General features: G+C 38.7%; 2 protein-coding genes across 4 annotated transcripts; one reads left to right on the forward strand and one right to left on the reverse strand.

Annotated features, from left to right (window-relative positions):
* Nucleotides 1–9,933: 9,933 nt before the first annotated feature.
* Nucleotides 9,934–18,966, reverse strand: SLITRK3 (SLIT and NTRK like family member 3). 3 transcript variants are annotated; one of them, XM_053600709.1, is made up of 2 exons: nt 18,668–18,966; nt 9,934–12,966 (listed from the first exon to the last, which is right to left on the reverse strand). In XM_053600709.1, the coding sequence occupies exon 2, from the start codon at nt 12,943–12,945 to the stop codon at nt 10,015–10,017; it is 2,931 nt and encodes a 976-aa protein (XP_053456684.1). In that variant the 5' UTR covers nt 12,946–12,966; nt 18,668–18,966; the 3' UTR covers nt 9,934–10,014. The 3 variants fall into 3 exon arrangements, with proteins under 3 accessions (XP_053456684.1, XP_053456682.1, XP_053456683.1); XM_053600707.1 differs by lacking the exon at nt 18,668–18,966 and adding an exon at nt 17,724–18,174; XM_053600708.1 differs by lacking the exon at nt 18,668–18,966 and adding an exon at nt 17,704–18,174.
* LOC128591444 (uncharacterized) lies at nt 18,744–53,366 on the forward strand. Its single transcript, XM_053598857.1, has 4 exons — nt 18,744–18,928; nt 29,427–29,748; nt 47,867–48,004; nt 53,321–53,366. The coding sequence occupies exons 1-4, from the start codon at nt 18,744–18,746 to the stop codon at nt 53,339–53,341; spliced, it is 666 nt and encodes a 221-aa protein (XP_053454832.1). The 3' UTR covers nt 53,342–53,366.
* The last annotated feature ends 18,723 nt before the right edge of the window (nt 53,367–72,089 follow it).

The raw sequence follows: 72,089 nt of genomic DNA on the forward strand, positions 1-72,089 counted from the left end.
ATTACTGTATCCCTGATCTTGTTGACTAGCAAGATGTCCGCCTGTGACCTTCTCTAAAACATACTGAACTGTACGCCTGTTCCTTGTTGGATAACAGTTTGAAATTCTGCAATCCATTTTGCACAGTACTTTTGCACAACTTCTAAAATAATTAAATTATATTCTAAATGCATTAAAAATATAAACATGCAGCTTAGGATCATCTATGAGTGGGATCAGAATTCAAATAAATGTCTATATTTTATTTTTTAAAAAGCATGTGTTTATTTTTGTATCTGACTTAAATGCTTTTTCCTAGGGCTAACTAGCATCAGTTACACTCCGGATGATTATTACATCCTTCAGTAAGGTAGAGGGCAAGATGATTATAGGTGATGGTAGCAGCATTTAAGACTTGAACTTTGAAAAGACAAAGGGTGATTTTTTTCTTGATTAAGTCTCCTATCATCTGGGTTAAAGTGTGGTTGGAGATGCATTAATATTTGGATCTTGAAATGTTATAAGGTTATGCATGTGATCAATCATGCAATTTTTTCTTCATAATCTAATTTTATCACACCTTTGTCCACAACAGGGTCAGAAATTTAAATAAAAGAATACACCAGTTCTATCCTGTCACCGCAAAATGTGAACTCTCATATTTGGCTTGCATAGAGCTCATAAAAATGGATTTAAAGAAGGTGGTGCATGTAATACTTGTATGTCCTGTTTTATTTTAAACATTTTGGCTTGATTAACATTCTAGTAGAATTTTCAGTGAAGTGGTAGCACCTGTAGTTAGGCAATTATAACAAAGAAAACATCAATAAAGCCTGTTAAATTATTGCTCTGATTTGTAAACATTTAAGCGACAGAGTGAAAGCTTCACATTTCCGGGCTGTTGGCCTTGGTTCTTTACCTGCTCCTGTCCCTCCTCTTTTCCTTCCCTGCCCGACTCCCTCCTTCATTTCTTCCTTTTGATCTTTCTGTCTTTCCTCTAATTTCTCCCTGCTCACACTACTCAGTTTCCTCTGTCTTACTGGCTTGAGAGCTGTGTGTGTATCTTCTACGACTAATAAATTCAAGAAAAGTCAGTGGCGTTACATTTCTCGTACTATCCCACTTCTCACCTCTCCTCCTCTCCAGCTCTGTCTCTTTTCATCATTTATCTGGGTTACATATCCCAAAGAACTTTCGCCTTTTGCAAGAACCTATAGGCTACCCATGTTTTTAAGCTTTTCATTTTTCCGTTCAACCAATGTTTATATAGCGTCTGTTGTCTCCAAGACTATGTGTTAGAAATAGTGGAAAGGAAGGGAGAAATGTGGCAATTCTAAAAAACAAGATAAGATCTGTGAAACTCAGACATTTGATCAGAATGTATTGCCCAAACCTGGGCAAAATACAGGCCCAGAAACCAGGCCACAAAAAACCCTGAAGATGTCTATGATCTCAAGTGTTGACAGTATAATTGAAAAACCAGAATTCTCGGCACAGTCAGGCAAAATGACCAAAGGACACTTAAGAACAAATAGTACAACATACTAAATCTGCATAAAGTAAATAATGCATATCAATATTTGAGAGAAGAGTAAACATTTAGTTTATGGTATCAATAAAGGTCTACTAGATGAAGAGAATTTGAAACTGAACTTCATTGTCCATGATAGATGTGTATTTTCATAAAATAGAGAGTAGCCACAGTAATTTATGCGAACATGAAAATGAAAAAAAAAAACCCCTGCATATTGGAAAAGATAAAGTATTTGATGAGATATTTGCTAAGAATAATAGTTCTTAAAGTGCCATCTGAGGACTGGATGTATCAGAATTATGGCGGGAACCTTTCCCCAGGTGGTTACACGCTATCTCTACCGTGGGAACCTTTCCCAGGTGGTTACACACTATCTTTTCCATCTCTTCATTTTTCGTTGCTACATTTCGTTCCAAAATGGCATAATTCTTCTTTTAGTGGAAATAATGGTGAAGCTGTGTCTGGTTCACTTAAGATAGGCAGACAGTATGTTCCTGAAAAGTTCCCCAGATTCAGTCTCTCCCCCTCTCTTCTTTGAGCTAAGACACAGTGGTTTATAGAAGTGCTAACATATTTTTTGAATGAGGTAGGAGTCGTGAACAGAGCATCTGACAACTAGTAGTGGTCAGGTTTAAAATCATATGAGAAGTGATTGTGTCAAACTCTAGTCTGGTTCATTTAACAAATAAAACATTTGCAATTAGATTGCACATACTTTTAGATATTTCACAGTACACTGTACCTTATTGTGGGCTTTAAATTTAAAGCTTTTAAAATTTCAGTTGAGTAATAACACAGTATGCAAACTGTCATTATTTGATAAATAAATAGATAAAAGTTAGTACGTAAAATCTCTCTATATATACCAGTATCTCCAGAATTCATTTAAACAATATTCAGCTATCAATGATCCACATTTATAGAGAATAGTATGTGATCCAAATTAAGAAGCTATTTTAATATCATTTATACTGTTAAAATTCCAATCATAAACACAAATGGGGAAGAACAACATTACAGGTATCAAAACAATATTTTAAGTATGTATATTTTACTCAAATATTTGTAGCTGAGGTATATAATACATATTAAATTACAGTAATTTTTGAGTAAATGATTAAATTTTCTGAAATAAATATTAATAACAAGACTGTGTTTCTAGAGTGAATTCTGGTAATAGACTCAAAACAAACTTATGTTATGGTAGCCCTCAAATTAGTTAAAGGGCAGGTGGAGTTCTTCTTTGCACTGGAGAAGCTACCAATTTAAAAGAAAGATAGAGAGATAAGACTTTATAATTCATTTTTCACATCTTTACCATGAACTAAGCTAAATGTTTTAATATACACTATTACCTCAGTTTATCCTGGTGATCCTTCTACACTAGAATTTGTTTTTAATTACAATTGATTTATTTACTGTTGTGGTTTGATTTCATTAGTGTGTTAACACATGGTAAGTGCAATGACTTAGAATCATCTTGAAAGATAATGGACCCACCTTGACATTAAACTCTTCCAAAGGTGCTACTTTGAAAGGTTAAGGCAAAACTCTTCAAACTTTCTTCTTTAAGCCTCTATCAAAGTTTTTCAGAAAGGGAGGGCATTTTCTTTTTGCCCCCATCCATCTATTGTCATTTTTCATTGAGAACATTTTCCTAAAGAGAATGTGAGAAATTCTTGGCCTTGGTTATTCCACAGACAGACCGTGAACTTGTACCTGGAGTTAACATTTCTCCTACCACCTCCTTTATTGACAGCCAGAAAACTAAATCAACAAATGACCTACTAGTTAAAAATATAGGAACAGACTTCAATTTTGAATCTAAATCTTATGAAGCAGAACACAGGTTGGAAAAAAAATCCCAAATTGATTTAATACTTATAAAATGTCCGATTTAGACTGACCTGAAGGTTTTCCTTCCCTTTGCTTTTCTCAACCACTTAATATTGTTAATGGTTCACATTTTTGACAGACTTGTTTTATTATAAAGTTAGTTACCAAAAACCACAAGAAAAAAAAAGACACGTTTTATGATAAATCATTTTGTAAAAACTAAAAACAAAACCTTAGAATTCAAGCAGCAATATAATATCTGAATCAGAACGATTACGCTGTAAAGAAAAGTGTGAAAAATGGGTGGGTTCTAATATACTTAATAAGTCAATATTTTGGATGCCACAGAAAGATAAAGAACATTTCAAACATTTCAGAGAAGGAAAAGCCAGATAAGGCAGATTTTAGAATTTTAATGATGTAGTCCATATTTTTAAAATACTTACTGATTCTTTTGATTTCCAGAAGTGGTTGAAGTTTTATTATAGGCTCTGATATGGTTTCTTTTACCAGACTTATAAATTATTTCACAATGAGGGGAGCTATATTAAATTATCATTTCAGCCTATGTACAAAGATAAGTGAATTATGAATTTTGTCGTTGAGTATAAGGGACTCTGATCAATCCCTGATCTTGCCTTGGCACCTAACTTGAGCTCTGTGAGCCTGCCCTTCCTCACAAGAATATCTTGACGCTGAGTCAGAAACTGAGGCCTGGAGGGACGAGAGAATTTCTTTCTACTGCTGCCCCCACCCCCACCAGCCAAGCTCGCGCGCGCTCTCTCTCTCACACACACATACACACATACACACACACACAAAATCAGGTGACATATTTCTTTCAGTCTCTTTTCTCAGAGCTAATTTTGTCCAGGTTAGGGAAGTTATCGTCTTTGATTGAAGATACCAAAAATCATTATGTAGAATTTCATCATCCAAATAAACGCTAAACCTCAAAGTTCTTTGTAAAATGATTCAGAAGAGCAAAAGCCTTGTCTTCACATACATAATATAGGGTAATATAGATAATGGGATGCCTTGGACTACCAAGAGAACAATCTACTAGCTAAAACAACTTAATTATAATAAAGTATTCATGTTTGGTATTATGTGGGCAATAGCACAGTCTTGATAAAAGGAGTAGGGCGCCGGCCCCATACACTGGAGGTGGTGGGTTCAAAACCGGCCCCAGCCAAAAAACAAACAAACCAACAAAAAAAACCTGTTTAGCTTTGATTTCAGTATAATACAGAGGAAACTTTCTCAATTTGTTGTACCGCTCATCTTCTAAACAAATAGACTAAATACACTACGGGAACATTGGCATGCCGGACCTTCGCGTTTCTGAGTGGTAATATAGGAAGTCTGTTTTTCCCTAATGCCCTTTAACGTTTAAAGATATTATAGGAGTTGGGTTGAATCAAACCATAAATTTATTATAATTCCTCTGTGGCTATATATCTCTGAAGTCCACCACAATAATTATTTTCTATTAGAACTTTTTAAAATAAAAATCATCTGTGTAAGTGCAATAAAATGGAAACAACACATTTTCTCAAAAATAATGTGTATTATTTGGAGGAGTAGATTTTATCAGAATTAAAGATAGCATAGCATGGCCTATTCATAAGTAGTAACCCTCTGTACACCTGATTTCTTGATATATCCATATCAAGAATTTTCCCCTTCCATCCATATTTCATATAAGCATACTAAAAATGGTCATCTTTATTAGTAGTACTATTATTAAGCATTTAAAATTCAGGAGGAGGTTCAAAGAAGTAAAATAGGATGGCAAATATCTTAAACTGGTCCTTTACTTCTCTTATATAGATAAGAGATATCACAATTTCTAGATACCTGGACAAATTACAAAGATCTTGTCTAATTAATGAAGCTATTAAAATTGTTTTTACCTGTAAAATTTATTCTAGAAATAATAAAGTGATAAAAGAAGCACTTTCTTTTTCATTAGACTTATGTTGCATACTTATAAGACATTAATTCCTTGACTGTGAGAACTTAACTTAAAATAAGTCAGAATCTGCCTGAGATTTTTCCCCTGTACTGTTAAATAACAAAACAAAATGAAACAAATTGGAAGATAAAAGAATTTTTAAATTCATCAGTATCAATTACATTGTTATTTTTTACACGTGAATACTTCCAAAATGAAGACTCATAATTTCATCCAGCCTCAATTGGATGGTGGCTAGACAGACAAGAAAAATAAGTGCATAAAACAGAAATTATTATACATGTAATAAAAACGCAAAATTTACAGCTAAGTATAGGTCAGCATATATAAATTATATACATGTATATACAATGTATATACACGTATAGTCCTGCTTCTATGTACACACACGATTACCCAATTACATATGTGTTATTGCTCCTGTAATTTTGAAAAGGCCTATAGTATATGAAACAATTTATGGTATGTTGAGCAGGAATACGGTGAGTTAAGTGATGTTTATTTATGTTGGGTTCACCTGAATTTTCACAATTAAGGATTTTGAGCTAAATAGAAATTATAAATGCCTAACTTCAAATTAAATTTTCTCAAATGACTTCAAATGGAAAGTCCTTTTCTTACAATTTCTTCTCACATGATCTTCCTATTGTCTTATTTCTCCCTTTTTGTAAAGAAGTTCATTAGTTTTTTTTTTCAGAGCCATTTCACAAAAAATACAACATTTCTTGGCTTAGACAACATAATTGCAAAAGGAAATGACTGTACAAATAATGAATTTACACTAAATGAATCAAAATAATGTTTCATTCGTTTTAAAAAAAAAATAAGTCCTTCCATCCTGTAATTTCATTATGAGTTTTCAAAATCCTAAACAAAGCATCATTCTTTTTAGACAGCAAAGGTTTAATAGCATTCACAGGTTAAAAAAATATTTTTTTTCCAGGCTAAGTCATTCAATTTTTCTTGGGATTTTTCTCTCTCTCTCTGAATTTTTATTAAAATTGTAGTTGATGTTTGTCATTCTTATTTTTAAGTAGTTTGCAATTAAATGAAATACTGTTAGCTTCTAAATAAAAATATAAAAAAATCTTTCTAGATAATATATGTGATGCTAAAACCATTACTAAATTAACTAATAGTTCATTTAGATTATTTTCCACTTACGACCTCACAATTTAAGAGAAATTACAATATTTTTATTATTTCCAAATGTTACTACTGTACTTAGTAATAAAGATAGCAATGATTAATAGCAAATATTTACCATATGTGGGTCTGCTTTAGTCAACATGACTATGACTGTGAGGTTAATTAGTGGTCATTCTTTTTAAAAAAATGAATATTTTACTTTAGCAAAAACATCAAACAGATCCTAATCAAGATACCTGTAATAATATCCATAGTACTTTATGAAAACATATCTGGTATTATAAATGGAAGCTAACTTAAGTAATTTTAATGCACAGCTAAAATAAAGGTCCTGGTTGGGAAGTAGAAAACTCTATGAAAGCAAAAAATTATACTCTTCAATGTGAAATTCCATTCTCACATAAATTTATTTTTATTAAATAAATTTATTTCTCATTCAAGAGTGAAATCACTATACTTTCTGTATTTAATAAATAAACTTTATAATTATCAAGTTATGTTATAATTTGATATGGTTTATGGACACTCATTTTCAAACGTCAAAAGCACCAGGGTCTTTTGAGATTGTACTTTAACCTGATGGTCATAACATGCCATGTCATAAACAAAAGCATGGTCTCTAAAGAAATGATTATTATCAGTATCCAGATTTTCACTCTGAGATTTTACTATGCATATGTTTTCTAATATTCACTAAAATATTTGGTGGAATGGAAGCATGATAAATCATAAATCATTAATTTAGAAGGACTCCATGAATTGAGATTTAAAATACTTAAGGTGCAGTATTAGCTTACTGTGCCTTAAAACATAATTCAATGAAGTGGGGAAACATGATTAGAAAGAATAAGAAAGGTGATATAGGTAGAAAGAAGTTGATTTATAGGAAAATAATATATATATAAACTTATATATATATACACATACATATATTTTATGTGTATATAGATAGATAGATGGATAGATAGATGAAAGAAAAGAATAATTACACCTATTTGATGGTGGGCCTGACCCTTTTGCGTAAGAAAAGCTTCTTTTAACTATTATACATAGAGAAATAATGAATCATATTCAAGGACATTTTTTCTTCTAAAATATTCCAAAATCTATTTCACATAGTTGAGGACCAAAGTTATAGGTACATTTCAAATGCAAGAAAGCCCTGAAAAATTGCATTTTATATTGATATACTTTTATTTTCCATTTTTATTCATACCTAGGCTGATATTTCTGTATGGTTAATCAAGAGATATATAAATATATTCTAAACATTCATGGGGCTTTTTTTTTTTCCCCAGCACAATGCCTTAGTGTTATATCTGTCCTACAGCGTTAGAAGCTGCTAGACTCATTCACTTTCTACGGAAAAAAAAAAAATGTGATGTAAGGCATCAGTGACTTGTGATGAATTACATTCAACACGAAACGATCATTTGCACGAAGGGCGGCTGGAGGAAACGGGTGGAGAACCCGGGACGCGGAGCGCGGCTCGGCGGAGAGCGGGCCCGGGGCTCCCTGGAGCTCTGCTGCCCTCTACCGGCCGCATCGGGTCAGCGCCTGCCTCAAAGCTCTCAGCGGGCTTTTTATGGGTTTCCTCCACAAACGCAATCCCGGCACCTTAAAAATCCAATTCTCTTTGGTTTCGCTCACATGTTAATGGATCTTAACTTGGATTAGTGTGAGGTTAATTTAGCAACATCTTTTTAATGTCATAGAAGTAAAAAAAAAGAAAACCTCATTCAGCATCCTCTGAGTTCAAGCATCACTGCAGCCAGCTGTAATAAAAGGCTGGGAAACAGGAACCCAATGTAACAGTGACAGCATCCACAGTAACCGGGTTCTGACGGCCAAATCGGCCCCAAGGCCGCTGGTTTTGCTGGGGTGCTGTAGGTACGTGGTGGAGTGTGAGGATGTGTGTGCGATTTTAGTGCATTTTTTAAAAAACGACAGCAATTTTACCTTCCTTGTTTAATGCCCTTGCTTATCTTAAGATGCATGGATCCTTGATTGCCTTCTCCTAATTAGTCCTGTACTTCTTAGCAATCTGGTTACTTTGTTTGCTCCCCCATTGCATCCTGCCTAGGAAACAACGCATCATTGGGTACTAAGTGTGAAATGTATAATCCAAGAAAAAGAGTGAACCATAAGTCAAAGTTACAGTCCCAGTTGTATCCTGGTACCGGATAGGAACGATGGGTTATAAGATTTATCGACATCACAGTGCATCAAACTTGTTAATAAATTAGCTTTCTGGATAACAGATAAAAGAAATTATTATTATTATTTTTTTTAATGGGAGCATGAAAGGCATGGCATAGCTGGAGTTTAAGTTTCAAGCTTTGGATCCTCTATATATAATGTATTATGTTTTTCAAAAACCTTTTATTAGGAAAGCTATACCGGACGCATAATCACTATACAATGATTAAACATTACCTTTACAATTTATAATCACTGAAATTACAGAATAAATATATGCACATTTCTTTTGAATCTTTGTGTGTGAGAGAGAAAACATTAAAAGTACTTCCTAAAAAGCTGTTAGTGATATATACCCAGTTGCTTTTTTTATTTTTTAATATTATATATATATATATAAGAAAGTGCAGATGTTTTCCAAAAATTCTTGGCATCTGGATGAAGTGTCACAAAGAGAGTGCTCATCCCTAGGTGTGAGTTTTCAGCTGTTAAAACACTAGGCCTCCCCTTCAGTAGGATCCAGCCTAGAGTGTGACTTTTCCCACGGTGCTAGAGGAGATGCTATGAGCTGTACACTAGCAGGGAGGGTAGGTGGAACTATGGAGAGGAGAGGAAGGAATCAAACCCAAACTAAACAGATTGGGAAACTGGGTTGAATGGGAGTGGTGTGTGTGTGTGTGTGTGTACCCGCACCAGCAGGAAGACACTGCAGATTTGGGGACCCCACTGTGTGCAAATTTGTGGTTTGCATATGGGTGTGTATGCCAGAGACGATAGGGTGAGTGAGAACATTCCAGCAAGACCCACCCTCGCCCCCCCTTCTTGCAGTTTCCAGGCATGCAGCAAACTGCATTGTTAATACATGTACAGAATCTGTGCCATGATGGGAAGAGGAAAGACAGCCACAAAGTCATTCTCCCACCCTTTCAAACAAAACAACTAAAAAAAAAAAAGTTACCGAAAATAAAAAGACAAATTGAATTTTACTTAATTAGGATCATTACAAAGATCCCCATTATATCTTATACATGGCACAGTCCAAGTCAGTTTCGGTATAAAAAAATAATGATAACTTTGCTGGCAAAAGTCTGCGAAGGCACTTCATTGATTAATGATCTGAGTATGGCCCTTCCTCCAAATCGCATCTGCGAGGGGAGAGCACACGTCTGTATTCATCTGTATTTGCTAGTTATCATGCGGTTTCGGTTCTGTTCAGGGCAGGGAAGATCGTGAGGATTGGAATTATCAGGACAAGTGGAAGGGGAGCAAGGAATATATATCTTTTATTCTCCTTTTCTTTAAAAAAAAAAAAAAGCACTAATATATTTCCTTCCTTCTTTTAAAACCTGTAAGTTGTCTTCTCCAGGACTTCGAGGTAATCCGGCTTGCTTTGAAGTTTGGCCCTTAACTCGAGGTAATCACTTTTGGGGGTTGGGTGGTCTGTGAAGCCCTTTCCAGCTGAGAACAGAAGGGTTTCTTTGAGCCTGGCATCTTGCTGTAAGTCTGGGTATTGCATACCAGGAGGGTGGACGTGCAGTTCCTTTAACTTGGGCACTGTGCCGTAGAGACAGTCCACAAACCCCACTGTGCAGGGGACAGGCTGCGGCCTCTCCCGGTCTAGGAGCACACCGCCACTGCCACAGCCTCCCCCAGGAGGGAACAGCACCACCCCACCATTCTTCTCATGGTGGCGGAACCCTGCCAAGTCTCCCCCAGTTCCCGCAACTACTCCTGAACCCCCACCAGCTGCTGGGTGGTGGGGGTGATGGTGATTGACTGTCACAATGGTGTTGAGTTGGGAGCTGGACACTGCCAGGGCCCACTCCTTCTCCTTCTCCAGCAAGGTTCGGTAGTTGCTGTGGTTGTCCTTGGGTGTCTCAGCAAACTGCTCACTTCCTAGGAGAACCTCGCCCATTCCTGGTGGTTGTGTCCCGGGACCCCCACGTTCTGCGTTCCCTGCTTCTGGAGCTGATGAGACGGCCACCTCCTCTTCCTCACGAGGCTTATAGATGGGGTTGTTGCACATCTGGGTAACCGGATGAGGGATGTACTCATAGACGTGACCCACAGGAGGTGCCTTCTCTGGAGAGGAAAGAGCTGGTCGGACCCCACCCCCACCTCCACCACCACCTCCGCCATCCTCAAACAGCCGGTGGCATTGCATCTGAATGCCAGTTAGGTCCATGCCTTCCTGTCGCTTGCTTCTAAAGGGCAGCTTCTTCCGTCGCCGTCGGAGCACATAGGCAAAGAGGCCTGCAGCAACAAAGACAGCTGAAAAAAACAGAACCAGCAGGCTGAGAATCAATACAGAAAGTGGCACGGGGCCTCCAGGAGGAGAGAACTCATAAGGAGACGAGCTTGTTGGTCCCCCGACAAGATGAGAATCTCCAGGCTGGGCTGGGGATGCTCCAGCTGGTGCCGTGTGAAGCATCTCTGGGCAAAGGACTTCCAGCTCAATAGTACGGATGTCACGGTGGGTGAGGTTCTCAGGGCTTCTGCAAAGCACATCACCTACCACACTAACGGAGCTGATGGTTTCTATCCACTGTTTAAAGGGGACCAGGTCACAAGTACAGTCCCAGGGATTCTCATTGAGGTCTATTTGGACAATGGCATTCAAGTGCTCCAGGACACCAGCCACAGGAAGGTAGAGGAAGTAGTTCTTCCTCAAGTTGAGCCTGGCCAGCGATGTGCCTGCAAAGGCATCTGTCGGCAAGGTCCTCAGCAAGTTATTGTTGAGGAATAGCAGCTTCAAGTTGGGCATGAGGCTGAAGGCTGCAGGCTGGATTTCTCGGATGACGTTGAACTCAAAGTACAAGTAGTGCAAACTCTGTAGACCTCGGAACATGCCTGGGGTTAGCTTCTCTATGTCATTGCCGTTGAGGAAAAGGCTCTTTAAATTTGGCAGGTTGATGAAGGCCCCATCCTGGACATAGGAAATACGATTATTCCCCAGATGCAAGAGATCCAGGGAAGAAAAATTCCAAAAATCAGAACGATATATTTTCTGAATCAGATTGCTACTCAGATACAGTTTCTTGGCATTCAGTGGCCTTGGAAGAAGTTCAGAAATGTTATTAAATCCTCGTTCTTTGCAGTTGACAGTCAAGCCAAGGTCATTGATGTGCAAATTACAGGTGCACCCAGTAGGGCATATGATGGGAATGGGTGGTCTGGTCTGATAAGGAGCAATGGGAGGTTGGTTTGGACCAGGATACAAAGCTTGGGATGTGGACGGTGGCCTTGGTGTCCGGGGCTGTTTGGTGGGCTTGGGCTGTTTATTCGAAGATTTGTATTCAACAGAAGAAGCAGTAAAATGAACAGAAGACAACATGGAGGAAGGCTTAGTTGGCCAAGCATTCTCCTTGCTTGAGGGCAAATGGGGAATCCCCAAACTAGCCTCCACCTCTGAGTCCGATAACAAGGGGCAGAGTTCTGTCTTCCTGATCTCTCGAAGGTCCTTCCCATGGAAGTGAAAAGGAGTCTCACAAGTGATGTCTCCCACTAGGGCAGTGTAAGGAATTCGTTCCAGCCAACTCTTCAGTTGCACAATTTCACAAGTGCAGTTCCAGGGATTTTCTTCCAGCTGGAGCTCCATCAGGCTCCTGCCGATGTGATCTAGCATTCCTCGGTAAAATAGAACCTTTAATCTGTTTCCACGGAGGTCCAAATGGGTTAAAGAGACAGCCTTAAATAAATTGGTTGGAAGCATGGGGATGAGATTATCGTTTAAAATCAAAACCCTCAATTTGCTTAGGTTTCGGAACGCCCCACTCTCGATACGTTTAATGACATTGTAATCTGCCTGCAGATACTCCAAACTTTCCAAACCGAGGAAAGTGTCATTTCTGAAGACATCTAGTTTGTTCTCATGGAGATACAGCCTCTTTAAAATCTTAAGACCATTGAAAGCTCCTGTTTGAATCTCCTGCAATGCGTTGTTCCCAAGGTTAATAGACACAGCGTTATTCAAATGAAGAAAACTGTTGGTGTATAATTTCCTCATAGAATTCCTCTGTAGATACAGTTTAAAGGGTCTTGACCAGTACTCAGTAATCTGACTAATATTTGTAAATCCTTTACTGTCACAATGTATGTGAAAGAGGCTTTCTTTAACTTCACAGTAGCATGGATCAAAACAGGGTTCATCTATCTCTTCCGAGTCCTCCGTCAGAGGAATGGGGGTAGTCCGTCCCAGAGCAATTGTGCTTAGAAGAATTATCCACAACATCCTCCCTCTGTGAAGCATCTCAGCCATGGAAGGTTTCATCACTCGTTGTTGATTACAAAACTGCAACAGAAATAAAAATGCAGATTTTTAGCTTTTAGTCATATGTACTATTTTAATTGACTCCTACATGTGGGGCTTTTTAAGAGCGATATAAAAACTTCAGCAATTGTTGAACTGACATTCAAAATGAGCTAGCTGCATCTCCAGAGCACGTCCCATATTTTAAACTTTGGAGACTGAGAGATATTGAACTGTGTATTGACATTTTTCTGAACCAAGCCATACTTGGTAAAGGGCTTATAGTATGAACAAAAGCAGCCTGCATTGGCTCTTGTAGCAAACAGAAGAATTGATGTCAATGTTCCTTTTGGGTACAGGGAGATTCGGTAATACTGGCAACAATTTGGTCATCACACCTGTTTGCCTTTTAAAACTCACAATGGCATCAAGGTTCCCACTGTAAATCTGATTGGAACTCTGGGGGGGGGGGAAATGTTCTTCACATTATAGATTTTAACTATTAAAAACCTGTAACTATAGATTTTAACTATTAAAAAAGTATTACCCCAAAGTTGTTGGATTAAAGGGCATGATAAAGTATGAGTCTAATTCCTCATATACGATGTGGAGATAGGAAAGAGGTTCAGCATCTTAGGAAAACCTAGTATTTCTTTTAAGAAATGATGGAAGCATGTTTAATTACAGTGAATAGTCAGTAGCTCCTTGTATCCCCGCCCACCTTATCCAAGCACAGATTATTGGCATCTTTTTTAATTAAACAACTTCTTCATATTTGTGGTATTTGGCTAGTTAAAGCAGTTAGGAGTTATTAGCCCCTCTAAACATGCCCAAGCAATTGGCAGAGGTAAAGATAGTGACAGCTAAAGGATGCTGAGTCTGGGAGTGTTTGAATTAAAACACTTGCTGAGCTTGGTCTGGAATGTGGAATGTGTATCTGCACCTTCAAGAGCCACTGAGGAACCTTCTTAAAGCCAAGAAAAGCAGGTGGCTGGTTAAAGAAGAAGTGAGTAGTTAATGGCAGGAGAGGGTGGAAACCTCTATTCTTACCTGCTAATAAATGAACTTTCACATGCCATACATTTCAAAACGACGTCATTCTTTTCTAATCAGAGAAAAAAAATGTAGTGCACCCTTAGAATAACCCACAGAGCCTCCATCAATGGCTCTCTGTTCTTGCCTAGTATCATCCAGGTATGAAAATGTTTACAGGGATAAATGGTAACAACGCTGTTTTATTAGATTGTCCTTCCTGAGGCCCTGAAATAGTCATCAAAATTAAATGGCTTATTTTAATCAATAAAAATGTTTTAGCATACATTTTTCTCTCTACACATATACAGTGAAGAGATACTTCATCAACTCCCTAACTTAAAACACAATAAATAATGTATAGGGAAAGTAAACAGAATAAATCTTCACATTCAACTTGCATATAAAGTACACAGCTGTAAGGAAGGAGAAAACAGGGTAAGGCAAAGAGAATCTGCCTGGGGCATGCAATGCTCATTTATTTAAAGCAATTAAATGAAAGAGAAAAAGGAGGAAGCAAGAATCAGTCTTCCCTTTCTCCCCTATAAAATATTAAAATCTGCTTAAGTTCTTTTTCAGTCACCATTTCCCTTTTGAAAATGTTTCGTTTTTCAGACATTGAGGTTCAGGCAAAAAAAGAAAGCGACGAAAAAACAGGGGAGGGGGGCTCCAGATGTCTTGGACTTACCTATTTTGCAGACTTGTTTTTAACACGAAACATTGATAATAAAGAGAAAAAAAGGTTGAGTTTAAGGATTCTCTCTCACTCCCTCGCCCGCCCTCCCTTTGCTGAAACTGAAGCAAAAGGGGATGAAGGGAGTTAGTTGGGCGGGGGCGGTGCTGGGGGAGACTCAGAGGGGAAAGCTGCAGACGTGCAGGGAATGCAATGGGCTCTTCAATGGGCTTCTGTGGGAGGCAGAGCCGCCGCTTGGCACCCTCGGCGGGGAGGGAGGAGCAGGGGCCGCAGCGGGCGTCCAGCTCGGGCGTCCAGCTCCGCCGCCGCGGGGCCGCTGTCCTGGGCGCCGGCTGCGCCTCGCTGGGCCGGAGGGGGGCGGGAGCGCGGCCGGGGCGGAGTAGCTGCACCGACCGGGTTTTTCTTTCCTTCTTCTTCTTCTTTTTTTTTCTTTTTTTGTATGAGCAATACCCTGGGTCTGGTTTACTACGTCAGGAAAATGAGCCCCAAGAAGGGGAACGCGCTTAGCTTGACGTTGGGAGTGGGAATTAGGAGCGCTGGACGAGAGAGAGAGAGAGAGAGGGAAAGAGAGAGAGAGGGAGGGAGGGAGGGAGGGAGGGGGAGAGAGAGAGAGAGAGAGAGAGAGAGAGGGAGGGAGGGAGGGAGAGGGGAAGAGAGGGGAAAGAAGTAGAGAGTTGAGATGACAAATTAGCAAGAGAAGACACAGAAAGAGAGAAGTGGGAGAACCTATGGGAAACCTTTGGAAAGGTGGAAATGGGGGGTGGGAAGCATTTTCCCTTCTTCCTTTTTCTTTGAAATGCTTCTTCTTCTTCTTCTCCCTCCCCCCCTTGTCCTCACCCCTCCCCCCCCACCAACTCTCAAGGAAACCACCCCCTGATGTTTTGCCTTCTCCTTCCCAGAGCTGCTCTCTCCAGTGCAGGTGGCTTGAAAAGTGAGACTATCCTTCCAAGTTACCCTTTTCCCAGCACAGCCATCTCCTGCAAAAGCAGCGATGTGGGGGAAATCCACGTTCCCGGAGCAGAAGAGAAGAGCTTAATCAGCTGATCCTGCCTAGGTGTCCGGATAAGACCTGAGAGACTTGGGCTGAATTTCTCCTGCATTTTGCTTGGATCCTTTTGCACCAGGAGTTCTTTTGTTGTGCTGCAGCCCAAAAGCTTCCATCTCCCTTAGATTCAATAATGATCACGTGTTTTCTTCTACCTTTTAAAATAGAGAGATAAGCCAGTTCTCTATAAGGAGGTAAAGAAGATTTGGACAACAATGTTGTATCTGATGTTCTTCCACAGGAAAGACCTAGTGGGGTAGGGAACAAATTTTAGGAATTGGATTCTGTTCCTTCTTTTTTCTCTTTTCAATTCAGATTTCTCTGTGATACTGTTGACAAGGGGGTAGTAGGGAGTGGTGGGGGATGGGTGTGATTGAAGGAAGATGTCACATTGTAGAGAGGCCACCATCATAGTTCCCCAAATCCCTCTCAGGATCAATCTTACTGGCTCAACTGACAGTTCTACAGCCCAGCTTTTCTGGGTGGAAATGCAGCTTAATGAGGGAAGTGGGGAGAGCACAGTGTATGGCAAAGGACAGGAGATAGGGGGGACTTGTGTGCTGTGGATGCCCCCCACACACACACACACCAATCCTGACACCAGCTCATCAGGAAGGGGGAAGGGATCTGGCCACTGAAGAACTTAACTGATCCTTGATTGCCCAAGGGCTCAAAGTTAGTAGATAGAGAGGAATTTCCCTTCAAGCACTCTTTACAGAACCAAATTTTAAAGAAAAGTGTCAATTTAATACCACTCTAAAATAGGTAAATCACCTAACTTAATAAAACATTCCTTAAAAGTCAGTCACAGGATATTTGCATAATATTGTGAATTTTAAATACTCAGGTATCCACCTGCCACATAGGAGCTAAAATCGGAAACAAGAATCAGAGGCTAAGTAAGCAAGAGGGCAGAATTCTCCAACATTGTACACCCTTCGTATTCCAGACCCACCCAATTTCTCACATAGGTCAAAGCCAGGAAGCAAAGCAACACCAGTGTCCTGAGCTCAGAATCGCAGCAATTCTATCTCCCTCCCCAGCTCAACACCCACACCCCACACCCAGCACCTTCAGTGGCACCCAACGTGCAGAGGCAGTGACCGTTTCAGGGAGCTCATCAGAGTCCAAGACGTGGTGGAACAGGCAGGTACCCAGGAGGCTGCCCTGAGCTTCCTGGTGAGGGTAAAGACTCATTTCTGCAATGAAGTCTCCGATCTCTCTTGAATGACAATCCAACAACCTCCTAAGTTCTGGACTTGGGCTGTGTCCTAAAGCCCATATGACCCTTTTCCTTCCCTTTACCTCAGGATACATATCTCAGGGGTAGGAAGGGCTCAGAAAGTTAGGGGATGGGGAGCCACAGGGCCCTGTTTTTGTCTGCATCCTGCTGACAGCACCAGGAACCATTTGTCCAAAGGGAAGACAAGAAGCCCTTTCTCCCGCTGAGCCCTCTCCTCACCTCCCTCTCCCCAGGGCTGGATCTTGGAGCCCACTAATCTCTCCAGATGTAACATGAAATATTCCAGTATGGAAGCGAAACAATATCCTCTAGAACAAATAATTAAAATGCTGCATCATTCATTTTCTGCTCTGAGCCTTCTAGAGATCCTTTTCTAATTTGCTGTCGCCAGGCAGGCGAAACGCACAATGGGTCTGTTTAGAAATGGAAGATTATTAAAAGCTCAAGTCGTTTTCCTTCTATCTCTTGCAACACTAGGGCGCGATCCCCGGGGGGAGGGGTCCTTCACTCAGGCACCTGGCCTATTTATTGGAGTTACGATCCCTCCCCCAGAAAAGGGGGCATGTTATTCACCTATGCCCTTCTGTTCGCCAGGGTCCTTATACCTAACCAAACTGATTCGAAATGCAACACCCCCCAGCCCCCGCAGCACCTGTGAGCATATGGAAGCCACCGCGGCCAGACTATGCACTCTACAATGCATAGCCTACAAGCGAAAAATGCTGCTTTCAATTAGGCAAAGTAGGAAAGGATGGCGGCCAGTACCTATGGTGCAGAGCGCTCACCATCTCTGAGGTTCGCTCCGAGGGGCTTCCCAGCGGGCGGGGCAAACTCTCCGCGAGGCTGAACTGTTATCCATCACAGAGTAGCCTTGTAGCTTCTCCTCCTACGGCCACCAACTTTCAAAAGGCTAAAGAATCACGCTTGTAATCCCTTTATATGTTTCCACCTTGGAGACTTGCAGGGAAATGATCGCTGCATACCAAGGGAGAGTCGGGCGCGCACCTAGCGCGGCGATGCCAGGACAGGAAGCTCCTGACCCCAGCTCCGTGAGCCTTCGATGGCAGGCAAGCAGAGTCCCAGCACTGTGTCCCTGTGATTTAAAATCTCGATGCTCTCTTTTCGGTACCGTTCCCGAGAGCCCGAGCTCAGTCTCCGGATTTCTCTGTCTTCTGGAAAGGTGGCCGCTCGCAGAGCAATCCCTGCCCCAGGCCTCCTTCCATCCGGGAAGATGGAACTGGCCCTGGTCTTCCTCGCGTGTCTTTGCTCTTTGCCCTTTGGGTGGGTGGGAGTGGGGGTGGGTGGTGTGTGGATGAGAGAAGAAAAGGGAAGAGAGAGGCGGAAAGGAGGCAGGAAGGGGGCGATCAGATCTGAGAACCCAGCATTGGTCAGACCGCGACGCGGGGAGGGGGCAGGAGCCCGCGAGCGGATACGGCGCCCACAGTATGGCCGTGCACGCCAAACGCCGCCTGCAACTGGGGATCTCAGGCAAACACCCAGGGGAGGCGACGCTTTTGGCCGAGAGAGGGTCCCCTGACAGCTCCCCATTCCAGCACCCTCACTTCTGGAGCCGGAAGGGCTGGTGGAGGAGGATGGGGCCGCCGAATGGTTCAGGCCAAGGAGAAGCTCGCGGCGGCAGCTGCGGCGGCGTCTTTTAAGACTGACCTGCTTTAAAAGTGCCACTTTAATGGCCTAGGAAATAACTAACATCGGATTACACGTTACTTACCAACGCCTGCTCCTGAACTGGGAGCGCCAGGTCGGGTATTAAGAGTCAGGACAGGGAACGCCGGGCTGGAACCTGAATGCAAATCCACCAGCCTCCCCCAAATCGCTCACCGAGGGAGCGGCGCTCGGGAGCCCCCAGATCAGCCCATCGCCGGAGCCTCCGCCAGCTGGTCCCCCGCTCCAGCCCCTCCTCCGCGCCCACTGTGCAAACCGGCGCCGCAGTCCGCCCGCCGCGCAGCGCGGGCAGATCCCGGCTTAGGAAGCAAGTGATATTCTCTCTCTCTCTCTCTCTCTCTCTCTCTCTCTCTCTCTCTCTCTCTCTCTCTCTCTCTCTCTCTCTCTCTCTCTCTCTCTCTCTCTCTCTCTCTCTCTCTCTCTCTCTCTCTCTCTCTCTCTCTTTCTCTCTCCCTCTCTCCATCATAATCTGCTAGCTCTACAAAAAAAAAAAAAAACCTATAAAATTGAGTGTCGGGAAGTAAGCATTCTGTATCTGTGGATACATTTTAACTTTTATTTGCAAACGACAGATTACTGTTTGCCAAATTACAGCCCAAGCTGGTTGGGGAGGGGGGGATGTGGATAAAATTAAGAGCATCTGAGATGTATCGAAGGGCGGTATCGCTAACAGCCTCCAGGAGCAGTTTGCAAGCGGTTTGCAGCCATCCCCCGCCTTCATGATACATATGTGACAATTTTAAAGTACACACATTTCCTCATCTGTGTACACTTGCTAAGGGGGGTGGTGGATAAAACTGCAGGGTAAAGGGACGTGGGGGGCATGCGATGGAGAGATGCTGGCTACCATTTCGTGACCAATTAGATAGGAACACTTGAACAATTATTGCTCCTATATGAAAGTGTAATTCCAAATCGCACCGAGGCGCCCATGACCCCCACTGCGGTCAGACCAACGCAGTCATTTAACGCTCTGTTCAGTCTGCAGCGTCTTTCTAAGAGATCCCTTTCATCAGCGGCTGTGCTGGAAAAGCGGGCAGTCTTCCACCGACTCCCCATCTGAACAGGAGGTAGTCTGGGGAATCATCTCCGCATCTCTGGCCATTCTTTCCTGCAGTGAAATGGAATAAATTGATCAAGACAAGTGAAGTTGTTATAGCTTTTATAATTGGAGACATAAAATGAATTTGACTCTATTTTTAAAAAGCTTTCAAAGGAACTCTAACTTTCCCCTTGCAAAGCAACAGTACTCTTTTTAAATTTACATACAAAAATCTTTGAGATACAGACCTGAAGTGAGGACTGTATCCTTTATTTAGTGGATTCGCAATGTACAATAATGTATACCATTGTTAGTTCATATTACAGACATACAATACCAAAAATCTACTGTCCATATTACCCTCATTAAAAAAGAAAACAGGATAGATTTGTTTCTAGAGAGAGACAGGGCCTGTGGAACTTCTTGAAATATATATAGACACACACACGGTGGGATTAGACTATATAGGTATGTTTATATATATTACACATACAATATTTATAATTCAACTTTATTAATTTCAGCTTGTTCTTTAAAATATTCAGCATTCTTTTAGTAAGGAAGGGGAACTTAGAAAGTGATAAAAGGACCATGATATTAAAATCTACTTTTTTTAAATATAGCATTTTAGTTCTACTGGCGTGAATTCCAAGCCTGTCCTCAGTTTTTCCTGGATAATAAATACTGCTATGCAAATTTTATTTCTATACATGTATGTATGAAAATGTGGATGTGGAAAGAATATTTGGCTTAGGAGTTTCACTCACTAGGTCTCCAAATTGGGTTTTAAAGAGGTAAACCCTCCAAAATCAGTAAATGAGGAGAGCGGAATGTCCAGGAAAGGCTGCTAAAGGAATCCATCCCTATAACAAACCCGTCAGTTTTAGAACAAACCTCACCGCATCAGTGGGCCACTGAGTCACAGAGAGGTTTTCACACTTTTCAGGTGGTTGCATAATTTGAGGAAAATCACTCCTGGGTACACCATATTCTCAGTGGGTAAGTGTGAAATCACACACATGCCCCCTGAGCCTCAGAGATGGAACTATTATTAAAATAGTTGAATTGCCAACTTTTTGGAACTATTTTCATTTTATTTCATGATCAAGGTTGATGAAAGAACTTTGAATTATATTAATAGATTTGCTCTGAGGAGTTGTTGATAAGGCCTGATGGTGCTGGGGAGTTATAGAAGATTGAGTAGCTCGTGTTAAAAGTGAATACTTCCTATACAAATATTTCAGGCCAGAGAAAAATGTTAAATGATAATGGTGGATCTTTGATCCTATGTTGTGGATTTTTAGTGCTTTCTGAAAAGACATTTACATGTAGCTAGCTTTATTTTACCAAACATAATTTACATTGTGAAAAGAGAGAACTCTCATGAAAATAAAAGGTTTTGTTTTTAATTAATGATGCATAATGGATAAAAGCATGACATTGGTACATAAGATGCGATTTGTGGTTCAACAAAAATTAAATATGTCTATATTGGTGATAGGCACACCTTTGTATGTTACAGAGACAATACAATCTTTCAAGTATTTCCTTTGAACACTTTTGTCATTTTACAGAGAGGAACAATGGTATTAAACTATCTAAAATGGGCATTTTGGGGGGTTATCATATACATTTTATTCACTGTAATGGTTTAATTAAATATATTAATAAATTTTTAAAAATCTTAATACTAGTTAAAGTGGTACTAGATAACTATTTTCTATAGAATGGAGTATTCGCTCAGGAAAGTTCAAACTTTAAATAATCTGTGACAAGCATACCTCCGTCTTCTCATGATGTTTTCATCTGCTTTTATCTCTAATGCAATCATTCGTGAAGACTCTCTCTTTTTTCTTGGTCCATTCCAGATGATTTTTCAAGCCAACAAAGTATATGTTTGATAATCAACAAAAAACTAAATGCATCCTTAGTTGATTGACTTTTGATACACCACTGCTAAAACCATGAAAATGGGAATATAGACTGTAAAAAGTAAGCAAATAAAATAGGATACAACAGAAGTTAATGCTTTTAGTTTTATTTGTTCCTTGAAGATTTTTAGTATATATTGAAATAATTCAAAAGATTGAAGAATTCCAACTGAGTGGTCCATATTCACAAAAATGTTTATTTGTAAGTATCTTCCTATACTTCTATAGAAGAAACACTTTTGAAACATTTCATACACTATGGAAAAAGTTCCTAATCAATTGATAATTTTGTTCTTAAAGCATCTTGTAAAATTTAGTGAATCAGCATAGCTTTAATAAGCTGTAAATATGGAGAAGTTACAAGATACTCAATTAGACATTGATCTTTTATATCCTGTTGCACTAAAACACTTTAAAGCACTTTATAGGCTTCCATTAAATGACATCTCAGCTTATTTTTAAAGTAAACAGGGTTAAGTGAACTATTTTGGAACAACCAAAGTTAATCTAGTCAATATAAGCAAAGCTTCCAAACTTTTATTTGTAGATTAGATTAAGCATAGAAAGTTATGCTTATGTCTCCTTTTAAAGAGATTTTTTTTTTCAAAATTATTTGCGATTAATTAATTGTAAGTGTTATGATTAAAATCACTGTGAGGGAAAAGCGCTAACATACCAAGACGAAGAGAGACAAATCAAATGCACTTGGTGAAGCAAAGTGACTGTCCAACCATACAGCAAGAAGGAACACACAGGTGTTATTAAATTTTAAACCTCTTAATTTTGTGAAGGCAAAAAATGGAAACCTAATAAACACATGTATATGTAAAACAAAAAAGAAAGAAAGAAACCACAGGTGTTATGTTTTATAGAAAGAGGTAAATCACATACACTTTAGGGGGAAAGAAAGATTTTAAAAATAGGCATTATGAGGGCGGGGCTTGTGGCTCAAAGGAGTAGGGCGCCGGCCCCATATGCCGGACGTGGCGGGTTCAAACCATTCCCTGGCCAAAAACTGCAAAAAATAAATAAATAAAGTTAAGAAAATCTATATATACATACAGATATACATATATCTGTATGTATGTATATGCATTATGAGAGAAAGACCTGAGAATGATTTCATAGAATCAAAAAATCTCAGGATCAAACTACAAAGACCATCTAGTTTGACCTTCTTTGATACTCAGACCTTTACCTCCTGATCCCTGACCAGCTGCTATCAAGACCGTGCTTTAATATTGCTTGTCATGTGAAGTTTCACATATTTGGGGGTAGTTCATTTTATTTTTGAACAAATTTAGCTGATAGAAAAATATGTAAGCAAACTAACACTTCCTACTTTCCATTGATCTGTCTCAGTTTTTATTCCCAAGGGCTTAACAATCTAAGGCAATGGACTTTCTCCTTACTTGAGTAAGGTACGTACTCATGCAAAGAAACTCCCTTGGCAGGTAGAAATAAAGAATTAGTCTTCCAGATATGAGATATGTCTAGAGGAGGAGAAATTTAAATAGTTAAGATAACTGAAGCCATGAAACTTTAGAATTTGTTGAGGATACTAAAGTGAGTGTTAAAGAGTGTTGTAGTTCATGAAAGTTTTTTTCTGAAATATTCAAATATTTTTATGTCCCTTTGTGGAAATATTTTGTGTTCACATTTGAAGTTCTATATGTGTTATTTTTCCCCTCCTTTTAAAAAAAAATTATTATGGGCATGTAATAGCCAACTACACTCTCATAAAGGAGTGAATGGCACCGGCATTACCTAATGAGGTTAGAAGGCTCCTATGCCAGTAGATGTTTGTAAGTACAATTAAATTTCCTTTGGTCTTTGAATTTTCGAAAGCTATTTGAGAACATGATATGAAATGAATATTTTGAAATGAAGCTGATCTCAATATAAAACCTGATGAAAAATTCTTTCCCCACCAACTATGGGATAGGATAAAATGCTTTAATATAATCACGTGCTGGAAGGCACAGTGGGAATCTATACACAGTCTCGCATGTTAAGTATAGAGCAAATGTGTAATTAAATATTGAATATATCTATTAATGTCAGTAATTCATAAAGTGATTTACTCAAATCCCCAAAAGTCATGTTTCCTTTCATTTGGCTGTCCTTTCATTTGGTTGACTATGTAGCTTCTTTAAACCTCTATATTCTACCTAAATCTCCTTCACATTCTGTGGTATTAAACAACGAATGTTTAGTTATTCTTATATCTGTAACTCTGTCTTTTGAGTACTGAGTTTATTATTTAGCCAATATTATTTGGCAAATATTTAAATAATGTTAACAAGAAAAAAGTTAATAAACGTATGTGTTCTAGTCACGAAACCATTCATTGTTTTTTTAATGATAGCAAAATTATTAAATAATGTAGAACATATGGTGGTAAAAATTTAACCCCCCCATTGTAATATACCTTCAATAAAGATTCACCAAAAATGTAAATAGAAGATAAAGAAATTCTGTATATTTGAGCATGCATTCAAAATGTTCAGAGGGTCAGGCGGCGCCTGTGGCTCAAGGAGTAGGGCGCTGGTCCCATATGCCGGAGGTGGCGGGTTCAAACCCAAACCCGGCCAAGAAAAAAAAAAAAAAACACAAAATGTTCAGAGGGTCACGTAATGTAAAAATAATTTTTTTACTCCTTGTTTTAGTTGGATATTTTTATTCAAGAGAGAGGGTGAAATATCTGACGTAATAAACTGACAAAGATGTGCCATCTCTTTCTGTTTCCAGATAAAATGCTTTATAGTTGATTTTGTAATATCTCATTGGAAATGCCGTGAAAACAGCTGAAATATTCCAACGCATATACAAATAACACACACGTGTTTCCATTTATGTTGGGAGGATACAATATTGGACTCCTTATAAAAATCTTTTGGAATTACTTTATTTCTAAAGTGGGAAGGCATATATCTAGTTTCAGATATTCTGTTGTATAAAACAGAATATGTTTAAAATATTAAAACTGAATTATATATCCTTATTCTCTTGATAATGGATGTTAAAATTCATAGAGTTAGAAACTCTTGGAGCACTCATGCCACAAAGTGTCAAATGGTCTTTAGAAACTGACCCCTTTCTGTGGTGGGGAGGGGACCCGCACCCTGTGGATCCTGGAGCAGAGCGGCCTTTCCACTAAATCCAAATTTTAACAAGCCCTTTAATGATGTGCTGAGCCGACTTAAACACACCTGTTGCTTGTCAATCTGGACTGGATTCTTTCTATCGCCTGCAACTTGTACTTTTCATTTTATAAGAAATTGAGATTCATGCCTAGTTGAAGAAAAGATTTTTTGTTTTCTGTGGGTTTTTTTTTTTTAAAGGATTTAGTGTCAGATCCTGGAAACCAAGGACTGACAGTAGTGTAGTCAGACCTTATCAGAAACATAATTGGATATGAGACCATATTTTACCTCTTTCAGGATTCAGACGCCCTCTCTGTCACCTCTCCCTTTTCCCATCTATGCTCTACAGCGGCAAAGCAAGAGTGATTCTTTAAAATTTAAGTGTTATCTAATCTTCGAATAACCCTCCAGTGACTTCTTCCCCCTCTGGATAACACCGGTGTCCTCTCACAGGCTCGTCTGCCCTGTCTGATCATCTTGCTCTCTCCACATCTGGCCTAGACTCACCCATTTGCTTTTCTGCTCCCCTGTATGACCCTCATTTTCCATCTTTCTCATCTTTCAGCTCTTGAAGAATAAATAATGCACCTGAGGGCCTTTGCTGCTGCTGTGCACTTTGCCCAGAACACAGTTTTCACAAACAGATTTGTTCTAAAAACACATGCTCATACAGTGATTCCTGGCCATGCTATCCAAAGTATACTCCCCATTGCTCTTGAGCTTCCCAACGCGCTTCATTTCTGTAGACTCCCCACATAAAGCACAGTAATACATAACGGACTTGCTTGCGCACTTTGTCCGCTTACCTCTACAACAGGGTTTTTTATCTCATGGCACACTTGGGCCTATAGTTAAACTTTGGTGGCACACTCAAATTATGCAGATGAAAAAAAAAGAGTACTGTGCTTTGAACATTTTTTGATAATAATTTAATGAATGGTCCTTACAAATTCTCCCAGCACACCTAAGATCCTCTTTCCGTTCACCCATGCTACCTACCGCACATGGGTTGAAAGTGACTACTCTACAAGGATAATTTCCATCAGAACAGAGGCATTTTTTCTTTCCTTGTGATATCAGTGGTGCCTAGAAAAGTGCCCAGTACACAACAGGACTGCACATGAATGTATTAGAGGTATTAAATAAATGAATGTGATCTGTAATCTCTAATTCTTTCTGAGCCTGTACCATTGTCTTCCCCCTGCTAATAGCTTTCTTTGTTGTCATCAAGAACACAGCTCCTAATTGCTCCATGTCCCTTCTGTTGCAGAATTCTCCACCAACTGACAACTTCTGTCTTTTACATTAGTTCAAATTCCTGAAAATCTAATTGTACCGGTTTATTTTTTATCAGCAAGGCCACACAGTGATAAATTCATGGACAATGATCTCTGGGTGTATTCTTTTCAGTCAGGTGTGTGCCTTTGTCTAATAAAGCGGAGACTGGGTGGTTAGGTGTGAGGGGCTGCGGGCAGGCAGTGTGAACACAGCTAAGCGTGAAGACACTGCAGGTGTGTCTGCACACTCAGTTACAGCACTTCTATGATAAGGAAACCCAAGTCACTGGCCTGATCCTAGAGGAAACCAAATTCCCCCCTGCCTCCTGTCACTCCCCAGGCTGTTCCACTTCACTTCTGAGTGATAAACTACAAATCCCAAGTGTCTTTACCAATAGATCCTATTATGGACACACACTAAAATAATCTCAAGGAATCTCGGCCCCTGCATAATCCCTCTCCTTTTGTGTAGGTGGAACTTGTCTCTCCATGGCGGATGTAAACGGTTTTCTCAGGTGTAAAATCCCAAATCAGTTGGTTCTGAGATGACCTAAAGGGAGATTATTCTGGATGGACCCGAATAATTGTAATCAGGTGGAAGTTCTTTATTACTATTATTTATTAAATCATAACTTTGTACGTTGATGCATTAATGGGGTTCAGCGTACTGCTTTGATATACAAAGTGAAAGGCTCACATTGAACTAAGTAACACATACATCACAATTACACTCATTTCTTAATAGTTTTGAAATGTACCATTGCATCATGCACATTAGATGAGGTCCCCCAGATATCCTCCCTCCTCCCATATCCCTCCTCCTCTCCACTCTCCTCTCCCCTTCTACTTTCTGGAATATAGTTACGTTTTGCCAGTCATATGAGTGTGTAGGTGATTACATATTGATTTCATACTAATACTGAGTACTTTGGATACTTTTTTTTTTAATTCTTGAGATACTTTACTAAGAAGAATATGTTCCAGCTTCATCCAGGTAAACATACAAGATGCAAGGTCTCCATCTTTTATTATGGCTGGGAAGTTCTTAAAAGAGAGACTGGCACCCTTCCTGAAGTAAAGACACATTTTCTTGGTAGCCTTGAAGAAGCAAGTCACTATAGGTTCTACAACCCTAAAGAAATTAATTCTCCAACAGCTTGCTAGAACTTAGAACAGATTCCTCCCAAGCCTTGATATCTTGATTCTTGATTGCAAACTGGACAAGCAGAGGACCCAGCTAAGCCACATCTGAACCTGTAACTCACAGAAATGGTGAGATAATAAGTGTGCTTTGCTTCAATCCACTGAGTTTTCTTGTTTTGTTTTTTTTTGTAATTTGCCATATAGTAATACAGACTTCATCCTAGTTAATTGAAAGAGACATTTATAATTCACACATTATTTTAATTCTTTGGAACTCAAAATCTGGCTTTGACTTGGACCTTTCTTCCTGTGAGGTTTACCGGCTAAATCGTGGAAAACGAATTTATCTTCTGTACTTCCTTGGCATCTTCCTACTTGAAAAAATACACTGTTACTATATTCTCCCAGTTCTCAGTGTCCTAAGACTAATTTAGACATTCTTTAAGGTGCAACGCATGTCCAACATCATTTTCTTACTACACATCCCTTCTCATGCAGCGCTGGCTCCTGCCGTTGGTGGCTCTTGGTTCCCATGGGCAATAGAGTCAACGTCTTTAGTGACAAGACTCCTGTGTCTGATTCGCTCATTCATCCTCATCGTTCCTTTCAGTTTAAAAATGTGAATATTTAATGTATTTTTCAAATAAAATTATTTTTTAAACTTCACAGTGTATTTACTTTTTTAAAAGGTAAACTGTTTACGGGTGAAAATTTATCCCGATTTATCTTTGTGTGACATCAAAATGTTGATGTAGATTTTCTTTGGTAAAAGTTGGACATATTTGTGTTTTGCCACTGTTTGTTCCTTTATTATATATATATTTTCAAATGTTATTTCTTTTGCTCACTGTTTAAAACTATATATCTGAATATCTGGACATTCTGGAAAGTCGACAGACATTAAGTAGAGTCTGTAAATCGTGTAATTTGGAGAAAGCAAATACTTTTTCACTTTCCACAGTGCTAAAAACTGAGGGTGTGTAGACACGAAGAGTAAATGTTCTCTTTAATCCCATTAAAACATATTTTTAAAGCCATTTTTAAAGCCAAACTCACAAAAACTGTGGTTTCAATATTTGACAATATTTGATACGCTCTATATTTGAAAAAAAACTGTCACTTTTCTTCTGACTATGTTTAATGGTTAGTACTTTAAAAGCCAATATTTTTGTTCATCATACGTTTTTAAACAAACTATGTTGATGAAATATTGATAAAACTGATTTTTCCTATGTTTCTTCTGTCCAACATTCTCCAATAGCAATTAGAGGGACTTTACCTAACAAATGCAGTCACTGGTTTCTTGTACCCTCAATGAACCCCCAACAATAAATTAAAAAAAAAGAATAAAAATAGAAGGAAAAAAAATTTGTATTTCCCAAAGGGGCCCCACACAGTGTGTCATTAAGCTTTGGGCCACATTTGCCTGGAGAGATATACAACCATGGTAGATGGGTCTCTGATTAAATGGTTTCAAATTGGAATCTTAATTTTATTTATTTATGTTTGGAATTTTAATTTTAAAGCAAAAAATAAAAATCTAAACTCTTGACGCACGGTGAAAGTGGGAATGGGGGGGTTTCAGGATCCAGAATCACTCTAATGTATAGGAAGTAAACACCCCCAAATCACATCTCTAAATGCCTGCTACAATAGATAAGCTATAAAATGTCTAGACAATTAGTTAACCTTAGATCTCAGGTGTAACGGATCATTCTTTTTTAATGAAAAGAAGCGTAGGGAGGTATTTGGAAGACTATTCGTTCGAAAAACTTTTAAAAAAATATTAAAATCCTATGAACACCTCATCACATGATCTGTAGCTGAAAGTGCGCTTCCCTGCTCTCATACTCAAGTTAGGGTAATGTGTTGGTATGAAAAGATGAAATATTTCCAGAGGTAAAGTTTATAATTTTAAAAGTAGCATAGCATGTTTAACATGGTGTTAGTCCAGAGGCATTGGAAAACATAAAGATCCTGATAACTTCTGACAGTAGTGTTAATGGTTTTATTTTAATGTAGACAATTTGCCATCTTGTGGTGTTAGTACATGTATCAGATCACACACAAAAAAAGGAATTTTACTCTATTGTTAAATATGAAAACGTAGAAAACTCATAGGCAACAGAGCGAGGCTATCTTTCAGGGAGTTTTTTTTTTTTTTGTCTTTTTTACATACACAGGAATATGTCAATAAAACCAATACGATTATTTAACACAGAATTTCCTGACCTTGCTCCATCCAGTTATTCTAAATTTGCTGCAGCTTCCTAGCGACGCCTGCAGAGGGCGCGCTGGCGCCCGTTCTCTCCACCCCGCGCCCAGCTCGCCGCCAGCTGCCCGGGAGACCGAGCCGGAGCCGCAGGGCTCAACCCGGAGCAGCTCGGAGGTGGGTTTCTGTGGGTCTCTGGGGCAGCTGCAGCAACGCATCCCTCTCTGTACGAGTATTTCCATTCCTGAGAGCAGAAGGAAGCACTTCAGCGGGCAGCATTTGGAACGTAAATTGCTTTGTAGTATTTGAAAGCAGAAAGGACCGTGGGCAGCTGAGCTGGGACGAGAGATACGAACTACTCAATGGATCGTGCTGGGTAGGACCCGTCTGCTGGCCCTTTGTGTGGCCAGCGCTCTGTGTCCGGGGTTGTGCCTGTGTGTTACACCATTTCATTGTTCACCAGGAGCATAGGGGCGGCGGGGGGGGGAGGTCACAATTTTTCATTTTTCCAAAATGATATAATGAAAGCTTTACAGAACTTGGTTTATTAATGGAAATGTGACCTTAGTCATGGGCTAGAGTAACACATAAAAATGATACTGAAATACTTTTCTTCTACGTTTCCACGTTAGAGAAAAAGCAAGAAAGTAAACCTATGTTACTGTATAGTTTTTACCAAATATGACTTTTAACAGACAATGGCAAAAAATATTTACTGTGGATTACACTTTTACCTGTAGGTGTAGGCTTAAACACACCTGTAAAATACCAGTATTTTCACATCTGTGAGCCATGAAGACCATTGTGCAGCTATGAAAAGACCAGCCGTGGAAGATACATTATCAATGTGTGTGTACATGTCGTGTGGTTTAATATGCTGTGTGAATGTGTGTCCTGAACGTCATGTGTATGTGTGACCTAGATGCAGAATTATTATTGCATGGCGATAAATATTCATGTGCTGGGTATGGATGAATTTTTGCACCTTCAGAAATGATTTTTCTATTTAGATAACTTAGCATGAAGATCACCTATAGCCAAAAGATTAAATGTGAATTTAAGGAACGCATTCCTTTCACTGTTAAATTTTAAATTTCCTAACTTTTATTCAACTTTGCGCCTCGTTTCCTATGCTTTTAAATTCTGAGAAAAAAAATGGCTTTCCATATTCTGAACATGTAGTGCTTTCTGAGGTGATTATGTGGGTATAGATTGCATGGGCTTATAAATGTAGGTTTTCTGAAATTAAGGTGTACAAGAAGTTGACGAGAGTTCTGAAAACTTGAGACTTCTCACTGAGAGTTTGTATTGTGAACAAGGCAGAAAATGAAAAGAGTCAAAGGTTCAGACCTCAACTGGAAATAACTGAACAGGAGGTTTCACTCTTAGTACTCTATTATTAGACTACTTACCACATTGCATGCATTTTTTTCAAACAGATGTTGTGCATGAAACAGTAACTGAGTTTTATGCTCTGTAAGGGTACACAGACCAACAAAACACCATTCAACATAAGAAATATGAATTGAGAGCAACTGTTATATGAGACAGCATGCTAAGTTTCAAGATACAAAAAAATTAGAAACTGTGGAACTCCTGCCCTCAAAGGGTTGCCATTCAAATGAATAGGTTGGGCATATTTGTAAGTACACAGTATAAGACAAATAAAATAAATGTCACTATAGAGAGACATGTACAGAGTGTGTAGTATTTAAGTGGAGGCAGATGTCAGACTGGGCATTAGTGAGGGGTTCATATTAGAAGAACCCTTTCTCAGGGGATGGGTTGAAAGTGATTCTGGTGGGTGTGATGAGGTCCTGAGCAATGACGTACTCCACTCAGACGTTTGGTTTTTGTTGGATGCTGCCTTTTTTGTTGGTCTCAGAGTCGAGCAATACGAAAATATTCTATGGGTAGGTCAGCAGTATTGGAGATGGCCTTGTACATCAGGCTGAAAATTTTCAATTTTATCATTAATTCATTCCCAGTGCTGCTAATCCAGGCATTCAGTACTTTTAGAAACATCAAATTCAGGCGGTGCCTGTGGCTTAGTCGGTAAGGCACCGGCCCCATATACCGAGGGTGATGGGTTCAAACCCGGCCCCAGCTGAACTGCAACCAAATAGCCGGGCGTTGTGGCGGGCGCCTGTAGTCCCAGCTACTCGGGAGGCTGAGGCAAGAGAATCGCTTAAGCCCAGGAGTTGGAGGTTGCTGTGAATTGTATGATGCCATGGCACTCTACCAAGGGCCATAAAAGTGAAACTCTGTCTCTCCAAAAAAAAAAAATAGAAAGAAACATCAAATTCTATGCATAATATCAAAAACCAGAGCAAAGTGTTAGGATAATGCCATGTTTATTTATTACCTATCTACCACATTGAAATATAAGTTCCAAGACTCTGCACTCCTTTTCAATATTATATTCTCAGAGCCTAGAAATTGCTAGAAAAAATATTTATTGGCTGAATGAATGAACGAATGATAAAATGAGGATAAGGCCGGGGTTCTTGATAGTTCACATTGAGGTTTCCTGATACCCACAGGTGATTAACATCTTCATACTTTAACCAAGTCTTTGATACTGTTATTCCAGCTAATTTCACTTACGGCTCAGGTAATTTCACCTGGATTTAAACCACTGATATTTAGTTGTACTCTGTTTTTAACCTCTTACCTGAATAGTCTTGTCTTTACATTTTTAAATGGATTTTTGAGATAATTATAAACTCTGATTATTCAGGCAGAGTAAACCAGCTCATCTTCCTACCTAGTCTATAGCAGACATGGTATATAACCCATGGTAAACACACTCTCAGGAAGACTTTGAGGAATGCCTTTGCATCTTGTAACATATTTTTTTCTTCCTTCAAGGAACACTCCATAGTGAGACTCTGTGTCAAAAAAAAAAACAAAACACAAAAACACTCAAAATATTGATTTTCTGTGAACTTAGTGTAGGCCAAATTTTCTAACAATTTCTTATAGTCCTGGAGAAGCAAAGTGACCATTTGAGAGATTCTTAGCTATTTGCTTCTGTAGTGTCTTGGGAGACTGAGCTCACTTGGGGGCGCAGGCCCCATACACAGCAGTGGACCTTCCTTGGTCCCCATAAGCTGACATTATACCTTTTATGGACAATGGCAGACACATGAAGAAATTAGTGAAGAAAAAAGTTTTCCTTACTTGAAAGGATGATACTGAGTGAAAAGAAGCATTTTAAAGGAATTTATAAATTGTTTTGCTCAACTCCTTTATCAATGAACATGTAGTGTTTTTCCAAATAGAAAGGCCACATAAACAATGCCTTTGAACCATCAATTTTAAAATTAAACCCGTGAAATTTCCTCCTCTCCCCAAGAGAGACCTTTGTTTCCTGGTAATGACTTCTATAGCTTTGTTTACTTTTATATGACTCATCTGAAAATATATTAAGGGTCGACATCCTCCTTTTAAAAATGTATGTGGATGGGGTTTACATGTGTCAGCTAAACCGAGGAGGCAGGATTTCAGTTTTACCTTGCCCCAGTCTGCCCAGAGTCAGGCTTTTTCTCTCATCAATGTCAATGACAGATTTTTCACACCATCCAGGTCTCCAAAATGGACCTGCTGGTAAAGCTTTATTTTTAGCCCTGTAAGAGAGGATAGTAAGATATAGTGGCTGGCTTAAGCTTTGGGCCATGGCTTCCTCTGGAGACTAATGGATTAGGTAAGTGCACCTTGTTTAAATAATGCTGAACATTCAATTTTGGGAAAATACACTGCAGTAAACTGCAGACATTTCCCCCTAGTGGTTGACTTAAAGCTGTTGTGTTTTTTAACACAACAGAAATTGACTCTTCTTCTATAATCAAGCTGACTTGATCAAGATTCTCTCACTTAAATTTTAAAAAACTTATTTTAGGAGATCATATGATTTTCACTAAATGATAATTTTGAAAGGTACAATTACAAAGGCTTTTCAGTATCCTTTAGATGGCTGGATGCTCAAAGTACACAAATACAAAATAAATGAAGTTTTGCTATTAGATCCCACACTGTACTACTTTTTCTTGATGTAGAGGAAAGATTTCTTCTTCCTCTGTGTATCCTGATGTCCCTGTTTCCTATAGTGACTGTCATGATTCAGGTGAACGTGATTTTGCTTCAGCCTTTTCTACCATAGTATAAACTCTTTAATGGTGGGAAACAAGTACCAGGCTTTCTCTGAATCTCCCTATTATACTAAACATACTGCTAGCCACAAATTTCACTTGTTTGTTGAAAATTGAGTAAAGGTTAAATTCTTATTCCCCACACCCCCCAACAATTAAAATAAGTAGATGTGTGTCAGTACCGTCCTAAGGAAGCAGGCCAGACAACGTATTGTAAGCTGGAAGCTTGCAGGAGGTGGGCCTTCCCACGTGTGTCAGGGAAAAGGCCCCACCCCAGCTGCTTTTTATTGAGAACAAGCTCCTCTCCCCCAAGCCCCCCCCACACACACACACTTGAATGCCGCACCTGATCAATTTCCAACTGTCAAGGTCTGTTCCTTAAGGTCTAGTGATTGCTTGTATATTTCAAAAACCTGCCACTTCGTCTCTGCAAGCCTGCTGTCCCCGGTCCTACACTCCTGCTGCATAGTTTGCTGCATAGGTTGTTACATAGATCACTACATACGTGTTACATAGGTTGCTACATATCTTATTACACAGGTGGATACATATCCTGTTACATAGGTTGCTACAGATGTGACCTTTTTATGGCAGTGGCTATAAGGGACAAAAGGGAAGTCTTTCTAGCAGCTCTATACCCATGTACCAGGAATGTTACCCGACTCGCCAAGGCAGAAAGAAACAGTGTCTTTTCCTTAATTATTAGATATGAAACAGCATTTTAAAATTAATATTTTAAATGTACAGATAAAGGCAGAAAACTTGCCTTCATTTGGTTAAAACTATTTACATCAAGAGTGGATATCTTCTGGCAGACCTGTGTGTCTGGAGTTTTGTGTAACTGCAGGTGGAATGTCTCAACGTTAGAGCTGTTCAAAGTGAGGGCAAATCAGAATTCCTAGCAGTGAGAATTAACCTTAAAGGAGCTTAGAAACATTTACATGCTTTAAAGCTGTTCCTGGAGGGAAAAAAAATCTTGTATATTTTATAATGAGCATATTTATAAGCAGACCACAACCGGCCACCAAGATGCATGAAAATGAGTTGGTAGCTGCAACCTGCTATTTGAGCAAGTGCTAGAGAAAAATAACTAATGATCTGTGACTGCATGGTTGATCTGTGACTGTGTGGTTAGCCTGAGTGAAGATGCTTCTCTTGTATCTCTGGACCAAAGGCTAACGGAAGAGCCTTTGGTTGCTCAGATGTCCTCTTTCCTGGTCTCAGGCTTTTTAATGGTGGAAGTAGGAAGGAGAGCTCGTAAAACCACAGCTGAGCTGTGCAACCATCAGGTCACTGTCACCTGGCCTGAGGTTAGCCTTGGCGGCTTGGGAGGTCCAGCCGGAGCACCAGGGAGCAGATACCAGCTGACTGCTGTTCCTCACTGGCTGCTGTCTAAGCCCTGCTTGCTCTTCAGATCCCTGCACAGGTGCTGCTTCCTCCGCGTGGCTTTGCCTGGCCTGCCTGTGATGCACTTAGCTCCTTTCTCTCCACCCTCATGGCCTCGCATTCTAACCCTGGCCGTCACACTGAACACCCGGCTATTCTCTACACTAAGCTAAAGGCGGGCACTGAATCCTGTCTAACATCGCTCAGGTTGGGAAGCATTCATGGATATTCTGTGTTACATGACGCCTTCCTGACTGGCCTGGGCTTTGATATCAGCAGGGTGGCACTTGACTGTTAGTGCCCCATATCGGTTGAGAAGTAACTAACCTCTCCAACTCTCAGGGTCCTCACCTACTATCTGCAGCAGTTGCAAACCTGCTTCTTAAAAGTGGTTGTTAAAGTATAATATATACATCACTCTTATTACAGTAACACCAGGAGGTTTACTTATGAGCTTTGTGTATGTTAAGTAAGTCTTCAAAAAGAAAAGCAAACTTATCAAGTGGTTACAATTATCCTGCTGCTATAAGTAAGAAATATAGGCATGGAAAGGTTAAGGTACTTGCCCAAAGTCACAGAGATAAGAATAATGAAAGTTAAGGACCTAGAAGAATTACCACATATGTGCTAAATGCTGGAATGAAGGTCATTGCTATTTTATTTAGGGAAGGCTGATTCCCATGTTTCTGGGAAATTAGCCCACGCAGTTAAGAACAGTTCATTCTCTGATTTCAGAACCTTCTGTTACATTTATTTTATTTGTAGAATTCTCGTGGAAGCCAAATATGGTCAGAAAAATCTTCTAATGTGTGCAGTGTGAGAGGATCTTCATCTTAGCAAAGTGTTGGGCATGTTAGAAATTAAACTCAACTTTGTCAGAAATTCTTGTGTGCCTCTCAAGATTCAAAAGAAACAAGTAGTAACATGGGTCTTTTTAAATAGTTGTCAGCCTTCTTTATTTTGTTTTATTTATATATTTTATTTATTACAAATAAATTTTATTTACCTTATACAATGCTTAATTTTCCTCACTATAAAATGGCTTTTGTAGAAAACATTAAGATACAAGCTACAAAGAAGATAAAAGTCATCCGTAATTACTGAACCCAGAGGTAGCTTCTGTTGGTACTTGGGCACATTTCCTTTCTGTCTTTTGATAAAACTATATGTGCACATATGTTTGTATACACACATACATTTGTACACACACATATTTTAGTATGAAATCATGTTACAGGCCAGGTGTGGTGGCTTGTGCCTGTAATCCAGCACTGTGGCCTCCCATCCAAATACTGTCCTGCCTGACCCTGCCTGCTCATCTTCTGCGATCAGACAAGATTGGGCATATTTAGGGTCATATGACCATTGATAAATGCTACCCTGTTTCCCCGAAAATAAGACAGTGTCTTATTTTAAGGTGTGCTCCCAAAGATGCGCTAGGTCTTATTTTCAGGGGACGCCTTATCTTTCCTGTAAGTCGGTCTTATTTTCGGGGAAACAGGGTAGCACTTTGGGAGGAGAAGGGAGGAGAATCATTTGAGGCCAAGAGTTAGAAACTGACCAGGAAAATATATTGAGACCTCCATCTCTACTAAAACCAATAAATAAATAAATAAATAGATAAAAGTCATTGTATAAATATAATTTTATGTACTATATTTACCTACTCATCATATTCTTTTCAAATTATGATTTTTAGTACTTTCCTATTATGTGATGTGCTTATATCATAATTTTATTTAATCATTTTGCATTCATAATATTCTTCTAATTTTGGAGACAGTCCTATTCTTTCCAATTTTAATCTATTTGAACAGGCTTATTATGGCACTTCATGTAACAGGTGTTCCTCATAAACAATCATATTTACATGACACATTAACATCTAATAATATGATTGTTAAAGGTGGGAATCTAACTCTACTCAGAGGGAAGCCGATCCCCCCCAAAATTTACGATGAGGTTCATTTTGAAGAAATAGCAATAAAAATGAAATTGCTGATAAGAATGGAATAATGTTTCTTGAGTGACCATGATGTGATGTGGGATAACCTATAAAATGTCATACTCTAATTACCATTTTACTGTGATTAACTGAGGCTTAGGGGTGAACGGCTAAATTGGGCCACTTTAGTGGCATTTCCCGGATTCAAATATGAGTCTCACTCCCGTGCACGTCCTTGTTTGCATTCCCCCGTGCAGTCTACCCCGCATGGTGGCAAAGCTCAGAGCTCCACATGACATTTAATTTGTTTGAGCTTCGGTTTTTTCATTTTAAAAAATAGAAATGGTCATACTGAATATGATCCTTGTGGTGATTAATTTGAATAAAATATGGTGACGGAGATCCAAAAGAATGTACTATTAGGTCAGTGTTAGTATTAAGGTTGACAGGTGTCTCATAAGGTACTTTCTCAACCTGATAGATTTTGAAAATCTCATGGGATTGGAAAGGCCAACAGAAGACTTGTCAACAACCCAGATTCCCAGATGTGAATGGAGAAGGTTTAGACTCAGAGTCTGAGGTGGGCACTGCCCTTGTTTATGACAAGTCCCCTTGGTTGTTTTAATGATATTTAAGTGGCAACTACAGATGCAGGCAACTCGAAAACCAAGGTGAAAGGGAAGATCAGAAGTTTAAGATGGAACATGGGCAGGCGTCAGTCATTGGATGCTGGTTGACAGTAAACGAAGCTACCAATGGGGAAATAGATCCAGAAACTGGCTCTAAGAACACTGCAGAGATCTAAGGCTTCATTTTACAAGGTCATTTCAAATACAAAATACATTAAAGATGTTCGATTCAAGAGCAAAATAATACCAAATCAGCCGAACAGAAATGGCAGATAGCAGAGGTTTGCCAAGGTAGGATGTTCTTTAAATCAGGTTCTTTATGAAATTAAATGCCCAGAATGTTTGATGTCTGTGTATCACAATCAGATGTGCACTTTCTAAAGTAAGAAACCTGACTTCAAATTTTGATTTAACTTTTTTTTAAAGTGGGATATTGTAGAATTAGTTATTCCCTTCTCTCACATTTCCATAGGAGTTTTATAATTTTTGGTACTGAATAGCAGAAGCTCCAAGAGAATAGGGGTCCTGCCTCATTCAAAGATGATGCTTAAAAAACAATTTTGAAAGGATTTCTCTCCAACTCATATTTGTGTTATGTTTAATACTTGACAGACACATTTTGTAATTTTAAGGAAGGTTAGTTTCTATGGGAGACATTTACCAGTACTATTTCGTTAAAATTATACTAAAGGTTTTAGAACATTTGCTTTTTTCTATCACGGTATTTGATGTAACTTCCTAAAGAATTCACTAAAGGAAACATTTCTATTGTCTGAAACCAATATTCCGTAAAACTCTGTTTTTGTCAAGCATTAGTAAGGTTTCAGATATTAATATCTTTAAAATTATTATTTATTGTATTAAATTTATTGGTGTATTTTCAGCTACAGAAGTATTTCAAGTTGTGCCAACTAATTTTGTGGGTCTGTTATTTAATAATAAACCTAGCAGAGAGTAGATATTTTGACTGATAGGAAAATGACATCCCTAGTTTATTAACAAAGGCAGTTTCTGGTTAACTATAACCTTTCAGTTCTCTATAGCTGTATTTTTCAACTGGTCCTTAGCATATAATTTTAAAAATCTTAGAGAGCTAAAGGAGAGCTTGAAAAGTGATTTTCAGGATGAAATGAGAATCTGTGTGATTTCAAAATACTTTCAAAGAAGCTATGTCACAACTTATTTTTGCTAATCCAACCCTGTACCTGCATTGTTAGACCCTTTCCTAAATCATTCCTGCTGCCTATGTTTTCATTGTTGATCTTTTTTTTTTTTGTAGAGACAGAGTCTCACTGTACCACCCTCGGGTAGAGTGCCGTGGCGTCACATGGCTCACAGCAACCTCTAACTCTTGGGCTTACGTGATTCTCTTGCCTCAGCCTCCCAAGCAACTGGGACTACAGGTGCCCCCCACAACGCCCGGCTATTTTTTGGTTGCAGTTTAGCCAGGGCTGGGTTTGAACCCGCCACCCTCGGCATATGGGGCCGGCGCCCTACTCACTGAGCCACAGGCGCCACATTGTTGATCTTATTGGAGACTGAGAGGAGCTGGTCTCTGTCCTGTTAACACACGTCATTTAGGTATTAGGAGGCTGTTATTGAAACCTCTTCCTCGGGCGGCGCCTGTGGCTCAAGGAGTAGGGTGCCGGTCCCATATGCTGGAGGTGGCAGGTTCAAACCCAGCCCCGGCCAAAAAAATCACAAAAAAAAAAAACAATAAATGAAACCTCTTCCTCAACAGATATCACAGGCCCACCAGGCACACAGCCTGTGCCCTCGTTAAGATTTCCTTTTGTGGGCAGGGGGCTGTTTTACATTCAGGTAGCTACAACAAGGGCTTTTCTAGGCCTTCTTCCTTCTAGCTTTTAAACTTATCTTCCCTGATTTGGTGATTTATCTAAATTTATCTAAAAATTCTTTTTCACATTCGTTAAAATGAGTGCCTTTTCACTTTCCAACCTTGACCAGTCACACTCAAGAGCAACAACAACAACAACAACAACAAAAACACCCTCACGTTTTGATTTTCTATGTATATGCTCATACAAAATTATTATTGTCTTTAAGGCATATGATATTGAAATTCAGAGTTTTGTAAAATATTAAGTAGGTTTATAAATAATGCAAAAGAGTCAAGCTCACCCTTGAGAAATGCCTCACCTGTATGGACAGTAACAATAACATTGCCACCTCTTGCTTTGAATCTTGATAATAACTCTGAACCTAGGTAACATTATGAATACTCTGTAATTTAAAAGAAACAAGATTGTCTGACTAAACGATCATGTTGATAATACCTTTTTGTGAAAATAAGAATCTCTTCCGTCATTTAACTTATAAATTCAACCTGATGTCTCTGTTTCTCTGTCCCTTCAATAATTTCACCATAGTTTTATACCACCCAGTACTAGTTATCAAGATGTCCATGTTTTTGTTCTATTTTGTAAGTCACAATCGACATTGAAACGTTGGTGGATTTTTCAGATGGTAAGTTTGTGGAAATCTCATTGGTAGCCTCTTTCTATGCAGAATTTTCTAGCTAATGTCACATGGAGCTTAGTACAAGGATTTCTCATATACACAAAGTTAGATACACTAGGCACTGACTGTGGTAAATTCACTATATTAGATTAGATTACATTTGATTCACTATAGACTTTTTTTTTTTTTGCAGTTTTTGGCCGGGGCTGGGTTTGAACCCACCACCTCTGGTATATGGGGCTGGTACCCTACCCCTTTGAGCCACAGGCGCTGCCCCACTACAGACTTTTTTACGAAATGTTTTCAAATATTTATTCATTTATTAAGGTTGAGTACAATTAATTATGATAAATTATTCTGAAGTACATTCATGATATTACACATCAGTTTCAGAGGTACTTTTCATATTTATCACATTTGAAGAACAGATCATTTCAAATTCAGATATATTTTTCAAATTGGTTCACTATCCCATGATGAAATGGAATTCAGATATATTTTTGAAATTGTTTCATTATTCTATGATGAAGTGTATCTGAAAAATAAAAGTGGAGAATAACCGTAGCTTTCGTTTGCCTTTACCAAAAGACTGGGCAAGTTACAAATGGGCAAAGAGATCATGTATTGAGTTTATGAAAAACAGTTTCATCCATAGGGAAAGCATGCTGTGTGTCTGATTTGTTGACCCATGTAATACTTGGAAGAATAAAAAAAATCTTGGTTTCTATAGTTATGAGACTATCAAAAAATGATGCTTTGCAAATTCCTCAGCTGCTTTCATTTGTCACTTTTATTTGCTGCTGGTAAGCGCACTGCAGAACTTGAGAAATTGTTCTGATTAATTTTGCCTAAAACACTTCTTAAGCAGATAAATTACTACTTTGGCTTTTATTATAAAAAGGATTGCTGAAGGAATTTTTTGTATTATAGGTAGGGAATAAAATAAAATAAAATACTGTTTACAACAGTATCTTAGGAGCTGATAAGAAATTAAAGTAAATCAAACTAATTTATTACAAAGATAACTATGAAAGGTAAGCCAATAAAAGTTCAGGGAAATTTTGGATGCGGTGGTGAAACAGATTATCTTAATTGATATCTGGACTGTTTTATAGTGTACTTGCTACACAAAGTGTCAGCAAATTATGCATGAAAGCTTATTTTTATGTGTTACATCTGAATAGAGTGTATCAAATTACATTGCCAAAAGCAAGAATAAAGACTTCTATATATCACAGAAGGGCCTTTATTCTCCCTTTCCCCAAATTTTTATTTTATTTTGCTTTTATTTCTATTCGTGTTCTCCTTATCTTCTCTGCCTTCTGACTCCATCTCACGCCTGGCCCAGGTTGAAGGAGAAAGGGACCCGAGTGGAGAACTCCATTAATATTAGAACAGTGTATGGAAAAAAATAAAGGTGGTGGTGGTGAACAGGCCGAGCAGCTGAAAGGGTTTATTTGTATCCAAAATCCATGCATCTGCACCTGCGAGAAGACTTTCGCCATCACAGTCAACTCTTTATTATTTAGAGAACTCTCTGCTTTGTGGAGATTTGGCTGTAGCCCCAGACTCGCTTCTCTGGACACCTAACTTCATTTCTGGCTGCCGACAGCATGGTCTCCTTAGGGAGGATTCCACTTAGAGGATGAGCAGGAGTCTGAGGGCCTGTGAGTAGAAATCAGTGCAAATTCCAGAGGCCGGCAGAAAGGCTTTGGTGCACTACTCTGTGCAAATGGTGCTTTTCCCCCTTATGAAGAGAGATTTAGATTTGTGTGTACCTTTGATACGTTTCAGGGGCAGCCCCCGCGCCAACACCCTTCAAAACGTCTTCTTTAACTTCACACTAACACTTGAACACCTATGTGCTCAACCATTTCGCCCTGGCCACAAGCATTAGAGTTATGCTTCAGGGTTATGCTCAAAGGACTGTTACATTTTTAATCTCCCTGAAGAAGTTTTAACACTTCGTAAAAAGAAAATGTAACATATGCAGTGATCCTTCCAATACTCCACTATGTGCACTGGTGTTTTGGACTTCTGATCTTTGGAGATACTTATTCATGAAATCTAAATATTTAAAAAATATGGCAAACCATTTAAATACTTGCTAGTGTCTGTCTTTTGATTAACAAACATGACATATATGCAGCTAATACCACTATGGTAGCCTTTAAAAATGTCCTGTTTTTTTTCTTTTCTTTCTTTCTTTTTTTTTTTTTTTAATATTTTTGAGGCAGAGTCTCACTATGTCACCCTCAGTTAGTGCCGTGGCGTCACTGCTCACAGCCTCCTCAAACTCTTGGGGTTAAGCGATTCTCTTGCCTCAACCTGTCAAGTAGCTGGAACTACAGGTGCCCTCCATAATGCCTGGCTATTTTTTGTGGCAGTTGTCATTGTTGTTTAGCTGGCCCAGGCTGGGTTTGAACCCGCCACCCTTGGTGTATGTGGCTGGTGCCATAACCATTGTGCTATGGGCGCTGAGCCCAATAGCCTGTCTTGATAGATTCTTTCTAGGAAGGCCTAGGAAAAATTAAAGAATAATTAGAAACAAAATAATAAATGTTAATATAGAGTTAGTAATACAGTGGTACATCTTCAGTGTAAACACTGCTGTCTCTTTCATGTATAATTCAATCATGTTGGAGTTATAGAACCTCAGTATTTAAGAATCAACTTTGGAAGTGTTGCCATATAGTACTCAAGAAGAGGAGGTCATTGTATGAAATGACACTGGACAGAACTTGGGGCCAGATTGTTGAACTCCTTCCACGTTGATGCAAAGTTTGAATTGAATTTTTATATATCCAGCAGGGGAGGTCTGCTGTGTTTTCTGCATAGGACAATGGGACATTGCTTTTGTGTGTTAGAATGAGAATACTGGAAATTATGTGGAGGATGAGTTGGGAAAGAATGTGGTTGGTAGAAAATCTGGGACCAAACTCTCAGGGACAGTGGTAATGGTAAGGAAGGGGGTTATTTAGAAAGGCATTTTAGAAGTGAATCAATATTATTTTGTATTAAGGGCTGAAGGAAAGTGAGGATTTAAGGAGGACTGTGAAATTTCTAGCTCATTTGGTTAGGTAGCTGATGATGAGCCTTAATCACAGTAGGGAACAGAAACTGAGTTTTGTTGAGGGGATGGTTGGAATTTTAAGGGGGAAGTGGGATAGTGGAGTGAAGATGTGTTTGGAGTTGGTAATCTGAGTCTGTTTCCTGATGGACATAGTGTATAGCGGCGTTTGTCCAGCTTACTCCCTTGGGGTTAGGTCATTATGTGTGGTCATGGGTCTGTGTAGTACACTGAAGGATGTTTAGCGACATCCCTGGCTTCTATCCACTAGTATCAGCAGCACCCCTCCCAGCTGTAATACCAAGAACCATCTCCAGACTTCCACGCATTCCTTAAGGCAGGAACAAAATTGCCTTTGGTGAGACCACTGCAATAGAGACAGCCAGGAGGGTGCTGAGATTGTTGTCTAGAACCAGCTGCTTAGGATCATCGGTTGTAGCAACTCATGTTGAGTCTGTGAGATTGTGCAGAGAAAGAATGGAGATGATTGTCTGTTATCCAGTTTTTGCTAGAACAGATCTGGGGAATGAAAATTACTGAACTGATGAAATAGGTTGAGGTAGCCCATTCTATTTTGGGGTATTTTCAAATATTATATGTAAGTATTGTATCCTGTTATGGATTGAGCCAAGTGTGTTTGTATTGAGCCACAATTAATCTTTTTATAACTGTCATTCTTTTGGTCCTTAGTTTGCATTTAAGGAACACACAGGAAAGTCTATTAGAACAAATCAAACTATTCTTCCTAAATTCCTCTACGTGTTTTAATGCTACTACATCAAATTAATTTTTAGAATTCAGTATTTTTGTCTCCTGTACAAATTTCTTTAATATTTTCAAATTTCTTTTATGTTACATTTTGAGCTGTTTTTATTCAACTACAACCGTTTGAAATATCCTTTCTAAAAGAACAGGACTGAGAACTGAACAAATCACATGTTTGGCCTTCATCTTCCAGGTTTGATCAAAGTGTCTTTTGTACAGCATCTCAAAACTTCCTTTTTTGTGAGGCAGATTATATCACTGCTCATAGTTTGTTATTTTAATTTTTCATGAACTTTCTGTTAAATTACCTTCCGTATCATCTGTTACAGATTGTTTTGAGCGGAAGTGTAGAAATTTATATTCCCCTTTTTGAAAACGTATCCTTCTTTAGTTTAGTTCAAAATGTCAACTTTCTTGATTGTTTTGGATACGATTTCATCATCCAACTTGTTTGTTACTTATACCCGTTTCATACCATCTACACCCCACCCGGTCATCTGAGCCGTTAATAAAAACGTGAGCAGGTTAGGGTCAGAGATAATGGGTTTACACAGTTGTATGGATTTTCTCTTCAGTATTTTTATAGTTAAATAACTATAAATATTTTACTTACAGTTTTTTTATTTTATAGAGTACTTTCAAAATGTGACTCATCTGAATAAACATTCTTTCTAACCTTTTCTAGATAAAACCCTTCAAACATAATAAAACATGGTAAAGGTAACTTGTGTTTTATGTGTAGGATGAAATATTGTTAAAGAGAAAAAATTATTTTGTTAACTGGTAAAAATAATGTTAAATGATAAAATATTTGAATACAAAATATAACATTACTATATAGAGTAGATGGAAATATGAAGATCTAACAATAGATATAGGGGATACCAGATATGTGCATATAATTGAAAGCTTTCTCTAAAATAAGAATTTTAGAGAAATTACCATTGAATGGCTGATGTATTTTTGTATCACACATTTTAGTCTCAAAGTGCTATGTAATTAATTTGTCACCTTTGTATGCAGAAAATACATATTATAATCTGCTTCTATTATGTAATTTTTAATCAACAAAATTAAAAACAGAATCTGGGCAAAAATGCATGTATCCCTGATGATGAGGATTTAAGGGAAACGCCTGTCCATTAGTGATAGGAGAACATTTCCTAGTGGAAACCACAGGTTTTCAATGTTCTTTAGGAAGAAGCGCAGCTACAGTTGCTCCAGGTTTTCCCATCACAGGACGCTACCCTGGCTGCCAGATCTCTTGAGAGAGAACGGGTTTGGCTGGGTGGGCAAGAAGAAACGGGGAGATGGGAAAACATACTCCCCTGTCATTCTTAACAAGATTGTTGCAAAAATTGAATGAGATGCATAGATTGTGCATAAAGTTTAGAGTACTATTCATAAAGGTACTTTATGATGAAAAGAGTTTAAGTTGTGATTATTTTATTTTCAGCAATTATTGTGCTTCACGAATATAGAGTATAATGTTTGACCCTTCTGCAGAAGCAATCTTTTGAAGGCAGGGGCCATGTTTGCTAAATTATAGATCTCTCAATATCTAACACATAACCTTATGCCTATAATAAATATTTTAGGCATGGATAAAGGATGAATCACACTGCCAGCAATATTTTCAAAAGAGCAGTGACGTTTTATCAAGATAAAAAAGAATAACAAATAACGTTAGCATAAATTAGTAAGTGCTGCGATGGTATCCTGCCATCTTGGTATAGCTGACGTTCTGTCAATATTATTATTGGGTAATAAACAGCCTTTGACTCTGTCCTCTTTCTGTTTCCCAATTTTAGGCCCTCTGGAATTTTATGCTCGGCCCTATTCTCTCTTTGTACTTTTATGTTGACCTTTCCACTCTTTCATGTGTGACTCCTTGCTGAGTATCTTTTCTATTTTCCTATCTACTTAAAAAATCTAACCTATAATTCACATCCCTGTACCAGCCTCCACTGGTACAGTCTAGAAGGCTAACTTGGTCTTGACACCCGGGAAATATAAGATTGAGGGCAGAAAAGTGAATACTTAAGGGAAGAGTCATCTTTTAATGTGTTTGTATTGTTAAAAATAATAATTTGATAGCCAGGCATTGTGGAGGGCGGTCTGTAGTCCCAGCACTTTAGATTTATTTTCTGTTAAGTACACTAATCGTTTTTGTTCACCTATGCTAGAACTTTTGTTCTCCCTGATACGCTTTCCCCATCCTTTTTCTCCATCCTAGCAAAAAAGTTTTCAAGTCCTCATGCTTTCATCGCTAATGATATCTCTAGAATCTGTGTTTGTTATTTAATTCTAAGACCATAATTCAGACCGTCACGACCCTCGCTTGATCTTCTCAATTCTTTTTTTGAACTGTCAAGTTAGAATAACTTTTGTTTTATTTTTCCTCAGTTCAAAATCTTTTAATGACTTTCACTTTACCAGAAACTTTAATTACATGAATAGAATTAAAATGACACAAATATCATTTGAAAGGGATAGATGTGGGGAAATATTAATTCTTCAAGATATTCTAAGCTTCAGCCCTGTGTAGTATGATTTCGTAACTGCAGGGTTCCACTCAAAACAGATGTCTGACTTTTTTTTTGCCTTTTATACTCCTTGAGTATTATACCCACTGAAAGTAGGGAGCAGGTGTTCCTAAGAGGCCATTTAGTTAGGGATCCTAAGTTCTTGGCTACAACTAGTAACCTCATGCTGGAATGGAAGGCCTGTCCCCACTGGTATAGTCTAGAAAGCTAACTTGGCCTTGACATCCAGGAAATATAGGATTGAAGGTGGAAAAATGGATACTTAAGGGAAGAGTCATCTCTTAATGTGTTTGTATTTGAGGGCGGCGCCTGTGGCTCAGTCGGTAGGGCGCCGGCCCCATATACCGAGGGTGGCGGGTTCAAACCCAGCCCCGGCCAAACTGCAACCAAAAAATAGCCAGGTGTTGTGGCGGGCGCCTGTGGTCCCAGCTACTCAGGAGGCTGAGGCAAGAGAATCGCTTAAGCCCAGGAGTTGGAGGTTGCTGTGAGCTGTGTGATGCCACGGCACTGTACCGAGGGCCATAAAGTGAGACTCTGTCTCTACAAAAAAAAAAAAAAAAAAAAAAATAATAATAATAACAATTTGATAGCTGGGAATTGTGTTGTGGTGGGCAGTCTGTAGTCCCAGCGACTCGAGAGGCTGAGGCAAGAGAATTGCTTCCAGTGGTTCTCAACCTTCCTAATGCCATGATCCTTTAATACAGTTCCTCATGTTGTGGTGACCCCCAACCATAAAATTATTTTTGTTGCTACTTCATGACTATAATTTTGCTATTGTTATGAATCATAATGTAAATATTTGATATGCAGGATGGTCTTAGGCGACCCCCGGGAAAGGGTCATTTGACCCCCAAAGGCAGCAGTTCTCAACCTATGGGTCGCGACCCCATAGGGGGTCAAAAGACCCTTTCCCTATTCACAGGGGTCGCCCAAGACCATTGGAAGACACATATTTCCTCATGTGTGGGGGTCACCACATCATGAGGAATTGTATTAAAGCATCACGGAATTAGGAAGGTTGAGAACCACTGCCCAAAGGGGCCAACCCCCAGGTTGAGAAACGCTGTATTATGCCCAAGAGTTTGGGGTTGCTGTGAGATGTGACACCACAGCACTCTATTTAGGGCAACATGTGAGACTCTGTCTCAAAAATAATAATAATTATTTGATAAGCTTAAAACAAACTTTTTTTTTTTTTTTGCAGTTTTTGGCCAGGGCTGGGTTTGAACCCACCACCTCCAGTATATGGGGCCGGCACCCTACTCCTTTGAGCCACAGGTGCCGCCCAAAATGAACTTTTAATTGTTCATTACAAGTAGCTTAGGAATTGATTTAAGAAAATGACTGTCAGGGATGCGCAGAGGACCAGAGACTGGAGGGAGACGGAGCAACAGGAGCACAGACACATTCCAATTATGACCACAATGCAGAGATTTTTCCAACCGCTTATAAGAACCACAGCTGGGGTCTGGCCTTTTAAAATAATAATAAGACATTGTTAAAGTTCCGTCTCTCCCCCAGCACGACCCGGGAGGTGATACCGCTGCCCTGTCCAGGAGAGCTGGTGCTGGGAGTTGGAAACAGCTACAGATAAGGGACCAGACAGGCTGGAGATTAGCAGGAACGCCTTGTCCCGCAGAGAGACAGCCTCTTGCCAAGGTGAGAAACGGTGTCCTCCTCCTCCCATTTCTCAGTGTGGCATGGACAGACTGGACCTCACAAATTTCCATGAGTCTAATCGCTCCTCGAGGAATTTGTATGTGTGGTCTCAATAGGGTCCAGCTTCTGGTTGTCCTGCCTTGGGAGTGGGTCTCTCTGTTCTGTGCTTTGTTTGTGTTAGAATCATGAATAACTTAGAATGAGATACGTAAAACGTTGAGTCTCTTTGATGTAGCTAGTTTAAGACATAGTTTAATTGAGAAATGCAAGTTCAACAAGAACTGTGACATAAGGGCCTGGCCTTCCCCTAATGGACATGCGAACTAAACATAAGCCGGCCCAGAGTCAGGGTCTCTACTGAATCCTCCCAATAAGAAACAAAGATCCCTGGGCCCGCACTATTCATAAAACTTTAAATCTGTGCCTGTCTTTTCATTTTCCTTCATTCTCCCATCTCCGCAAAGCGCTGGGAAAAAAACCGCTCTGAAGTTTGGGGCTGGCTCCCCAATATTCAGTCATTCAAATGTCTGCAAGTTGGGGCCCAGCTCTCTAGGGTCCTGCTGGGAACAGTGCCGAGGACAGCCACTTGTGGCTTACCTACCATTTATTTTGTCATATTACTGTCCATACCCGACTTCTATTAAAAAGAAATACGCAATCAAATGAGATGAAATACAAAAATATATAAGGGAAGTCAGAAGTCTCAAAGACAATCTAGGAAAGAGGGCAGGGATGAACTTTCTCAGAGAATTGTATGATAACAAGAACCTGGTACTGAGAGGGTGGGTTGGGGGGGATTCCATGTCTAGAAGTAGCGGTAAGGGCAAGCTGATTAGAGAGGAGGACTGAGCATGGTCTTTTTTTTTTTTTGAAGGCAATATTTTTTTCCTTTTTTTTATTATTAAATCATAGCTGTGTACATTAATGCAATCATGGGGCACCATACACTGGCTTTATAGACCGTCTGACACATTTTCATCACACTGGTTAGCATGGCCTTCCTGGCATTTTCTTAGTTATTGTGCTAAGACATTTACATTCTACATTTACTAAGTTTCACATAGACCCTTGTAAGATGCACCGCAGGTGTAATCCACGGTCTTAATTGGGTGAAGGATGGAATTAAAAGTGAAAAAGATTGAGATGATGCAAAATAATTTTGCAATTGATCCAAAGACATGCATTTCACATCACTTGTCACATGTCTTATTTAAAGGGTAAAAGAAGTTTGTGGATATATGGAAATGTCTTCCTGTTGCTAAATATACTCAAAGAAAATACTGACAGAAGCAACAAAATATAATTTTTTATTTGTTTGTGTAATGAATTCTGCAGACTTTCAAATGGAATTTAGGGATTATTATTTGGATTTAAATGAATATCTTTAAAAACCCAAAGTACCAACACTACTAAAACTTTTATCTATGTATTTCTAATTATTTTTAATGGTTGGCTAAATAACATATTAAATATAAAACGATACTTTTCTCTTAGAAAAACAGTAAATGGAAAAAAAAGATTAAAAAAAAAAAGAAAAACAGTAAATGGAACAGATAAAAAGAGAGATAATGCTAACCATTAGTTATATTACTGTTGCAAATTAAAAACTGTTTATAATGTTTATCCAAAGCAGATACTAGTTTAGCAGATGATTTTGAGTATTCCATTTAGGGGATATCTTTGGGATGTCTCTAGGCTCTTGCTTCATTTCATGGGAAAGTCAAATTCTGAGAATCAGAGATTTTGACACGACTACATTCTAGCCTGTCTGTGTTTTGACCTTGTCTTTCTAGGGTTATCAGAGAATGAAGTGCTTACAGCTGAGTACACAGAGTTAGTGTTTTCAAATGGTTCCTCTTTTCACCCCTTTCCTTTAATCCTTCATTCTACCTCTCTACTCCTCAAGAACTAATCTCTGTCCAGCTATGAACTGAGCGTGGTTTAGCTGCAAGCTGAATGAGGGCTCTGCACGGGAAGGAGGCCGCTCCAATTAACAGTTCTCCTTACTTAGAACACAAGCTCTCACTCTCCCGCACACCACCTCTTCAACCCCTGGTTTGAACACACAGAAAACTTCAACGACAGTGCACAAGGACATTAGTTGGTCGGGAACAGATGAAGGGGTGAGCTGCAGAGCAGGGTGGGCAGGATCAACATACATCTGGTAGATAACAGAGACCCCGAGCCGAGGCCAGCACAGTCTCTCAATGCCTTGCTGAAAATGATGTTAGATGATTTAAACTCCACTTTCTTTTCCTCCACCTCCTCCTTTCCTCCCTTTATCCTTTTCTCATTCTTCTCCTTACCTTTTAATATTAATATTAAATGGGCAGGAACTAAACCAGGAATTTTATAATTTATATGAAGATATGAAGATATTTCAAGCCATATCATCTAATTTGGTGGGTAAAGGCACATTCCCACACGACTTTCATGAGTGACAGTCTTATTCCCTGGGTAGATAATGTCTGTTTTATCAACGTAAATATTTCTCCTGATCCCTGTCATCAGGATGTCATCTCATATTGATGCTTCTGTCTAATGGACTTAACAAAGTTTGATTAAAAGAAAGACAATTCTGTCATACCATCCCACAGCCTTTATTTTGCTTGTACTTCAGCTTAAAAATGAATTACAGAAATGGCTCTCAAGCAACATTCAGTGTCTATGAAAAGTAGGCTTCAAAATTTTTCATTATTTTTCTAATCCCATATATTTTTATTCTTTTTAATCTTGTCTTTTGAATAATTTGTTTTGCAAACTCACTGCTGCTTCACATTGTATCATTGAACATTCAACTACGCTGTTTTACTTGAAGATCCAGGTTGTTTTTATTTTTTTAATTATTTTTATTTTATTTTTTTTTAAGATCCAGGTTTACTAATCTGTACCATGGTTCTCAGTGGGAGAAGCCAAGATCAGTGTGTTAATGGCACACCTGAAAATTTATTTAAAGTGCAAATTTTTGAGCCCCATCCCCAGATATACTGAATCCAAACCTCTTGGGAAGAAGTCTGGCAGTCTCTTTTAACAGGACCTCCTGGCAATTGTGGTCAGCTAAAACTTGAGATCTGCTGGCTGATAGCATTAAAAGCTGGCAATGGATGTAAGCAAAGAGAGTTTTGGTTAGAAACAGTGTGATTTTTTCTTCTAAATTTCTGAGTTTTGAATTTTTATCATTTCCTGCCACTGCCTGTGACCTCCTTTTGTTCTTAATTTAGTATCCTGGATTGAAATTTTTAACAGTGATTCTTTTCTAGATGGTTTTCTCTTATTCTCCCTTTGAACTTGTATTTTTCTCAAAAATTACAAATAAATTTGAATTTCTACTACATCACCAATACTGTGATTTTTGGAAGTGGGTTGATCTTTCTAAGTTTAAGTTTCATGGCCTGTAAAATGGGGACAGTGTTACTTTGTAGATGAGTTATGAGGATTAGATACACTTTATGGAACTTAGCAATAAAGTCCTTAGGACACAGTAATGCCTTTGGTAATATATTTCCTTGTCTATTATCTGCCTTTCTCGACATGTGATAATATGTGAAAGTAATTTCATTCTGTTGGTCAGATACAAATATTTGTAATTTTTAATGTTATTGTCATATAAATGTAACAATGATATTCAGGGACAATATATTTTAATATTTTAAAAACACGATCTTTTATATTTATTTTCTAGTGGTTCTGAAATGTGGTAAAGGTATTGTTATATATTAAGTATTTGCTTTGTTAGAGATTCTGGAAAATCATTACATTCTATAAATGTTACCAATTCTGTTTTTAGTTTTTTTCCCTTGTCTTAAGACACCTGTGTCTCTCAGTTGGAGCAGGGCGTGTATACGTATCCTCATTTTTAAGCTGTTCCCTCCATGGTCCTCCCTTTGGCTCATTCTGTAGTCTCTTTTCTTATCTTATGACTCAGCAGTTACAATATCCTTAGTGCTGCTAAAATGGGCAAGTCTATCATTATTTTTAAAGCGCAGAGCAGTGCGGCGTGTTGGAAGATCGTGGGTTGCTTGTGCTTTGTTTGACAGAATCTCCTCTGATTGGACCATGGTTCTATGAGAGAAAAGAAATGGTACTGACGACAGCATTCAATTTCATGTATACAGTTAACACTCCAAGTTTGCAATAAATTAATGGCTTATTGATTGACTTTCTGAAATGATGAAGGAAAGAGATACATTCTCACAAGGGTGACTCAGAGACAAAGAAAACTAATTTTTAGGTGATGAAAGGGATAGACAAAAAGTAATAATTAGATTAATTTTAGAGAATTAACAGGTAGGAAAGTAATGCACTTTAATCTCTGTATTATTTGTCTTCGGTCTTCAAACACAGATCTGTGTTCTCTGCCTTATCGAGTTCACGATCGTGAACTGGGTTCATGATTCCATTCTGCCTTATCGGGTTCACGATTCCATTCTGTGAGTCTTTATAACTCATTGCTCAGAATAATTGATGTTTTCTACTGCTGTTTTTCATCTGTCCTCATCTTCATTTTATAAATTCTCCTGGACAGCCACCTCCTCTCAAGACAGGTCAGCGTTATCAAGGTTTCTAAATAATTAGTGACAGAAAACATCAGAACCCTGTGTCCTGATGTCTATCTAACTCAGGACAGTCATAGGATTGGAATCTAACTTTCTAGTTCTAGAGGTAGAAAGAAAATAGACTCTTTCCCCTGCAGTTGAGTGGGTATTTCTGAATGATGATAACTAATATTTGAATGCTCACTGAGTATCAAATGCTTATCAAATGCTAATGGACTTTTGCCTACACAACCTCATTTATTTCTTGCAGCAATCCTATGGCGAGGTCCAGGACGTTATTATTCCCATTTGCGTTTGGAGAAAATGAAGTAAATAATAAACAACTTCCCTATGATCAGAGAGAGTAATAGACTCACAGAGATCAAAGAAACACAAGGAAGATGAAATACTCTCAGCATCCTCGGAGGCTCTACCTGACTTTGAGCCCTTCTTTGTCTTGGGTCAGGAAGAAATGGGGTCGAGAAAACAAACAGCGTTGGGCTCTTCTGACATCAGCAGTCACCAGGGATATTTTTATTCTCGCCTACTTTCTTATGTTTTATTTATTTATTTATTTATTTTCTGCTTAGGACAGCACACATTTGCTATCTCAGAGTTTCTTGGGTTCAGAGTTCAGAGATGGCTTCTCTGAGATCTCCACTCAGGGTCTCTCGTGGCTGCAGTGAGTGAGCCAGCAGGATTCGTTCTCATCTGGGGCACCGCTAACAAAGAACCCCCTTCCCTAAGACTGTTGGTAGCACTTACTTTCTTTCCATTGTAGGGCAGAGGCCCCAGCTTCTGACTTTCAACCTGAGGCCACCCTCACCTTCTATACATGTGGACCTCCCCTTCTATACATGTGGACCTCCTGATTTGATCACAGAATTCTTCACAGCCAGCGGGGCTTCGAAGTCTTGAGACTCTATGAATCTTTCTTTTCAATTGTTACTTGCTATTGTATATTGTCAATTCATCATTTTACATACTTATGGTGTAAAAAGTGACATTATGACTTATAAATATAAGGCAGAATAAATAAATCAAGCTACTTAACATATTCATAGCCTCAAATATTTAACATTTTTGTTATGAGAACATGTAACATTTATACTCTTAGCAATTTTGAAATGTATATTATTTCCCATATTCATCATGTGGTGTGATAGATACAAAATTTTTTCTGTTATCTGTGATTTTGTACCCTTGGACCATAATATCCCCTCACCCAGCCACAAAAATTGCCATTTTAAGGACAGGGGTGGTAGCGCACGCCTGTAATCCCAGCACTCTGGGAGCTGAGGCAGGTGGATGGCCTGAGCTCACAGGTTTGAGACCAGCCTGAGCAAGAGTGAGACCCCATCTCTAAAAATAGCCGGGCGTTGTGGTGGTTGCCTGTAGTCCCAGCTACTCGGGAGGCTGAGGCAAGGGAATCACTTAAGCCCAAGAGTTTGAGGTTGCTGTGAGCTGGGACACCATCGCACTTTACTAAGGATGACACTGTGAGACTCTGTCTCAAAAAAAAAAAAAAAATCACCCTTCTACTTCTGCTGCTATGAATTTGCCGGTTTTGGATCCCACGTGTGAGTGAAAGGGTGCAATACTTCTGCTTCTGTGCCTGCTTACGTTACCTGGAATCACGCTCTCTAGTTCCATCCATGTGTTCACAAATGTCAGAATCTCCTTCTTAAAGGCGGAATAGCATTAAATTGTGAATATCTACTACATTTAGCGTGTTCATTCACTTATTGAGGGACACTTACGAGATGATTTCTATCACTTGTCTATAGTGAATAGTGTAACAGTGAAACGGAGAATACAGACATCTCTTCAGCAAACTGATTTTACATCTTTTGGGTCAATACCCCAAAGTGGGACTACTGGATAACATAGTAAGCCTATTTTAGTTTTTTTTTTTTTTTGCTTTTATATCTATTTTTATTTTATATTATTATTTTAAAAACCGAATCTTTTTATATTGTCCAGGCTGGAGTGCAATGGACTGATCATAGCTCATTATAACCTTGAAATCCTCAGCTCAAGAGATTCTCCTGCCGTAGCCTCCCAATTAGCTGGGAATACAGCTGCATGGAACCCAATCAGCTAATTTTAAATTTTTTGTAGAAGTAGGATCTTGCTATGTTGCCCAGGTTTGTCTCAAACTCTTCAACTGATCTTCCTGCCTCAGCTTCCCAAACTTCTAAGACTGCAGGTATGAGCCGCTGCCCTCAGCCTATATTTAATTTCCTGTGGAACATGCATTTTGTATGTAATTGTTCCTTGTTCTCCGCATCCTCACCACCACTTTCTAGCTTTTGTGTTTTTGAGAGTGGTCACTGGACAGGTGTCAGATGATATATCATCATTATTTTAATTTACGTTTCCTTAATGATTAGCAATGTTGAACATTGTTTTGGCCATTTGTATGTCTTCTTTTAAGAAATGTCTATGTGGGTGGCGCCTGTGGCTCAGTGAGTAGGGCGCCGGCCTCATATGCCGAGGGTGGAGGGTTCAAACCCAGCCCCGGCCAAACTGCAACAACAACAACAAAAAAAATAGCTGGGCGTTGTGGCGGGTGCCTGTAGTCCCAGCTGCTCGGGAGGCTGAGGCAAGAGAATCACGTAAGCCCAAGAGTTAGAGGTTGCTGTGAGCCGTGTGACGCCACGGCCCTCTACCCGAGGGCAGTGGAGTGAGACTCTGTCTCTCCAAAAAAAAGAAATGTCCATGTATGTCTCTTGCACATTTTTAAATGAGGTTTTTTGTTTTCTTGCTACGGAGCTATTTGATCTCCTCATATATTTTCCATATAACCCCTCATTGGATGGATTGCAAATATTTTCTCCTGGTTCATAGGTTGCCTTTGCATACTCTTGTTTACTGTACAGAAGCTTTCCACTTTAATGTAATTCCATTTGTCTATTTTTGTTTTGTTTCCTGTGCTTTGGGAGTCAAATCCAAAAAAATATAATTGCTCAGACCAATGTTGTAGAGCATTTTCCCCTATGGTTTCTTCTATTTTTTTTTCTTTTAATTTCTTCACTTAACACTGAACATTCACGTCTGTAATCCATTCTGAGTTGGTTTTTGTGTATGGTTTGAGATAAGGACCCAATTTTATTCTGTGTGTGGATGTCAGTTTCCCCAGTGCCATTTATTTAAGAGACTGTCCTTTTCAAACAAACAAATATAGTAAAGTCAAAATTTAGTGTGCTAAGCTTTGTGCAAGTCTTGTTATAATCCATGCAAAAGAAAAATGAAACACTGCATACATTGTAAAGACATGAAAAAAGAAAGATTGTTTTAAAATTTGAAAGTAAATCAGACATGAATACCCCACGTAGTAGAAAGGTTAAAACTTAACTAATATAATGAGATAAAATTTTGCCAGAGAGTAAGATTTTGACATTTTTGCTAAATGGGTGAAATACAGGATATTAATACTGTGTACTGAACTTTTATAGAGAACAAAAAAATGGCTTTGGCTTTTGGTAGAAGTACAAGTCCCCAAAGCTTCATAATATTGCTTACAAATTGTTCTGGGCTGTGATGTCTGTTACAATGTGCTTGGGTAATGCTGAAAATAATCGTTTGTTATTTTTAACATTATTTCCCCAATGTGCTGCATAAATGTAAAAAAAAAAAAAAAGTATTAATCTGTATGTCTCCAATGTATTGTTTTGAAATATTTACTGAGAGAAATCTGGGAGTGTGAAATATTTAAAACATCCCAAATATTTTTTATAGTAATAAGTGGTAACGGTTTTAGGGTAGTCACTAACATGTGTAAAACTCAAAATGCCATAGTAGAAAATTAGAAAGGGTTTATTGATCCACCATCTTCAATTAATAGAAAGTAAATGTTAAAATTTAATGTGACTAATTTTTAACCTGACTGTTGATATTGGCTAGTGAGATATCTTGATGTAGGTCCAAATGACTAAGTTAAATTATAAAGTCAGAACACGAGTTCTTAGTTCCTACCAGGTTTATTTTGTCACTTTTCTCAGTCCAAAAATAGGTGACATGAATATAAGGGAGAAAAAGGCATTCTAGTAAACATGAGAATGTTTGTCTCTAACTCATTCCTAGCATTCTCCTAACTCTGTCAGTGTTGGGAGCTCAAAAAAAAAAATATAGTACCCACCTCCATAGCTGGCCACTTCCCTACATTGACCACCTCCTTAAGTTGACTTATTTTCATTCCCCAGACTTGCACCACATGCATGTATCAGCATGGCAGACCTAGCTGCTTATGTCGACCAGTTTGTCACAGTATCTTGGGTGGTCACCTTCCAGAGGCTTCACTGTTTTTAAAGGGGAAATGTTGTCGAGAGTTGAGGAACGTTATTCCAACCCAGGAGAGAACAGAAGTGATATGTTCTTGATGAAGAGGTCAAGAAAGTAATACCAATAGTTGTATTTTATAAGTGATTTCACCAAATAAAATATAAGATCTATAAACATAAAAATCTCTAAATGTAAAGATTTATAAAGATCAAAAGAAATCTGATCTTTATTTATTTAACATGATTGTGCTAACATTGGTAGAAAAGTTCAGAAAAGGAGAGGATAGTTTTTTCAAGATAAGTTTAAATTAAATCTATTAACATGAGATTACTTCTAATATCGCTTCTAAATAAAGATTATCAAGCAAAGCAGAAAAAAAAAAAAGAAATCTGATCCATCAGGAGGCCTTCAGAGTGGTCTTGAAACTGCTTTCTCTGAAAACTTTCAGATTCAAGGAATCATAACAGTTGTTAGGAAAAAATTCTGTGGCAATATGATCATTACAAAATTGACCAGTATTTACATAAGTCAGAATCCTGCGTTTATCAGAATCAAGTGGGTCTATGTGCTGTGTCTAAACTTTGAATGTAGATTTAGTAGACTATTCTCAAACCCAGTTATGGCAACCTTCAAATTTGTTTTTCTGCTTCTTAACATAACTGTCCTTTGGTTAGGCCATTGTCTAAACCTTGCTACTCAAAACGTCTTCTGCAGATCAGAAGCATTCACATCACTTGTCAGTTATTAAAAATGCAGAATCCGAGGCCCTGGGTTAGGATACTGAATTGGATCTGCATTTTAATGGGGCACTTAGATGATTCCGGTGCATATAAAAGTATGAGCAGCACTGGTCAAAAAAGACTTGTCTTAGTTTCTGGGGAAGAGACTTTTCCCCACAATACTTAAAGCGTGACATTTTCTTGTAACTTCCCTTTGGTGAATCGTGTCTTGTATTTGAGCACTGCTGACTGCAGCAAAATTTCCAAGTAGTAAACTTCATCTCTGTTGTCTCCTGTCTTAAGTATTTTTTTCTGTTTGTTCCCTTTCTGTTCATTCCTCCTCACAAAAGCGACAGTGATGTTTTAAAATTTAAATCTCTCTCTGCATTCCTCGTATTCCTCCCCTTGCTTATAAGATCCAGCCACATTAGGCCTCTTTTTATTTTATTTATTTATTTTTTGAGACGAAGTCTCACTTTGTCACTGTCAGTAGAGTGCTGTGGCATCACAGCTCACAGCAACCTCCAACTCTTGGGCTTAAGTGATTCTCTTGCCTCAGTCTCCACGGTAGCTACAGGACTACAGGTGCCCACCATGACACCTGGCTATTTTTTTGTTGCAGTTGTTTAGCTGGCCCGGGCTGAGTTCGAACCTGCCACCTTGGTGTGTGGGGCTGGCACCGTAACCACTGTGCTGCAGGCACTGAGCCCAGGCCTCTTTTTATAATGAAACACATCAAAGCTTTTCCTGCCTTTGTCCTTCTTCCTCCCTCTGCTTAGAATACCCAGTGGCTCAGCCTGCATTAAAATGCAGTCTTAATTAAAGGCAGTCCTGTCCGGTGTCAGCTCACACAACCTGTCTTCTGAGGAGCCTTGTACGATGTACCCAGATACCTCCTCAATACTAACTTTGTAGTTATTACTTCAAAGTGCATCCCACGATCGAAAATCACTCACTGTGGACAAGAACTTTGTATACATTGCTTACCTCTGAATCCTATCATGTGACACAGTAGTGTATAAAATAAGTCCTTCCTAAATTTTTTATGAATAAATAAGTCTTTTCTTATATACCTTTCTTATTCAATTTATATAATTTACTAAATATACACTGGGCCCATACTCTGTCCTAGTCATTTTCCTAAGTGCTAGTGATAAGGTGATGCAATAAAAATGTCTCTGCTTCCAGGATGTGTCTGATCTAGAGAAGACAGGCACATATAATTACAAGTTATAATAACGGAACAGGATTTTGATGGAAGGGGAGATCATCGCAGGCTGAAAAACATATGCAAAAGCTAGTGTGAAAGAACGTGACCTGTCAGTGAAGGGGTGATACTGCTTGTGGCTACTCATGTTGACATTGTTCTAATAACGAGAAATTCAACACATGGGAAGGGAGTAAAATCAAGAAAGTTGCAAGAAGATGCAGCGGCCAGTCCATTACCAGGAGGGATGTCTGGTGGAAGGTTCACAAGGTGCTGAATAATCTGAGCAGAGACTACATGTGGCTCAAGCGTAGTTGGCGAAACTGTGCCAGGATCTCCTGAGACTGTTTGTTTGATGTCTCTTCCTGAAGATGAATTAATGAAAACAAAACAAACAACACAAAAAATACAAGCAAAGATGAATTCCAGAAAACTACCATGAAAGACAAAATATGTGAGTCAATCAAGAACATGTCTGACTTTATTCTTGCTATTGCAATCATGTGAACTTTTATTGATGAAAAACACCTTTAAAAATGATCCATGGGGACTTGGAATGGAATATGTGTGGGTTGAGTGGTCTTTCCACAGTTTCTCTGAACACAGGTTGTAGGGAGGATTTCTTAACCTTCTCTGCTTTCTGGGAGGTGCAGCTCGGGTGAAGTTCAACTCTGTGAACACAAACCTCTCCTCCCTAAATAATTCATGGGAGTAAAATGTAAATTCCCATTTTCTTTCAACTCTGTCAAAATGTCTGTTACTTGATGTATAACCAAAAAAAAAAAAAAATGGTGCTAGAATAAAGCTGATACAGTATAAATGAAATCTAAAGTTCTGGAATATTAATTATTAAAATTAATTTATTAATAAATTATAATTAATTGACCCTTTGTCAGTGCTGAAGCAAGAAATAAACAGACTTGAAATTTCATCACAGCTACGAAATATTTCTCAGAAATGTTTTCTCTTGAAACATTTAAGAGGGTAGGAGAAAGAAGGAGAAAGTTTATTCTTATTTGTCCATATTTACATATTCACAAAATACATGTACCTACCTACGTGAAAGAATATTCTAATTTATATTGTGGGGGATCAATAACTACCACAGGAAATGATCAAAGAAGGTCAAAGCACATTTAGTCATAGAATTTTTGGCACCTCAAAACAAAATTAGAATGATTAAACCTTATCTCTGACATATTTTGGATTATTAAAAAGAGAGACATTTGAAAACTTGCAGTCATTACAGAGTATTTGTAATGAAAAGACACGTAAAGCCACTAAAATGTGTTAATCAACTGAAAATTAGGCAAGAACAAAAAATATGACACCATGAGAAACACTTGCCACTATCTCTATAGATTGTCAACCTAAGTAGCAAATACGGAGAGGCTTTCGGTAAGAAAAAGATGAGTCGTTGGTAGTATCTCTCTGTTCCCAAGCAGTTTTGAGCATTGCTGTGGAAATGCATGTGCCCTCATAAACTATGTGTGTATTCAGGGAGTTAAAGGAAGACAAACGTTTTTAAAGAAAAATATAAAGATAATAAAATTGTTTGGGATAGTTATCTTTGGCCGCACAAAGATCAATAACAAGAGTTATGCCAGTGCAGGTTTGGACAGACAATTGCTGGGCTGATACCCTTGCAGAGATACATTTCACGTAAGGTTCCAATGGCTTTCTTACAAAATCGTGGGTTTTTTAGGGTCTTTTTAGGTAGTTTTTAATCAGGCAAACAGGCATGGAAATCCTCTTTTCTTGGCTTTCCCCAACTGTGTTTGTCGGGTTATGTTTTTAACATTAGTCACCAAATTCTGGTTCTGACAAATTTCACGATTTCCCTTTTGATAAGGATCTTTTTCTGAAAATATCCCTGTTCAATCCTTGTGTCGTTGGGGTCTGATGGTCCTTGGTGCTGGATGGAGCTGTCCTGCTGGGTTTCTGGTCTCGCCTCAGATGTGAGCTGGGGAGTGACTCGAGTTGAGGGGTCAGTTGCAACAACCCTTTTAGCTACATCTGAACAAGGGAGTTTTGAAGGGCAGGGCTCACAGTCTACGTCTCCCCCAAGTCCATCGTTGAGTTCAGTTTTGTTCTGTAGTGTTTATTATCATCTCAAAGTCCTGGGCCAATATTATTTTGTTAGGTGGGGTATTTCAGCAAACAAACAAACAAAAACAAACAAGTAACAGATACAAAGCTTAACAGAGGAAAACATAAAGTAAAATAATAGTTATGTAACAATTCAAATCTGCATAATGGTTTTGAGCCATGAACTGAGGCTTAAAGACAACGAGTTGAATAAATCTAATGGACTTCAGGAGTTAAGTGAGATCCATTGTAACCGTCAGACTTATTTTCTTACTTTGTTTAGACAGGTACCAAGTCTTCCAGAGGAATTTTTCTGTGGATAGCACAGTTGTCTTTTGTTTAACCAGTGGATGCTAAAGAATTTCTTAGGATAGGTTTTAAGTTCCCGGCAGAAAGTATTGATTGTGATATTTCAATTACACCATTATCCCCTCAAGTGAAAAGGTGGGCATTAAGAAGGGTGAGAGTGTCATTATCATGTGAAGTGTTATTTTGATATGTCCAGATAAGCTCCCTGAAGCATGAAAATGTCGCAGTCCCCTCCTGATTTGCAGTTTGAATGTCTCTGGTAATGACCTTAGATCACTGGGTGAACTTTCTGTGTGCACCATACACGAGGCACCAGGCTTCTTCTTTAAAATTTCTCTACTTTCAGCTCAGAGAACTTTAGAAACAAATATTGTAGGCAGTTTAGGAGAGTTCAGGACTGTCTCCAGTCTACAGGTGCAGGGGATAACTAGAATTTGAAAACGACGCACAGGGTTTAATAATCTACAAGGTTATTAAGGATGAAATATCCAATTTTCTTACACAATTTAGTTGGTTTATTTTGTCTTCATTTTGACACTTCTTGTATTTTTATCGTGAAGGAATATATTCCTTCTTTCGAATGCAGTCTTGCTTGTTATTATCCTTCAATTTTTTTGGAGCAATTTTTGTGAAACCACAGGTAAGCCAAAAATTCATATTATTTTTGAATATGATTTCTGTTGCAGAACCCGTGCAGCACAGACAACTCAAAATCCCAGAACAGTGTTTGGGAAGGATGAGGTCTGTGAACACACAGTATGTGGATTGTTCTGGTTTCATTATTTTATTTTATTTTTCTTAGCTGTTCATTTTTTAAATTTGTTTTTTATTAAATCATACACACATTGATCATGTACACCTTAATGCATTTATGGGGCACAATGTGCGGATTTCATATAGAAATAGGAACACTTACATGTCAGATCTATTAATATAGAGTATACATGTCTTAACACAATAATTAAGTAAATGAGATGAGGTATACATTAATCAGTGCCCTGTAAGCGTTCTAGGGCTGTTGTTCTTGAAAACAAGCTACGTGGGTGACCTGAGACCGAGGTGGATAATTCTGAGCTGAAAGCTAAGATGGAAGTGAATTCATCTCAGCCTACATGAGCACTAGCAGCAAGGCTGGGTGTTCCTACGTTGAACCATTTGAAAAAAATCAGCAAGGTAAGAATCTGGATAGATGGGGGCTGCATGAATTAAATGAGCATCAGAGAAAAATCATTTCAAACCTTGCTTTTCTTTGCAGTCACAACACAACGGCGAATGATTTCTGCACCGTTTCATCACCTGTGATGAAAAAATGGATTCTTCTGGACAATTGCAAGCATTTAGCACTATGATCGGCTACAGATGAAGTGCTGACACATAGCCCAAAGGTGAGTGTCTGTTTGGAGGCCCAGCTCTGGCATTATCCACCATGGCTTCATGAAAGCTGGTGAATTATATTGGATTTCTACTCCAGCTGATTGGATGACAGTGTGGAAATGCTTGTAATTAAGCAGCCAAGACCGGCCAATAGAGACAGGCCAATCCTTCTGCAAGACAACACTTGACCTCATATTGCACAAACAGTGCTGCTCAGACTGCAGAAGCTGGGCTTGCAGACCTTCTGTCACTCACTGTATCTATCCCCCACTCCTTGCACCAGCAGATGGCCACTTCTTCCACGCTTCTTTCCTTCTTATAAGGAAAAACATTTAATTCTCAACAACCTGCAGAAAACGTCATTGGCAACTTCATCGCCACTCACTCTCCAGGCTTCTTTGCTGCTGGTATAAATAAGCTACCATGAAGATGGCAAAATTGAGTTGATAGTTTAAGCACATACTTTGAATAATTGAACTGCTTCTTGTTACAGATATAGTCAACTAAACTTCTGATTCAAAATCAGACATTTCATACTTAATGGCCTCATAAAATAAGAGATACATTACACTTTGTCTTTAGAGGCATACTTTTTTTTCCTTTACATATAGGAACCTCAACTTTAAAAATTTTTCGAGTCCAGGTGCAGTGACTCACACCTATAATCCTAGCACTTTGGGAGGCCCAGGTGGGAGGATCCCTTGAGGTCATTAGTTTGAGACTAGCCTGACCAAGAGTGAGACCCTGAATCTACTAAAAATAGAAAAATCAGCAGGTGTTGTGGTGGGTGGCTGTAGTCCCAACTACATAGGAGGCCGAGACAGGAGGACCACTTGAACCCAGGAGCCTGAGGTTGCTGTGAGCCAGGCTGACTCCATGGCACCCTCACCTCGCCTGGGGCAACACAGTGAGAGGCTGGCTAAATAAATAAATACTTCTTTAGGCTACAAAGCTAAACAAAGACAGTCTTTAGATTTTACTTATAGTCTTAAGGTATTTAGGCCTTCCAGAAAGTGACAATTTTTATTCACTCATTCTAAGGCTAAAACTTCTTAAAAACAGGCATTTTATACACATTCAGGCAAAGCCCTAGGAATATAACAAATGGTTCCAATTGTATTCTGATTATAAACAAAGGACATAATTTTTATTGAGGTTATGTAAATAATCATGTCATAACCATAGGAATATTCATGAATAGTTTCCCAATGTTTGAGGAATAAAGCAGGGAGAAAAAGCAAATGTTTCCATCCATGTTCACAAAAGTATACTTTGCCAAATTTTTGTAAACTATACATGGCTTACAAGCAAAATTTCCTTAAATCTGGAAAACAAAACATTTAAGTAAGGAAACAACAATGTTTTAAATGAAAATCAGAAACGATCATCAATTGTTAACTTCATGTATTTATATCTTTTTATTTGGCTTGATCTTGAACAGTTTATGTCTGTATCAGTTCATTAGATTTCAGAAATTTTTTATTATTCCATTGGTCATGAAGTTATCAGAAATCTATGTTGAAGAGTATTCTTTTCCATGAAAATCAATTTTGGACGATAACTGATCGCAAATGCTTTTAGAGAAAAATTCAAAACAATATTTGTGTATGTTTGAAATCTAACGAAAATGTCCAGTTGACAGGGGAACTCAGTTATTTTTATTGCATGCATAATTTTAATATAAAACAATAATTATGCCTGACAGGGCCACATCAGGACATCAGACTTTTATAAATATCATGCAATCTCTAGAATACTCCCATTAGTAATATATTCATGTAAATATAACCTTAGAAAATAGCATAACAATCAAATTATTACTGATAACATATTAGACTTTTATGAACTTATATAATTTTTGGATCATTTATGTCAATAACACACCCCCATATTTAACTGAAAAGTCTGTCATCACTTATCATTTGACAATGCTTCACATACAATTTACAAAATAAGGCTAAATCATATTTTTTTTTTTTTTTTTTGAGACAGAGCTTCAGGCTGTTGCCCTGCGTAGAGTGCTGTTACATCACAGCTCACAGCAAACTCCAACTCCTGGCTTAAGTAATTCTCTTGCTTCAGCCTCCCAAGTAGCTGGGACTACAGGCTCCCGCCACAACACCCAGCTGTTTTTTGGTTGTAGTTGTCATTGTTGTTTGGCAGGCCCAATGGATTCAAACCCACCAGCTCTGGTGTATGTGGCTGGCGCCCTGGCCACTTGAGCTACAGGCACCAAGTCGTAAGGCTAATTCTTTAATAGATTTATGACATGAGAGAGGCATACGTTGATGTTTTCCAGGGGTTCAACTAGAAAATCCCAAAGTTAATCCTACGTCAGAAGATCTTAATTTAGGACTTCGATCCTATAGATGCCTACCAAAGTTATCAAAGTCATCAAAACAGATTTCAGATTGCTGCAAAATAGTCATCATTCATTTAAGCAGAGTGATCTTAATCAAAAAACTATAAAAGTAATACATAAATTTGTATAAACATAAAAGGCTTAAAACTTACAAAACTCATTATTTGTAAGTAATCAAAAACCTAATAAAGACAACCTAGCAAGTTATTATGGATCTTGATAAAACATGAAATCTTTTCTTTTTAGGCCAGATACCAAAAAGGTAAAGAAAAACTCCAGTAGAGTGATTGATTCTCCTTAAGGGAGGCCCATAGATATAACTTGGGAGCCAAAACTGACGAAAATGGCACTTGAATTTAATTAGACTCAAGAAATGTGCATAGAGGCGGATAAATGTGCATTGTATCGTAGAGAAATGTAAACAAGAAAACCAGAACCTTGAACAGGGGAACACATGACTCTTAATAACACGATTGTTAAAGTTATATCGAATAATTTGATCAAGAGAAGCCAGAGTATAGAATCAAGTTATATTGGAGGAAAACATTGATCTTCTAGACCTTCAAGGAAAGCATTTTAGCATCAGGCAGAGTTAGAGTAGAAGGAAAATAATTTAAAGGAGTTAACAAAAAGGTTGAAGGAGACAGTTATCAGTGTAGTCGAGCACAGAGACATACCTTTTTAATGGGAGGAAGAACAAAAAGCGATTATTTCTGATCTGCAAATCAGGTGAAATGAGGTAACCAAAAAAAAGAAAAAATGAACTTCTGAGATGTAAATCTGAGAAGCTTCCAACAAAAAAAAATTTAGCTCAAGAAATTAAATTGCTATTCTGAATGTAAATGGCGCTTCTGATCTGAAACTAGGGAAATTTAGTAGATCTCAAGGAAAAACAGGTTCAGGGGTGTCCTTTGGGATATCCATATAACTAGTGAGATAGTTATAAAGAATGAATAATATTTGATAGCACAAGAAAGTGACTACAATCAGTGATAAGTTAGGCTATACTTAAAAAATATTAAAAAGAACAATGTTCCTAGCACAAAGAAATCATGCATGCCTGAGGTGGCAGATACCCCAGTTACCTCATTTATTAATACACATTGTACAGCTGTATCAAACACTGCATGTATCCTATAAACATGTAACTTATGTACCCATAATAATTTAAAAGAAAATCTTAAAATGTTACTAAACTAGTCACACAGATCAACCAAAAGTAAATTCATGAGAAAAGATATGCATCATAGGTATAATGTAGAGTCTAGAAATCTCAATCCAGAAAGTTCTCAATCCAGAAAGACATGTCTTTATGCCAGAAAGAATTGCTCAGAAAAGCCAGTCAGTCTTTCATCATCCAAAGAGAGCTGTATAGTCCTTTAGTAAGGCAGTTTTATCCAAACCAAGTCCAAGATAAAAATCAAGAAAACTCTATCAAACAGAGGGATTCTCAGCCTGAGAGAATCTACTCAACAGGGCAGAAAAGGCAGGCCCTGGAGTCAGATAGCTCCAAGGACTCAAGTGGAGACTGCCCACAGTTCTAAGGATCACCGATTCTTTCTGATAATGATCTTTCTTAGGTCCTCTTTCTGACACCAAGTGTATGTCAGCCTAAATAACACTCAGAGAAAGCCTCTGCAAAAGCCCAAGATAGACAGTTACCTGGAAATAGAGCATCACCAAGGGAATGCATGTGCCATAAGGAAGACAAAGGCGTGTGAAGAAAAAAAAAGAAGAATGCTATGTAATTGTTTTGAAATTATTATCCTTGGCCAGAAAGATCACTAACAAAGGTGATGTCAATTCTAGAAGGGATGGGCAACCACGGGCAGATGTCTTTGCAGGGGGAGGTTGTGATGGCCTCTTGGAAGGTGATGGTTTTTGTTATTAGACGTAAGTGTGTAAGAACACTCTTCTCAGGGCAGACATCCTTTTTTTGTTCTTTTTTGCCATTGTCTCTCCTCCCGTCTTCCTCTCTTACTCCCTGCTCTCTTCTCTCTCTCTTGCTCTCTCATTTCTTCCCCCGTTATTTCTTCTCTCTAATATAAAATAAACATGTACTTTTATATTCTTAAAAAAAAAAAAAAAGAAGTCAGTCTTCTTGGCCTTCCCAGCTCTATTTGTCAGGAAATTTATAAATGGTCTATACTTGAAGGCGTCTTTATTCTGAATTAAAATATCCTTCCTCCACATATTTTTTTGTTTCTACATTTTTTTATTCCTTCCCTCCTTAACTTTGTCCCTAGTGGTTTTTTTTATTTTTTTAATTTGGAATTTGTACAATTTCTTTCAGGGTGACATTCTCATGGTTCTCAGATAACTTTATAGAACTGGGATTCAACAAAGATGACATTATCAAGTAGACATCACAGGGAGAAATATCAATCGTATTTCATTAAAATTACGTATATGACTGCCCCATCCTGTTTGAATCTTCCCACATAACATTAACACTCTCATCAGTTAAAACCTAAAGCCCACCTATGCATAGGATAACATAAGGGAGGGAAAATATTTGCCCTTCTATTCATTCTAGGCTCATGGCTGTGGTAACTATAACAAAAGATGGAGTAACGACAAAAATATGCACATTGAGTTAATATATTTTATTTTATTTTATTATTATTATTTTTTTTTTTGTAGAGACCGAGTCTCACCGCACTGTCCTCAGGTAGAGTGCCATGGCGTCACACGGCTCACAGCAACCTCTAACTCTTGGGCCTACGCGATTCTCTTGCCTCAGCCTCCCGAGCAGCTGGGACTACAGGCGCCCGGCACAACGCCCATCTATTTTTTTGTTGCAGTTTGGCCGGGGCTGGGTTTGAACCCGCCACCCTCGGCATATGGGGCTGGCGCCCTACTCACTGAGCCACAGGCGCCGCCCCAGAGTTAAAATATTTTACATGACATAGAAGTCTTCATAAGGAAGTGAAGACCCAAAGAAATAGTTAAACCTAAGTATTTTTTCTTAGTAGGTTTGGTGAAGAGTGGACAGTTGTATAGGAATGGGATAGGGGAAAGGTGAGTGATCTAATGGTAGTAAATGAGGAAGACCTAGCAAGGCCGGCCCAATGTATTCCCCTTAGCCAGTGCTTGCCGAGATAAGGATGTACCTGTGTTTTAGGTATAGGTCGGCCCCCTCCTACATCCTAGTCTCACCACCCGTTCTGTAGAAATTCAGGAAATTTAGACTATACACTGTGATCCGCTTCACAGAAGAAGGGCACGGGAAAGGGTAGCCACTTTCTGTTTTCTCAAAATTTTTAAAATACTCAATATGCCAAGGTGCCATATTTGGAGAAAATGCATCCTGAAACCCATCAGGAATTAGAGACAACCAGTTAATAAGCAAGAGAGCCTGTCTCAAACTTGAGATTGGGGGCCCAGCTGGACTAAGCCTGGGAGACATAGCTTCTGGCTTTCGTTAGGAGGCTTCGCTGCCTGGTAGTGTTGAAAAATCTAGCTTTTCCTTTTTTCATAAGCCAGAAAGTTATATCTTAAATAAAATTTTCCAAGTTAAAAAAAGTTGTCTTTATTTTCCTTTACTTTTTCTGTGTGTGTGTCTCCTTAATATAGCACGTCATCCATACCTGGGAAAACTGGTTTGAGACTTCTGGCACAGAAGACCAAAGTGATTGATTTTTTTTTTTTTCCAAAATGTAGCAAGTTAGACTACATTAATGTTGAATTTGGAATTTATTACAAATCTACTCAAATGGGCATTAAGGGTGTTTCATATGCCAACAACATCATTTTCATTAAAGGACCCAAATGTGGGTTTGAGAAATCAGCAGAATAACAACATGTTACACAGAATCTCAAAAATACTGTTGTTGACGGAGGCAGAGGCTTATGAGTCATTGATATTTAAAATTTGTACTTCAATATTTCAGCTTTGGGCTTGGGGAAAAATTTAGGTAAGATATTTAAGGCAATTAATGTGTATTCTCAATAGCAAAAATGTTTGCCCTTTATTATTATTTTCCTAACAATGAATTATTTACCTTTCCAAACATCTTTTTTACCATTATGCATGAAGGTGATAAACTCAGGTGGTGCCTGTGGCTCAAAGGGGTAGGGCGCTGGCCCCATATTCTGGAGGTGGTGGGTTCAAACCCAGCTCTGGCCAAAAACTGCAAAAAAAAAAAAAAAAGGTAAACTCAGTAAGCCAATTCAGTCATCCCCCACCAGACACACTTACACAGCCAATTTGTTGTAGAGATGGTGGTACATATTGGTTCCTGCTGTTTTAATATAATTCTTGATGCCAACTTGAAAATCACTCTAAATCCAGTGTTCTCAGTGTCAACCTAAAATAAACCATTGAGAGAGAGGCTCTTCAAAGAAATTATCTTATTAGGGAATAACTGATTACAGAAGATTGCAATTCAAGATGCACAGGCTATGACAAGTGACAGGTGTATCCAGAGAGGCTGAGGTGAAACTTTTCATAACAAGACAAAATCCTTTTAAGATGCTCTGAAACAAGGTATGTTGGTCACAGAAGCTCATTGCGAGCGCCAGCATTAGCCCCGTTGATCAAGACAGCTGCTGTTAGGCAAGGGTTCCTGTGAGAGCATCTAATCCAAAATGCTCCTGTCTTGAAGAATTTCTTAAATCAACCTTGTTACAGAAATACATGTGGACATGCAGAAGGCACAAGGTGTGCAAAGAAAACAAAACATGAAATGAGTGTAGGATGTGCAAAAATTTTGTGGATTTTAGAAAAAAAATTCTGATAGTTCTTATCTTAGACACGCACCTCTGAGCCCCCTCCTGCTTAACCTCCCAGCACTACTTTGTCTGAGTCTGACAAAATTGGCTTCATTTTGGTATCAGTAATTTTCATATTCAGCTTTCACATCTACTTTGTGTTAGTATAACCTGGGGAATGTTCAAAAATTCTGATGCCTCACAACAGGTAAAGCAGAGCCTTTTGGTGGGCTATTGAAGTGATTTAGACATCAGTATTTTTTAAGCTCTTTAGTTAATTCCATCATGCAGCTAAGGCAGAGTTATGCCTAAGTGATACTGAGTAGAATTCTCTATTGCAGCAGGAGTTATAAGAATCTTAAAAACCATGAGCGCTAGCTAAGTTATATTGATCCAATGACTTATTTAATGAACAAATTAAATGCTTACTTTGTAGTAGGTACTTTGCTTTGGGAGTAATAAAATACTTTTTGGCCTCTTCACTGTATAGAATCCAATAGTGGGAGTCAGTTATTGTAAGTCAATAAATGAGGTATTACAATTATTTTGGTAGAAATATGCCTGTAATAATAAAGAAAAGCCAATTTGATCTGGAATATTGTGAAGTTGTAGATGAAAAACAAATTATACAGAAATTGCCCCTTGAGTGAACCTAAAAAGTAAAATAGATTTTTTGCCAAATTAGGGTGGAATATGGGGAGGGCATAGTAGGCATCGGTGAGAATACTTTACCCTCCTTTGATTGACTGAGAAGAATTAGTCTACAGGTTGGGGAGACTGTGGCCTTAAGGCCACACATGACTCCCCAGATACCCAAGTGTGGCCGCTCTCTATTATAAAGAATTTGTTCCGTAAAGTTTGGATTCAGTCAAGAGGCCACACTCCAGGGTCTAGAAGGACACATGTGGCCCCTGGGCCACACACTCTTCACCCCCACTTGGGAGGGCTGATAAAGCACAGGTTGCTCCCCCACTATCTCCTAGTTTCTGATTTGAAAGGTCTGGGATGGGACCCAAAAATCTGCATTTTTTTAAATATCTTTTCAATAAACGTAGGAGGCACAATTTTTTTTTTTTTTACATAGATCTATAGTGGTGATATCTAGGTTTGAAGTGTGTCTACTACCTGAGTGGGGTACATTGTACCCAACAGGTGATTTCTCATCCCCACCTTCTGAGTCCACAGTGTTCTTTGTATCACTCCGTGCTAACACACACAGTTTAACTCCCACTTAGGAGAGTATGTGGTATTTGGTTTTCTGTTTCTAAATCATTTCACTTATGGTAATGATCTCCAGTTCTACCCAGGCTGCTGCAAAAAGTATTTCCTTATTCTCCTTTTTTTTAATGTCTGAGTAGTAAGAAATTTTCTTTTCTCTTATTTATTTTATATGAATTTATTTTATTTTTTGAGACAGAGTCTCAGTATGTTGCCCTGCGTAGAGTGCCCTGGCATTATCATAGCTCACAGCAACCTCAAACTCTCAGGCTCAAGAGATTTTCTAGCCTCTGTCTCCTATACTCACCAGGCCTAACACCTATATAATGTTTCTATTCTTGTTAGAGATGGGGTCTCACTGTTGCTCAGGCTGGTCTCCAACTCCTAAGCTCGAGCAATCCGCTGGCTTTGGCCTCCCAAAGTTCTAGAGCTACAGGTGTGAGCCACTGCACCAGGCCAGGAATTTTCATTCTAACAAGTCTCAGGAAATGCTGATGCTTCCAGGGTAAGGATCACACTGAGAACCGTTTTCTTTTAAGGAATATCAAATTAGTCTCCCTTTCCCCTCTGCAACTTCATGACAGGGACCCATTTCCAACTCTCTTTGGAAGTGTTCTAAACTCTCTTTGTTCTTCCTAAAGAAAATCTCTCTTAATTACTCTGAAAAAAAAAAAAAAAAAAAGGAAAGAATATCAAATTAAGTGCCAGCTAATCTGGCCAAGGTTCAGGTGAGAAAAGTTTTAGTGGACTATTTTGCCTTGTAAGCCTACTTACCAAGAAAATAATAAAAAAGGTTGGACTGCATTCCATCTGTTAAAAAGAAACATTAGCACCCTATAGGCTAGTAATGAGTACTCTTCAAACTGAAAATACATTTGTTCTTTAGGAGAAAATGAGAGTTTTATAAGAAAAAGGCAAAGAAGTAGAAACATGTTCAGTGTTACTATGACTAGCAATATGGTTCAATGACGGGGTTCAATGTCCAATTAAAAAAACGAAAGCCCAGTGGCTATGCAGATACATGCCTGGTACTTTGAAAGGCGTTCGAAGATCACTGCTCCTCCCTTTGGTATCTCATCACATCCTCTGAGAACTGCAAGACACTTCTCAAAGTGTGTTTTCTAACCTCTGGTCTTGCTCTTTCCAGAAGTGGGGGAAAGAGAGGAAACAGAAAGAGAGAAGGGAGAGATTTCTTTTTTCCTCTCATTACTTTCAGTAAGATCGTCATACTCTTCAGAAGTTGCTGCCTCTCAGCTGTTGGCTCATCTCTCTTTTA

Source organism: Nycticebus coucang, chromosome 8 (assembly GCF_027406575.1).
Source record: "Nycticebus coucang isolate mNycCou1 chromosome 8, mNycCou1.pri, whole genome shotgun sequence".
In the NCBI taxonomy this organism is placed as follows: Eukaryota; Metazoa; Chordata; class Mammalia; order Primates; family Lorisidae; genus Nycticebus; species Nycticebus coucang.

Coding starts and splice junctions, on each gene's coding strand:
- LOC128591444 (XM_053598857.1), top strand. CDS start 18,744: ATGCAAATCCACCAGCCTCCCCCAAATCGCTCACCGAGGGAGCGGCGC. Junction 18,929..29,426: donor GGCAGATCCCGGCTTAGGAA/GCAAGTGATATT, acceptor AATTTGCTGCAG/CTTCCTAGCGACGCCTGCAG. Junction 29,749..47,866: donor TACTCAATGGATCGTGCTGG/GTAGGACCCGTC, acceptor TCTCTCCCCCAG/CACGACCCGGGAGGTGATAC.